Here is a 60,948-nt window from a genome sequence, read left to right on the forward strand (position 1 = left end):
TAAACACATCATACTATTTAGAAATACACAATGGATGATTACTTTTTAAGAAAAATCCAGACTGGTGGGTGCCCAGGGGGAGGAGGTTGGGGGAGGGATGGAGCGGGAGGTTGGGGTTAGCAGATGTAGGCTTTTATATATGGAATAGATAAGCAGCAAAGTCCTACTGTAAGGCACAGAGAACTATGTTCAATATCCTATGAAAAACCATAAGGGAAAGGACTATTTTTAAAAAACAATGTGTGTGTGTGTATATATATATATCTGAATCACCTTGCTGTATAGCAGTAATTAACATAGCATTGTAAATCAACTAGACTTCAATTTTAAAAAGGCAAAAAGAAAAAATCCTAAAATCAATTTGACTCTCCTGATAGTTTTATGGGAAGATTAATTTTCTTTGTTGGATGTTCAAACGTCAAGCATAAAGTTTTTTCCGCCAACACTTCAAGGACCTGAGGGTATGCAGGTAGTGAGAGGTTTCCTACCTGGAGAGCAAGAGAGGCCCATAAGGGTAGTCTCAGTTCTCCAGGAACAACTAACAGCAAACCATCAAAAGTACAGCTCCATGCTCTATAGCCACATGAATACTTTCATTTCTTCTCTAATGGTTCAGAAATGGTACTGTGAGGACAGTGAATGCCTGTCTTTGTGTGTTATGACGTTTCCTCCTCCCTTGATTTGCTCATTATGAACTTGGTTTCATTTTTGGTCTTTGCAGATGTCTTATTTCTCTCCATTTTTCCTGATCATTTGTCCTAAGTTTAAGCCATTCTATTCTTCTCTTGGTACATCTGTCACCTGTGATTCTTCTTTTTCTCATTTTCAAGTCTCATTTCCCTCATCAGTGTCTCTCCGGCCTTGGCCATGAGCTTTGGTACTCACCAGAAACTTCCGGCATTTTCTCTTTTGTTCTGTGTGAAAGTGGGCAAACTCTTATATTTTATCAAAACGCAGTCACGGAATGAGAGAGACTAGGAGTCTATGAAACTCTGTACCTGTTTTGTTCTTTTAAGGATTATTCTTTCTGGTGTTTTTGTGAGGTTTTATTTTTTCCAACTTGAAAATATCCAGACTTCCCTAGCAGGCCAGTGGTTAAGACTGCACACTTCCACTGCAGGGGCAAGGGTTCAATCTCTAGTCGGGAAACTAAGATACTTCCAGTCACGTGCCACGGACAAAAAATAAAGATTGAAAATATCCAAAGAAGTGTCCATACTCCCTAACATTCCTGCAAAGCCTGCAGGAGCTCAATAATTACCTGGTGACTAGCTCACTAAGTCTTTAAAATCACCCGCCGTAAGAGAAATTTCATCTTATCTAACTCAAAATTGTTTCTACTTCAACACTCAATTGTTTTCCCTTTAATTACCTTTAGTAGTTTTCTTCACAATAATCTAGTATTTGGAGCTTTATTCCCCATTGTCTTATTATTCTCCTTAGTTTTTGTTCAGTTAAGTATTTGTGTCTCATAATCTCGTCATATAATTTATGTGCTTTTACTTTTTATTTTTAGGCTGTTCTGTGTGCTAAAGACCTATCTTTATATACTGTGATATTTCTGGTTCCCTGAAAATCAACCTATATGCCAACATTGCACAGGGTGGGGAGTGCAATCTTAAGAGAAGCAGGAGATGGGAGAAAAACAAAGCAGGGAAGAAGGGAGAGCAAACAGGAAGGGAAGTATTACTCAACAGACCAACATTTGGCAGCAAGTTCAGCCAATTGCTCAATCACACAGGATAATTTTAGAGATGCCAACAATACGAGAACTTCTCAGGACAGTATGGAAAAGAAGAGCTTATCTGCTGAATCCTTACTATTTTCTTTCTCCCATTGGTGTGGACTCACCCAAACTTCCAGGTTACATCATCCAGATGCTAAAGGCAGCCACAGGAGCCCACAGCCCCTATACCTATTGAATCAGTCCTGCCAGCACTCAGCAAAGTGATCTTTCTTGCCCAGCTGGCACGACATCTCTGGTGGTTGATGATGGTAGCAGCATCAGCAACCTGGACCACCACCCTGGGGAGTAAACGAGCTATTTTAAGCCCATTTTCTCAGCAAACAGGGCTAGTGCTCATTAATTGGGTCCCACATGATACCCTTTACAGAGAAAAAGAGCTTAGTAGATCCTTGCCCATTGCCCTTATCATTTTCCATGTGGAGCCAACTTGTTCTTCAATATCATTTTTATGCATTTTTCTTTCCTCACCCATGCAGCTCTGTCCAGTGGAGGCTCCTCCTCCCTCTCATGACCCTGATTCTGTCACTAACTCCCAAAGGCATCTCCTTTGAAGTCCATTGGCTTAACTTACACTTTCCTTTCTCGATTTAATTTGTTCTGACTTCCTTTGACAAAACTCTGAAATGTTTTCCTGCACTCCTGTCTTTCACCAACTGATTCAGCTACTCTGTTCCCTGTTATGATCCTGAGGGATCAGACCATTGACCTTGATTACCTGTCCAACACTCCGTAAATCAGTCTGCAATTGCTGGACATTGAGATCAGTTACCAGATTTCACTATTATAAATAATACCTAATATTTGCACATATCTATGGTTGTTTCCTTAGAATATGTTCCTAAAAGTAAAAGTGCTATGCCACTGGAAAAGTTGCCTCATACTGAATTTTCTCCCAAAGGCAGTAAAGTGCATGTTTATTCACATTCTTGACAATATGAAGCATTTAAAATGATCTTGTCCAAAGTATTTAATAAAATAGAAAATGGAAAGAAAATACATAATATATTATATATATTTACAAAAAGATAATATATATTCATTGCTATGTAGTACAAAAGTATGAGAGATCTTATTTATTCATTTGTTCATACATTTATTAGCTAGCCTTTATTTTTTGTTTTTGTTTTTGTTTTTTTTGCGTTACGCGGGCCTCTCACTGTTGTGGCCTCTCCCGTTGTGGAGCACAGGCTCTGGACACGCAGGCTCAGTGGCCATGGCTCACGGGCCCAGCCGCTCCGCGGCATGTGGGATCTTCCCAGACCGGGGCACGAACCGTGTCCCCTGCATCGGCAGGCAGACTCTCAACCACTGCACCACCAGGGAAGCCCTAGCCTTTATTTTTTTAGTTTTCTCAATAATAAACATAATTAAGAGGACACCTATTTTGTAAATGACTTTTAGATAACACTCACAGCAACCAACCTACATGTCTAAAATTGTATGTCATATTTGCACTTCCCAGAAGCACTGGATCTTTGGCTTCATAAACAAGTAAAACAGAAAATTTCACATTATTGAATGGGATTCAGAGCATTATCAACTGTCTATTATTAGAGAAAAGTTTTATAACCTGATTTTCTTTTCTGGTGCTCAAAAAAGTCCATAAAGATTTTCCTTCATAAAAATTTACTCTTTTAGGGTCATGAAACTACCCTCTGTGTAATTTCAGAATTCTCTTGATATACTATGTTTACTGTATCTATCATCCAACAGATGTGCCAGTACTTAAAAGCTGGCAGTGAATATGTATCCTGTGGTTTTAAATTCTTTAATTTTTAATATAGGATTTTTAGTTTATGTTTACCTTTCAGCACAGAGGTATATAGCATTAAATTCCATCTAACTAATATATATATATATATATATATATATATATATATATATTTTTTTTTTTTTTTTTTTTTTTTTTTTTTTTGTGGTACGTGGGCCTCTCACTGTTGTGGCCTCTCCCGTTGCGGAGCACAGGCTCTGGACGCGCCGGCTCAGCAGCCATGGCTCACAGGCCCAGCCACTCCGCAGCATGTGGGGTCTTCCCGGACCGGGGCACAACCCGTGTCCCCTGCATCGGCAGGCAGACTCTCAACTACTGCGCCACCAGGGAAGCCCAAGGCAATATATTTAAACCACTCTTCTCACAAACACTTAGACCCTGTTGCAGTATTTCAGAGACACCACAGTAAACTGGGGAACAGAGCAATCTGGGCAAGTGTCAAGGTCTGTGACACAGTGATATGCCCCTGGTATGTCCTCTCTACTGTATGGGGCATAGTCATCTCCAGCAGTGACCTCTTAGGCTGGGGCAAATCATCTGAGATGATGTCCTCTCCAATTCTGAGTTCACCTCACTCAGGGGTAAGGTCCTCTAGAATGGTGCCCCCCAGGGGGCAAGTGATGCTCCAATAGAGCTATCCGGTTGGGATATTGGTCATGGGCTGGCATAGACTAGCCTGATACAGCTTGGAAGCTTTCCTGAAGACTGACTTTCATATTTGGTGCCTCCAGCTACTGGAACAAATTATTAACACCTCCCTGGCATCATCAGGGACACATTCCCCAAAGGAACAGGTGGCTGCCCTTTCATTCCATGTGCAGTGCATCCAAGGCACATAAAGATTCTGAGCACATTTACAACCCAGGCTAAAGAAGATCTTCTGGATACTATTTAGGAGTTCTTGGGACTGATCCATGAGGGTGATGGACAAATCATGGGAGCACAGTCCCTGTAACCAGATGGGTTTTGTGTATGATCCCTCACAGGGCCAATTAGTTTGTAACAGTATTTGATATAAAGAATTGGTGGGTGAGTATCATTTAGACATCATCTCCAGAGAACCCATTTCCTGTGAAGGGATTCAATCCCTTTGCTGCTCAGATTTGGTGTCATGCTAGCCTAAACCCTTCCAACACAGCTCTCCAACATTCCCCGTTTATCCACCCTGTGGTGCAGTTGTGGACAGGAGCACTATTATTCTAATATTGTCCCTGAGTGATGGTTAGGCCCCAGGGTATCTACCAGTGACTCAATCATCCAGACTGCATAATGCAGTAAGAATTGCTATAGCCATACAGAGCACCAACATATTTGATGGCTTCGATGGGGTTCCTTCTGGATGAGCTACTTGAATATCGATTAACAGCTGACTGCAGTTGCTTTTGACAAGAAAGCCATGGGATACCTCTTGCAGTGCGGGAAAGTTACATTCTCCTGTAATATGGAAAGGCTTTTGATGTCAAGTTTAGCCCTTCCTGTATGCCAAAAACCCAAAAGAAACTCAGTAGACTCAGGTTCGGTGCAGAGACTCCAGGAAGCATAGTCAGGCGTGGCCACAGACTATAGTCAGAATGTGGAGTAGGTGGCACTGAAGGTAAGGCTTGCTGGACCTTCTGTTGGGCAGCTTCCAAAGCACACTGTGGGGCCTCACCCTAATGGAAGGTGGCAAATTTGCATGTGGTTGCACAGATAGGGCAAATAACCAGTGAGAGATGAGGGATGTGTTGCCTCCAGAACCTGAAAAGGCCTGAAGTCTGAATGTGTTGTGCCTGTCTGAGCGTAGTGGGTGATTCAACGGTGAGCAATGGATATCTGGCAGTTGGGGGAATTTCTCAGCCCTTGAAGTCCCAGGTGATGCTCAGAAACGTAAAGATAACACTGGGCATTAGATGTTCTGAGGGGCATTTTCCCAGCCACATTGGTGTAGGTGGTGTGTAAGGGTTTGCAACTCTGCCCATATCATTTCCTCAGAGGGACACCTCAGCATACTGCCATCAAAATAATGCTTCAAAAATGCAATTTTCCGGGCTTCCCTGGTGGCGCAGTGGTTGAGAGTCCGCCTGCCGATGCAGGGGACACGGGTTCGTGCCCCGGTCCGGGAAGATCCCACATGCCGCGGAGCGGCTGGGCCCATGAGCCATGGCCGCTGAGCCTGCGCGTCTGGAGCCTGTGCTCCGCAACGGGAGAGGCCACAGCAGTGAGAGGCCCGCGTACCGCAAAAAAAAAAAAAAAAAAAAATGCATTTTTCCAATTACAATTTATCTAAATCCCAGGAGCAGAGGTCCATGCAATTCCAGTATTGTTTAAATATGCCATTGGGAGCAATATCCATGTGTTTAACCCCTTCAAAAGTGAAAGCAAATTGGATCTGGGATTCCTCTGAGATGGGAACAGATATATTAGCTAGGTCAGTGACGGCAAAGGACACTCCTTGGGTCCCTTGTATCTCCCCAATCTTTCTATAATACTAGAAATTGGGGTCTTAATTGGGAAAACCTGAGAACTGAGGCTTAGCTAGTCCATGGTGAGGCACCACTCCTTAGTGGCTGGCTTAAGTACCAGATAAAACACTGCTATTGAAAGGGGAGGTTGGGGGCTTAATGACTCCCATTTCTGTAATAACAGGGCACAGGATTTCAGTGCCCTGTTTAAGTCGGTATTAGTGGTGCTCACCATCTTGACCTGAGGAAGAAGAGTCATTGGCAGCCAGCTGGCCACCCCCAGCAGGAAGGCCAGGAAACTGGGCTTCCTCCATGTGGCATAGATTCACGTAAGTGCATCCATGCCAATAAAGAAAGAACCAAGGAGGCCACCATAAGAGGAAGCCATTTGATGTGAGTGGTCCCAATAGTTACATCCGAATGGATTTGATGGTTTTACCAGCAATTCCATATAAGTAGGTGGGCTCCCACACTGGGAATTTAGAGGGACTGCCTGGAATAATAGTGACATTGTTTCCAATAGGGTCAAAAAAACCCTGCATACTTTTATTGTCCAAATTGTCCATCAGAATGGTACAGGAGTGACTGTCCCCAGCGGATGGGAAAAGCCCTCAGGAGCCACCAAACTCCCAGGATAGGGGCTTAGGTGGCTGGAAGGCCTGGAGGTTAGGGAAGAACACAGAGGGAGCACTAAGGACTGAGCTGGGGCCAAAAAGGTTAGAGGGGGCTTTGTGGCAAGAGGATGGGTGGTAGAAAGGGGCTGTAGTGTGAGAATGCTAGTTCTATAGACTGAAATTTTGAGACTGGCTGTTCAGAGATCAAGTGGCCATGACTCCCAGCAGAGGTTTGCTGTGTATTCCCTTGAGGAGCAAAATTAGGATGGGAATTCATTGGGGAGGAAATGGGGGGTCTTTTCAATTGAGGGAAATTTGCTTTAGGGCCGTCTCTCTAGGGCAGTGGGGCAGAGGGGCATAAGCCTCAAGTATTTGGGTGTCTGGGTGCAAATCTCTCCTCCATGTCTAACGACCGGGTTCATGTCCTTCAGTGCCTTTTGAAAGGTTTTATCAGTCCTAATAAAATGGAATAGTGCCACTCTGTAATTAGGGGGACTGCCTTGTAAAATTCCTCTGGACTCAGGGTCAAATGGGCCCTCTTCAGGGTTAGAAATAGAGAGGCGTTCATTTGAGTCACTGTAGTCATAGAAATGGTAAACCCATTCGGTCATGCCAATTTTGTGTAGCAGGAGACAGGCTTCATCTAATGTTTTCCATTCACTGAGCTTAGCAGTAATCACCATGATGAAAGGTGGGCATGGTGCCAGGCAATAAATACCCAGGTGAGGAGAGCGACGGCTCTGGTGGGAATATCAGAGGTTCTTGCCTTCTCTCGTCCTCCCCTCCTCGTCACCAGAGGCCTTAATAACCTTATCTGCTTTTTCCCTGGTGGCAGGGTTATCTCATGAGGCGTGTTTTTTGGTTCTGCCCTCATTCAGGGGAAAGCCAAGAGGGCTTAGGTTGTGGTATCTCAGAGGAATGAGCACACAGCCCAGATGGATCTTCAAGGTGTTTAAGACATACTGGCTAGTTGGTACCTTTCAGCAGCTGAGAGTAACAATCCAGAGCCCATTCCAAAACCCCGCAATAGCCAATCAGCTCCCGTCTCTCCCCTCTGCTGCACCAGATTTTTAAGTTTTCAATTTAAGAGATAATTTCAGATCTCAGTTTGACTTTGAGTTTTCTCCTGTTACCTGAACCTTATGTGTTGGTATTGGAAATTTTGAGGAGGACTTCTTGTAAGCCCTCTTAGTTAAGTGGCTGCCTCCTTTTCCTGGGTGTCCCAGTGAAGCACCCAAGAATTAGGGTCTGCCTCCACTAGTGTCTTACACACAGGGTCTTCGGAAAAAGCCCCGAGGCCTCTGGAGAGTAATAACAAAGCCCTGGCCTGCTGGCGTGCTGTGCTACCAAGCCACACCCAGAAGTTCCTACAGAGATTTTACATTTATGGAGGAGTTACTCAATCTCTTCCGGAGTTTCAGAAGGCACGGGCACAAGATGTTCAGAACACTTACAGTTGTCCATTAAGTTTTTTTTGCAACACTTGAGTTAGGGACTGGACCCACTGTTTTGTCACAGGGCCCAGCAGTAAGGCCAGGTAAGAATCATGTGATTGGGGATACGTGAAACAAGTCACTTGGTTTATTGCACACCATTAGCACACATCACAGATTAGTCAAAATAGTTAGCGTAGCACACCAAGGAGAAGTCTAAGAAAGAAATGTGTCAGCACCGGCAGCAATCTCTCTGGTCCAGCAACAGGTCTTGAGACAAGCATGAGTGGGAAGTTGCCTTCTGCTCCCACAGAAGCTCCAGCAGCCTCAGTCGGGAACAGCTCTCAGCTGGGTGGAGTCGGTCCTCCAGCAAAGTGCCTTCAAGCTGCTGAGTTCAGTGGTCTCATTTGAAGGAGTCTGCTGGTAGGGTATCGCGGTTACACCCCAGGTGGACTCCTCTCTCATTAGTTGCTCCTTCTGTTCTGGTGAAGTATTTCCTTGGATGTCATCGAATACCTTATCTACACTTTTTTTTTAAATTCAAGTATAGTTGATTTACAGTGTTGTGTTAGTTTCTGGTGTACATCAGAGTGATTCAGTTGTACATATATACACATATTCTTTTCCATTATGGTTCGTTATAGGATAATGAATATAGTTCCCTGTGCTATACAGTAGGACCTTGTTGTTTATCCATTCTATAGACAATAGTTTGCATCTGCTAATCCCAAACTCCCAATCCATCCCTACCCTTGGCAACCATGTCTGCTCTCTTTATCTGTGAGTCTGCTTCTTTTTCGTATATGTCATATTTGTGTCATATTTTACATTCCATATGTAAGTGATAATCATATGGTATTTGTCTTTCTCTTTTTGACTTACTTCACTTAGTATGATAATCTCCAGGTCCATCCATGTAGCTGCAAATGGCATTATTTCATTCTTTTTTTATGGCTGGGTAGTATTTGTTGTATATATATACATCTTCTTTATCTATTCATCTATAGTTGGACATTTATATAGGTTGTTTCCACGTCTTGGCTATTTTAAATAGTGCTGCTATGAACACAGAGGTGCATGTATCTTGTAGAATTAGTGTTTTGTCTGGGTATATGCCCAGGAGTAGGATTGCTAGATGATACAGCAACTCTATATTTAGCTTTTTGAGGAAACTCCATACTGTCTTCCATAGTGGCTACACTAACTTACGTGTCCACCAACAGTGTAGGAGGGTTGCGTTTTCTCCATACTCCGTTTGTTATTTGTAAACTTTTAATGATGGCCATTCTGACCAGTGTGAGGTGGTACCTCATTTTACTTTTGATTTGCATTTCTCTGATAATTAGGGATGATGAGCATCTTTTCGTGTGCTATTGGCCATCTGTATGTCTTCTTTGGAGAAATTTCTATTTAGGTCTTCTGCCCATTTTTGGATTGGGTTGTTTGTGTTTTTGTTATTGAGTTGTATGAGCTGTTTGTATATTTTGGAAATTAAGCCCCTGTCACTTGCATCATTTGCAAATATTTCCGCCCAGTCCATAGGTTGTCTTTTTGTTCTGTTTATGGTTTCCTTTGCTGTGCAAAAGCTTGTAAGTTTGATTAGGTCCCATTTGTTTATTTTTACTTTTATTTCTATTGCCTTGGTAGAGTGACCTAGGAAAACAGTGTCACAATTTAGGTCAGAGAATGTTTTGTCTATGCTCTGTTCCAGGAGTTTTATGGTGTCATGTCTTATAGTTAAGTCTTTAAGCCATCTTGAGTTTATTTTTGTGTACGGTGTAAGAGTGTGTTCTAACTTCACTGATTTACATGCAGCTGGCCAGCTTCCGCAGCACGATTTGCTAGACTCTTTCCTCCACTGTATATTCTTGCCTCCTTTGCTGAAGATTAATTGACCATATGTGTGTGGGTTTATTTCTAAGCTCTTTTTTCTGTTCCACTGATCCATATGTCTGTCTTTGTGCTTAAAGTAACACTCTTAGTTCATCACGCTAAGACATCCACAGTCATATACCGATTATTTCAAAACAACCAATATGTAGGTTCACATTTGCCACTATGACTCCATTTAAAATTACTTAATATACTTAAGTCCTGTAATTTCACACAAGATGAATCATGACACAAAAGAAATCACAGCCCGACACCCACAGTATCCCATTAGGTTGGGGGACAAAGAGTTACAGCAGGCAGTGAGGCAGCCACTTAGAGAAAGCAAGTCTTGGTTGAATTTCCCCTTTCTTGGTGCCATGAGTTTCTGTTGCAAGGATATTTCACTCATCTAGGTTAGGACACAATAGTCCTGGCACCACCTACTGCCTCACTGGTTGCAGGGGTAAGCTTCCCTCCACCTTACCTATGGGAATATCCTTTCCTTGTGCCTTAGACCAGAGCTCCACCTTGGGCAGTGATAACAGCCTTATGATTTGATCCACCCTCCTTAGCTCTTCTTGGCGTGAGGTGTGGAAGACAGTTGATTATATTAACAGTTAATTAAGACCTTTATAATTAGTGGTCTAATCGTTTTATTAGATCATATGGCCTTGACCATGCAGCTCTGGGAAAACTGTTCAATTATTATGGCAGTTGTGACACTTGGGGATGGGTACTGCTGACAACACATGGCAGAACAACATGCAAAAACACAAATCAGTGTCATGGACCTCCAGCAAGTGGTTGCTGCCTTCTCAAAGGGTGTTACCCAGACGGGTTAGCCAGTCACTAAGCCAGTCACTGATAAAGGGAATTCCCCTTGGTTAACTGCAAGTACAATCATGCAATCCTGCTGGTCTCATTCTATTGATAGTGAGGTTACTGAGTAGGAATCCCTGAGGCACTCACCTAGGATGTATTACTGGTGGTGAGAAACCACAGACACTTCTCCTACCAGAGCCAATGTTGTGGCTGGACCAGCCTGTGGTTATCATAATCATAGGATGCACCTGAGCAAGATATCATTCGCGAGCTCTGAAGAACAACAGGTCCTGGAGGGTACAGGGCATACCTGAGGGCCACACAGTGAGTTAGATATATAGGCATGGAGCATGGACCTCGGGTTCTGTCTTTATTAGGGTCCGGGGGTGGGGGTGTGTCTATGGTTCTGTGAGTTCACTCTTTCTTGGCAATTTTTTTTTTTTTTTTTTGTGGTACGCGGGCCTCTCACTGTTGTGGCCTCTCCTGTTGCGGAGCACAGGCTCCGGATGCACAGGCTCAGTGGCCATGGCTCACAGGCCCAGCCGCTCTGCGGCATGTGGGATCTTCCCGGACCGGGGCACAAACCCGTGTCCCCTGCATCGGCAGGCGGACTCTCAACCACTGCGCCACCAGGGAAGCCCTTTCTTGGCAAATTCAAAGTATAACAGCAGGAATTAGGGTGTAGAAGGGGAGAAGCAGGGTCATTCAAATGGAGAGTCATCTAGGTTACCCAAAGCTTTCTAAAGGGAAACTTCATGGGGTTTTTTTGTATTTCTAATGTGTTTCAGTGAAATACCTATCTAGAACTGACTGTGCAAATCTTAATTCTATAATCCATATATTGTCTGCCTTTGTAATTTGTATGATGGAGTCCCAAATAGTATGCTCGGACTTATCCAGCGTTGGTACATGCCACACATTTGAGGGCATGGACTTGTTTCCAGACTCCATGTGCTCAAGTCTCAGGTCTCCTATGGGATATTGGGTAGGACACTTAACCTCACTTAAATCATTGTATGTTCATCTGAAAAATGTGTATAACATATTGACAGCCTCAAGGGGCTATTATGAAGTGTGAAGACGTTAATCTATATAAAAGGAGTGGCAATGTGACATTGCAAGTGTTTTTCATGTGTTACGTGGTGGTGGTGTTACTATCATCAAATTTACATGGAAGATAGAATAGGAAGTTTTAACAGATTCAGTTCATTGGCTGTCCAGGATCCAATCCCTGCTTATTTTTGGGGGGCAGACAAACATCTGCCCCAGAAGATACAGAGTTAAGGCCTATTAGCTGGATTAACCTGGGAATACACATCAAGCCTGTGGGCATCATAGTTTCTCTCCTGGGTTTACTCCAGCCACCTCCAAATGGTCCACTTGCCTCTAATGTTAGCATCTTTAATCCATTTTCTGCAAAACAGCCACATTGATCTTTTAAAATATGCAATGTCTTTAGACTTCTGGGCTGCTAGTGACAGAGTACTTAGTACGCAACTGGTACTAATTCAGCCAAAGACAAGTATAATAATGAACAAAATATGTCACACCAGTATTTTCAGTCATGCACAACTAGGCAATTGCTTTTTGTTATGGGGGCACATTCTTGATCCATATAAATTATCTAAACTAAAATCAGAGAGAGAAATAGGCTGAGAAACAAGTGAACACTGTATCAATGACCTGTGAGAAAATACTAGTGATCGAATATGTGTGGTTAAGACATGGAGAAAAATGGTAAACTATTTGAAGAAATAATTATTGAAAATTTCCAAAATTTGGTGACAAAATTACTTTTTGTATCCAAGAATCTGAAAATCAAAGCAACATAAATGTGAAGAAAATATGTTGGTACACAACAGAAAAACTTCAAAACCTAAACATAAGAAGAAAAATTTTAAAGCGGCCAAAGGGTTTTCTGAGGCTAGCCACTGAGGTGTGGTGGATCATCTACTCATATAAAAAACAAACAGACAAACAACAACAACAGCAAAAAAGCCGATTTAACTGGAGAAAACTGTCTTTAAAGTATTATTAGGGCTTCCCTGGTGGCACAGTGGTTGGGAGTCCGCCTGCCGATGCAGGGGACACGGGTTCGTGCCCCGGTCTGGGAAGATCCCACATGCCGCGGAGCGGCTGGGCCCGTGAGCCATGGCCGCTGAGCCTGCGCGTCCGGAGCCTGTGCTCCGCAACAGGAGAGGCCACAAAAGTGAGAGGCCCACGTAACGCAAAAAAAAAAAAAAAAAAAAGTATTATTAAAAGTTTCTGGATATTGTCTGTAGTGCATATCGTAAAGGGAAAAACATAGATTTGAGAAAGTCAAATCAGCCAGAGTCTGAAATATGAATGCACTACTTTCCCCTTCTCCCACCCCACAGATCTTTGCTGTGGGCATGCTAATCTGAGCAGATTCAAACCAGCAAATGGGCTCCACTCCATTTCAGAAGTTTGCATTTTTACCTCAGGAGGGGCAGGACATGAAATTTCTCCTTTCTGCCTGCCCAGGGTTGCAGAAGCTCTTTCTTGCCAACACGGCAGTGAATATCCCCAACCAGACGGTACATATGGGACGGAAGCTCTACTCCAGATACAGTAAGTCAGAATTATCTGAGTCCTGATAAACCTCACAGTAGCTCACAGGGTGGAGTATCCACACAGGGAAGGGCAATCCAAGAAGACTAGCCATTACAGCCCCTATCCAGCATGTTTGCAGAGCATGCATGTCATTCCAGGAGAAGCAAGATACTGCCTGAACCCAGTTCCAGAGCCGTGATGCAGAGACTTTACCTGGGAAGGAGAGGCAGTTGGAACAGCTCCTCAGGTTTGCCTTGAGGAAGTGCATCAGAGCAGGGATAATTCAAGCCTAGCAGCATTATCAAAAACATGGAGACTGCATGTTCATGTTCCCACTCCAACATGCGAAGAGCCTTGAAACTGTCAGTCCCATCTTCACAACAATGAAGAAAATCTAACAAATAAAGTGAACAACTACACTTCTTGGATCAGACAACTGAGGTTGTTAGGGGAAACCGTGATGAAAACTGCCCACCCTGGCCAGGCACCACAGTAACCATTTGCATAAGTTATTTTATGACAGGAAATCCTGGTAAGGAACATGAAGCTGACAAGCTACCATCAACGGGAAGAATTAGGGAAAGGTCAAAAGGAGAGAGGAGACTCCAGTCCATTATATCCTACCAACCTCCCAGAATCCGCCTCTCACTGGAATCCATCTGGGCTGAGCGAGGCACACATCACCAGGAAGAGCCCTGAGTCAGAATGTTTGGCCAGAGACAACGTGGAAAATAATCCTATCACCATAAAACCTGAGCCACATGGCAGAGCAGTCCTCCTGGGTTCCCTTACCCTGCTGCTCTCTGCCCAGGCGCCCCTTCCCAATAAAGTCTCTTGCTTTGTCAGCACGTGTGTCTCCTCGGACGATTCATTTCCGAGTGTCAGACAAGAGCCCAGTCTCGGGCCCTGGAAGGGGTCCCCCTTCCTGCAACAAGGTCACTGGGAAAACAATCGCCCCAAAAAAGGCCAATACAGAGAAACACAGCTTGCCAAGGGAAGAAGCTGCTAGAGCCAGAAACTGGTAGATAAAATATAATCAAACTGCTGGAGCTTGAGTATGGACTAGCTTGAGATTTAGAAACTCCCATGAGCCTATTCTTAGGGGAAATGCCACACGTTCATGAGTTTTACCTCAAGGAGCCCCACCAAGTTCTCCTGATGACGGTCAGAGAAAAATCCCCTCGTGTTTCCAGCAGGGAGGGGGAAAAGGAGCCATTTTTAATATATCCAGAGCATTCTGTTCTGTGCCTGTTCTTAAGAGAATTACTTTGAGTTAATCTAACTCATGTAGGGGAAGGAAAACACTCAACTCCAAACCTCTCTGTTTCTCACACCTACAGGAAACAAAAAGCTGAGAAGCACTTGAGAAGGATACATCCCAGGAGCAAAGGTCAAGGAAAAGACTGATATGTAATCATAGAATCATAGAATGCTTCCCCTCCCCCCACACCCATCAACTCATCAACGGGATTCTTGCATAAAAGAGGATTACAGCTGAAAGAACTGCAAGATTTAGACTCTGAGGAGGAAATTCTAGGGGAAACTCAAAGACAATCAACAGAAAAACAAGCATATTAGAGGAAATTGATTTAGACACCTACAGGTATAGCAAACAGTGTGCAGTGAACAGGCTAGCATAAATCCTAGCAAGATAAACATAACCCTCCCACTGAAGTCCCAATAAATTATGTCTGTCTTTCAGCAAAAAATTACAATGTGTTACAAGACAAGAAAAAATACAGTATGTAGAGACAAAGCAAGCAAGAGAACCAGACTTAAATATGACAGATTTTGGAATTATCAGACTGTAATTTTAAAATATGATTAATAGGCTAATGGCTCTATTGTAAAAAAAAAAGAACAACACACAAATACAAATGGACATTAAGAGAACAGAGATTAAAACTGTAGGAAAGGGACTTCCCTGGTGGTCCAGTGGTATAGAATCCTCCTTCCAATCAGGGGATGAGGGTTTGATCCTTGGTCAGGGAACTAAGATCCCACATGCCGCAGGGTAGCTAAGCCTGTGTGCCACAACTACTGAGCTCATGCACCTCAACTAGAGCCCTTATGCCGAAAACTACAGAGCCCACGCGTTCTGGAACCCCCGAGCCACAACTACAGAGCCCATGCGCCCTGGAGCCTATGCTCCACAACTAGAGAAGAGAAAACCCACATGCCACAACTAGAGAGAAGCCTGCACACCACAACAAAGAGCCCATGCGCCGAAATGAAAGATCCCACGTGCCGCAACTGAGACCCGATGCAGCCAAAAATAAATACATAAATTTTATATATATATATATATATATATATATATATATATATATATTTAAAAACCTCTAGGATAGATCTTAAAGGAAAAGTTAGTAATTAGAAACACTACAGCAGGGATTTCATTGGTGGCGCAGTGGTTGGGAATCTGCCTGCCAAAGCAAGGGACAGAGGCTCAATCCCTGGTCCAGGAAGATCCCACAGGCGGTGGAGCAACTAAGCCCGTGTGCCACAACTACTGAGCTTGCACTCTAGAGTCCACGAGCCACAACTACTGAAGCCCACATGCCTAGAGCCCGTGCTCTGCAACAAGAGAAGCCACCACGATGAGAAGCCCACACACTGCAACAAGGAGTAGCCTCTGCTCACTGCAACTAGAGAAAGCCTGTGCGCAGCAACAAAGACCCAATGCAGCCAAAAATAAATAAATAAAAAGTAAATTTATTAAAAAAAAAAAAGAACACTACAGCAGAAATGAAAATACCTTTGATGGGCTCCCAAGCAGCCTGGACACAGTAGAGGAACAATCAATGAACTTCAAGATGGAAACAGCAAATTGAAATGCAAGAGGAAAAAAAGGAAAAAAAAAAACCCGGACAGAACATCCAAGGGATGTGTGGACAATGACAAAGGAAGCAACATACGGATAATGAGGATACCAGAAGAAGAAGGCAAAAACAAATGAAATATTTTAAATAATAATGGCTGAGTTTTTCAAAATTAGTGACAGACTCCCACCACAGATCCAGGAAGCCAGAGGATACCAAGCCATATATAAATAAAACTATCTAGGAATATGCTGTTCAAACCTCCAGCATATAGAGTATTATTTGAAAGCTACCTGAATTACCTTCAAGTGTATAGTGTACTCTGGGGCAACCACTAAAGCTTTAAAAATGATAACTGATATATCAAAAGAAAATGCAATCACATAAAATGCACAGTTAAAATTACACAAGGCAGAAAAAGAGAAGAATGAAAAAGTACAATGAATAAATATTTTAAAACAGGGCAGATATATGTGAATTATCTAAATATACCAATGAAAAAACAATCTCAGAGTGGATTTAAAAAAGACCCAAATATATGCTATCTATACAAAACCCCTTTGAATGTAAAAAGATATATTAAAAGTAAAGGGATGAAGGGACTTTCTGGTGGTCCAGTGGTTAAAATTCCGCCTTCCAATGCAGGGAACATGGGTTCGATCCCTGGTTGGGGAACTAAGATCTCACATGCCACAGGGCAACTAAGCCTGCACACCGCAACTACTGAGCCCGCATGCTCTGGAGCCTCTGTGACACAACTAAAGAGAAGACTGTGAGCCGCAATGAAGAGAACATGCACCACAACAAAGGGTCTGGTGTGCTGCAACTAAGCCAAATAAATAAATAAATAAAATTTAATAAGCCATTAAAAAACAACAAAAACAAAAGTAAACTACAGTAGCTTTATTACTTTCAGACAAAGCTGAATTAACAAAAGGAAAATTATCAGGAATAAAGAGGAGCATTACATAATGATAAAGGGGTAGATTCAGCAGAAGATAGAACAAGCCTCAAGGGTATGTGTCTAAAAACACATCAAAATAGGAGGCAAGAACTGGGACTTCCCTGGTGGCACAGTGGTTAAGAATCTGCCTGCCAATGCAGAGGACACGGGTTTGAGCCCTGGTCCAGGAAGATCCCACATGCCGCAGAGTGACTAAGCCCATGCGCCACAACTACTAAGCCTGCTTCGCAACAAGAGAAGCCACAGAAATGAGAAGCCCGAGCACCGCAATGCTGAGTAGCCCCCGCTTGCTGCAACAAGAGAAAGTTCACGTGCAGAAATAAAGACCCAACACAACCAAAAGTCAATAAATAAATTTAAAAAAAAAAAGAACTGAAAACAATTATAGTTTGAGATTTCAACAAACTTCCATTTGTACTTAATGGATTCATCAGTCAAAACAAGGACACAGTTGAACTGAGCAGCACCATTAATCAATGGGATCTAATCAACATTTATAGAATACTTTATTCTACAACAGCAGAATACACATTTTTAAGCTCAGATGGCACTTTGATTGAGATAGACAACATTGTGGGTCACAATGCACAATTCAAAAGACAATGAAGCTTTTGAAGAATTAATTAAAGAATTAAAAATTAATGAATTATTTAAAAAACAGCCAGAAATATCAAAACATTTGCAGACTGAACAACACACTTCTAAATAACATGTAGATCAAAAGAGTCCCAGATAATTTTAAAATATTTTGAACTAAAGGAGAATGGAAATACAACTTCTTTTTCTGTTTACAGGGTAAATTGTGAGTATCACTGTTCACAGCAACTCAATTGAATCAGATTTGTTCTTCAAATGACTGTGCATATGACTTTTGCATAATGAATATAATATTCACACTAAATGCACTGGTGACCCTGAGACAATAAAAGTCTTGCAGAAAACACTGTTTGGCTTCTTTCCTGAAGAGGCAATTCAGTAACAATTGTATATCTTTTATACACTGGCCAGAAAACAGTAAGAGAAAATAGGAACATGAGGTATTTTAACTATCCAAATGTATCCTCTAACATATTTACATAATGATAGTTTTTACATAAAAAGTGCATAATTCCCACTACCCTCATGCTGGATTCCAGTACAATTAAATTGAAGGTGGTCTTTGGGGAGAAAAGTTTTCCTCATCACTTACCTTCACAGGATTTTTTTCCTGTGTAAATTTCGAACACCCGCTGAGTAGTCTGGTGGAAAGACTGTTTATAAATGATTAATTTCAAGGATTTACCTCTTGTGTGAGTCCTCTAATGTCCAATGAGGGCTGAAATCTGGTTGAAACACTATCCATATGCAATACACATGAGGGATTTCTCTGTGAGTTTTGTTGATTGATGGTTGACTTCTCGAAGAGAAAATTTCCAGGTTTATTATATTCATTGATCTTCCCCTGAGTTCTCTGATGCTGCACTTCCAGTCAAAGTTTCCCCATATCCATTACATTCACAGAGTTTCTCAGCCTGATGTTTCCTAAGACCTGACTTCTGGCTAAAAGCTTTCCCATATTCATCATGTTAATGGGATTTCCCCGTGTGACTTCTCTGATGTGTTCTTAGGCCTGGGTTGCTGCTTTAAGTTTTCTAAAGTTTACTACGTTGATCGGGTTTCTCCCACGTGGGGACTGTCTGATGTACTCTGAGGTTTAGTTTATAGGGGAAAACTTTCTCATGTTCATTACTAATAGGATTTCTCCCCAGTATGAGTTCTCTGAACTCTTTAGGACTGGCATCTAGCTAAAAACTTTCTCACATGCAACCCATTCATTGGGTTTCTCCTCCATGAATTCACTGATGCAGAGGTAGATGAGAATTTTCACAGAAGGATTTTCCACACTTACTACACTGCTAAGGTTTCTGTTCTGTGTGAATTTTGATGCCGAGTGAGGTGAGACTTCCTAGAGAGACATTTTCCACATTTATTACACTCATAGGGTTTCTCCCCTGTGTGATTTCTCTGATGTCTTTTTAGGGTTGACTTATGGCTAAAAGCTTTCCCACAGTCACTACATACATATGGTTTCTCCCCTGTATGAGTTCTCTGATGTTCTCTGAGGTTTGACATGTGGGTAAAAGTTTTCTCACATTCATTACATGCATAAGGTCTCTCCCCACTATGAGTTCTCTGATGTCCAGTGAGGTATGACTTCCTATAGAAAAATACTCCACACTGATTACATTCATAGGGTTTCTCCCCTGTGTGAATTCTCTGATGCACAACGAGGTATGATTTCCTACAGATAGATTTTCCACACTCACTACATTCATAGCGTTTTGCCCCTGTGTGACTATTCTGATGCTCAGTGAGGTGAAACTTTGTATAGAAGACTTTTCCACATTTATTACACTCATAGGGTTTCTCACCTGTGTGACTTCTCTGATGTCTTTTTATGGTTGACTTATGGCTAAAAGCTTTCCCACACTCACTACATACATATGGTTTCTCCCCTGTATGAGTTCTCTGATGATCTCTGAGGTGTGACGTGTGGGTAAAAGTTTTCTCACATTCGTTACATGCATAAGGTCTCTCCCCACTGTGAGTTCTCTGATGTCCAATAAGGTAATACTTCCTAGAGAAGAATTTTCCACATTCTTTACATCCATAGGGTTTCACCCTTATTTGAGTTCTTTGATGTACACTAAAGGTAGTCTGAGCGGGCGAGGTTTGCCAAAATATGGTATCATGACAGAAGCTCCCTTTTGTGTCATATGTCTGGGGAATGGTAAGGGCTGCAACAGGGCTTAAGTCACCTCCAATTTCAAAGGTCTTTATTTCTGAGTGAGTGCTCTGATGTTCTCTGAAGTGTAACTTCGGGCAGAAAGTTTCCTCAACTGTGTCTTTATTCTGAAGTTGAGCAAAAAAGTCTTCCTGCAAGTATTTTCCTTGATTTGCCAGACTTTGCTCTAAGAGGTTATCAAGTTTGCTGTCTTATAAAATAAAGAAAATAAAAATGTCTTATGAACATTAAACACATTTCTTATAGGATGCAGCCTTTATATATATGTGCTATATTGTATTTAACTATTTGCTTTCTAGGCACCAAGCCTCCCTGAAATAAACATTCCAAATGTTTATACTATTCCTATACTCCCTGAGAAAAAAGGACAACAAAATTATGATGATTATTACTATATAGTTGGCATTTTAAAAATAAGGAAATGAATGGTAAATAGATAATAGGACTCTCAAAAGTGGTTCACTCAGGAAAGCTGAAAATGAGAGACTGGGATGACTGATTATGAGCAGTAGGTAGAATTTAAGAAAAATCAGTTAATAAGGGTTTTCAACTGATAGATCAAAGAAGGGATTGGACTGAGGAAGAATAACAATGTCCAGGTCCTTATACTTCCAACTAGAGATTACAGTGGGAAGTCTACCAGCTTCTGGCTGGAGTCCACCCTTTTCTATTCTAAACACATCAACACTAAAGTAAATTTATAATTGCACTAATTTTCTCCTGATTATAGAAACAATTCTATAGCTCAAGCTCAAATCCTCCTGGAGTTACTCACAGAAATACAAATGTACAAGAAGTGGAAAAGTGATGAGAGGTAAAACCATAATTTGACCTAGAATGAATTCACTTCTGTATGCTGGCTCTAATGCCTTAGTTTACTATACCAGGGTTGTTCAACAACAAACCTCTCTTGAACATCAAATCATAAGTTTCCACTTTCACTATAATTACTCACTCTCCTGAAACTAGTCTTAACCATGACTAATCTCTATATAAGCATTCCACCTACTTCTCAACATACTTAGTTTCTATTAACTGATATCCATAAATAGCATGTTTCAACCTGTTTCCAAAAGCCCATTTAGAAATACCCTTTTTATTCATTTCACATAAAAGTTTCTTTCATATGTGTGACTGATCTTACCTAGGCTATTTTAACCTTTGATGTAAAATGCCAGCCCTATGCTAAAACCTAAGGTGGCACTGAACACACTACTCTAAATACAACAGAAAACAGGAGTTAAGTGGCATCATTCTGGAAAATAACTTTTTTTTTTTAACAACTCCAGGCACATTAGATATTCTAGCTACCATTTCACAACTCCATATTTTCCAATCTAGCCTGGCCAGGCTATTTGTCTCCTAGCAGTGGTTCCTTAACTACAATAATATTTTTCAGTTTCAACGTTTATCTTCTACTCACAATCCTTTCTCTAAGTAACTCTATATCCCAACTTAAGGATTAAAGATTAATCTAGATATCTTTTGAGGCAATACTATTCTCTAAACTTGACTAAGAAAATACCTTTTTAGAGCTCCCCAACACTAATTAACACTCTCACAATAAGTACCGCCTATACCATTCATCTTAACAATGAATAGATGGAGAGCACACATGCATATTGAGGCACACACATTTTTAAGCAAATTATTATCACTTAAATCAGGATTCATCTTAAAATTAATGGCATGTTGACAGTTTTTTAGCTACCCCTAAAATAATTGTTCCTCTTTCAACTGATACCTTCTTAGAGCCTATAAAATATATTTCATGCAGCTTTGTGCTCCTAAATCTGAAACAGAACTCTCATTCTCTGATTATTTTTGCACTCCTCTGTGATATGAAATAAATTAGTAGTCCTTAAAAATGCAGTATGAAACTTCGCTGGTGCTGCAGTGGTTAAGAATCTGCCTGCCAATGCAGGGGACAGGGGTTTGAGCCCTGGTCTGGGAAGATCCCACATGCTGCAGAGCAACTAAGCCTGTGCGCCACAACTACTGAGCCTGCACTCTAGAGACCATGAGCCACAACTACTGAAGCCCATGTGCCTAGAGCCTGTGCTCCGAAACAAGAGAAGCCTGTGCACCACAATGAAGTGTAGCCCCCACACACTGCAACTAGAGAAAGCCTGCGCACAGCAACAAAGACCCAATGCAGCCAAAGTAAATAAATAAATTAAAATATATATATATATATATTTTTTTTTTTTTTTTAAATGCAGTATGTTTCAGAGCTACCCAGACCACTCTCAGTTACACTGGCTTAGTCAAAGAAATTTGACTGCTGCATCAATAAGTATGAAATACCTCTCTCCAACCTTATGGTCAATCCAATGTAACTAACTATACAATATTAATTATATATAATGTCCCAGAAGAGGCAGGAATAAAGTAGGGAATATTCTCTTCTGGTGCATTATACACCAAATAATTTACCCACACACATTCATTTTAAGTACATCTTAATTTTTGTATGTGTGTATGTTTTAACATTCTGTTCCAAATAACAAGATACTATTCAGTTTTTTGTTTCTGGCCATTATTTATATGGCATTTTTCTACCAATAGACTTTTGCTGCTTGATTTCATATGCATAATTTTCATTTTAGCTTCATAGACCATGGTTGTCCTGCAGTGTGTAATATTCCATTGTATTATTATATCATGATTTAACCTTAAGTTCACATGTAAATTAGTATTGAGGTTCCTTCCAAAATTGGGCTTTTTACAAATGTTGTATGAAGAGTGTCTTATTTTGTCTCCCAGTGAAAATGTATAAGAAACTCTAGAAGATAAACCTGGGAGTGAAACTACTGAGTCATGGGGAACAGGTATGTTAAAATTTAAAGAAAATGCTAATCTGTTTTCCCAAATACCAATTAATACTGCTCCTGCCTTGTTGATGATTCCCTGCATATCATCCTACTCTTGGAATCATAAAACTTCTCCATGTTTGAAAATTGAGTGGGAAGAACATCATACTACAGTGTGATCTGATTTGAATTTGTGCTTCCCAGAGTAAGCATTTTTTTTCATCTATGCCATTCATCCCCTTCTTTGAGAAATGCCTCTTTATGGACTTTGACTCTTCTAAATAGGATGCTTGCCTTTTTACTAACAATTTTAGTAGTTTAATATTTAACATACATTTGAGTCCCAAGTTTTTGTCTCAGGTACTGAATCAGAAAATAAAATATTTTAAATATCTGCTCTCAGAGAGCTTATATTCCAGGGGAAAGAGACAGAGGGAAAAATTCATACTTCACAATAGTATATTAGGTGTTGAGTGGTTGGGAGAAAAATGAAACAGAAAAAAGGAGGAAATAAGACTATTTGACACAGGAGTGACATTTAAAATACGACAGTCATAGAAGGCCATACTAAGGAGATATCTGTCTTAAGATCTGAATTCCTTATGTATTACAGAAATAAATTCTTTCTGAGGTATATTTATAACAAATATCATTTCCCACTGTTTGTCTCCTCATGGTTATGAAAGTATGAAACTCAGCATAAATATACATACAACTATTCTGTCCATGATAAGAAACAGTACAGAGTGACCACCCATGGAATTATAATTCTCATAAAGAAACAGAATATGACTGGATCAGAAAAACATCAGGTCTTTCTCAAGCTTCTGCATCATTACATGTCATATCACTCATAAAATTTATAGGAATTAATTACTCTCATTTCTGTGCTGTTTTACAACTCTCTTTTAGAGGCCTTAAGAATTTGGACATTTAGAAAAAATATATTCAATATCAGAAAAGTAAGATGTAACAAAAGTAATGAGATGTAATCCTGATGTTTTTCACATCTTGAAAAGCTAGGAAGCCAAATACATAACTTACAGCTGAAAAATCAAGTAACAGTCACAATGATATTGAAGAGGTAAAAACTGAGAGAGATTATAAAAGAAACTAAAATTGGGTGTTAAAATATGGGAAGGAAGAGAAAGTAAGCATTTTAATTTCATAACTGGTTACACATCAGGTGATTACTAGACATTGTCTAAATAAATGGATCATTAGGCAATTGCATGAGATTATAAATTTTTATGGTCACACCTTAAGCCAAAGTACAACCTAACTATGTTATTAGGAGAAAAACACACTTATTCTAAAAAGAAAAGAAAGCAGGGCTATTACTGAAGAGCTTCTGTAACATTATACACAGAAACAGCATTTAGAAGTAACTGCCAATCAATATGAATGGGCTAATGTAAACTATTAAAAGAAAATGCTATTAGACTGTATTTGAGACATACCTAAAATTAATTTGGAAAATCAGAAATACAAAGTGGTAAATTAAGAAAACATAAAAAAAAATTCAGGATTCATTAATCTTAGTCAAGGCTGAATTCAATTTTTCAAAGTTAAATTCAAGGTTTAGCATAAAGTCAAAAAAAAATCTCATGAGTATTTTTTGAAATTTGATCAGCTCATTATTAAAACATGTCATAAAGGTGCTGTAATCAATATGAAATGGTCTAGTGTAGAGATATTAAAGAGGCCACAGAAACAACAGAGAAACCAGGACCAAATACATGATTTACTGACTCTTGACTTCTAAGGTAACAATGCATAAAACTAGAGAAAATTCCCCATGTGAATGACTGCTAAATTGCATGTTTGAATGGAAATGTTTATATCATTTATATTTAGAATAATCATCTATGTATTTGGGTTTGTACTGTATCTTGAAGCTTACTATTTGTAAGATGAGAAAATCAATGTGCTAATATTCCATCCCTTTTCTTACACTCATTTATATCATATTTGGTATACTCTTTACACACTTCAAGATATAAGTCCTCACAAAGAAAAGTGTTTAAACTATTTCACAATGTCCACCTCTAACTGACCGTTTTGGATCTAACTTCCCCTGGAGTTGTGTCTAAAGTACTCAACTCACCTGTATGGCTCTTGTTTAGAAATTCTTCCTCTAATAACAATGGATCATCTTGCTCCAACTTGATGATTACATCCGGTTTTGTAAAATAATACCCTGTAAATGGGAAATAATATGGCATTTAGGTCAGCTGAACTGGCTTTAATGCACATGAATGTGAAGAAAGGAATAGTTATAGGAGTAGCAAAGTGATGGTGCTCATTTGACCTTTCCTTTGGAGAGGAAAGTACAATATAATTTTTTTCTGAATCTAAAAAGGAATTGATCCCATTAAAGCCCTGAATCATAAGGATACATAACACTGAGTCTACATGTACAGAGGTTTAAATAAGGCTCTGCACAGGAACTTCCAATCATGACCATGATGGTGTAAGAGGAATAACGGTACATGCCAAACAACTGGGAACCATACAAAATCAATGAAATAATGACCTTTAGGTATTACACATGACCTCTGAGAGAAGGGAAAGAAACAGAATTTCTAGGTTATGGTACAGGAAGAAGACACCAAATCACAGCCTGCTGAACTACAGAACGCAAAGTTCAGAGTTCAGGAAAGCCAAAACAATTAGAATTTCTGGAGTAAAATATTTCAGAGGACAGAGGTACGCTGAGAGAGAGGCAGGAAGCTCTAACAGAAAGGTCACCTTGAGTAAAATTTGTACATTCATATAAGAAAGTTTCCAACAATGGAGGAAAAAGAACCCAAACACAATAGGTGGAACGCTTTCTAAGCATACACACAGACAGGCTGTTTGGAAAGAGTGGAAAGATCTTCTACTATGTGAGGTATTAGATGCTCTGCATCCACGAGTATTATTGTGCCACTAGTGTGACCAAGTTAGTCTTAAAGAATGCTCTAGACCTGAAATAACAAGCAAATACTGAGTTAATTTAAATGATTTACTTGAATTAAATTATATTAGAAGCAAACACTGAAAGGATTAAAATTGTTCTCAAGTAATTTACTACTCCCCCAAAAAATGCACCAAAGAATTTAAACAAGTATCACAAGATCTAGCAGCCAACAATGCAAAAGTCACAATATGTAGCACACTATCAAAAATGACCAAGTATGGGGCGGGGAGCAGGAGACAAGATGGCAGAGTAGAAGAACTTGAGCTCACCTCCTCTCATGAAAACATCAAAATCGCAACTGTAATCAACCATTGACAGAAAAGACTTGAACCTACCAAACAAGGTATTCTACACCCAAAGACAAAGGAGAAGCCAAAACGAGATGGTGGGAGGGGAGCTTCTGTGATATAATCAAATCCCATGCTCACTGGGTAGGTGGCCTACAAACTGGAAAATAATTATATCGCAGAGATTCTCCCACAGGAGTGAGAATTCTGAGCCCCACGTCAGGCTCCCAAGTCTGTGGGTCTGGCATCAGGAGAAGGCACTGCCAGAGCATTTGGCTGTGAACACTAGCGGGGCTTGAGCGCAGGAGCTCCAAAGGACTGGGGGAAACAGAGATTCCATTCTTGGAGGGCAAACACAAGGTTTCTTGTGCAGTAGGAACCAGGGCAAAGCAGTGACTCTGTAGGAGCCTGCGCCAGACATAGCTGTGGGTCTTGGAGGGTTTCTTGGAGAAGTGGGGGTTGGCTGTGACTGTTTGTGGGGGCAAGTACATTGCTGGTGGAGGCCTCAAGAAATAATCATCACCATGAGCTCTTCGGGAGATTGTCATCTTGGCACCGACAGCTGGACCCAACCAACAGCCTACAGGCTCCAGTGCAAGGATGCCTCAGGCCAAACAACCTACAAGGTGGGAACACAGCCTCACCCACCAGCAGACAGGCTGCCTAAAGTCTTCCTAACCCCACAGCTGCCTCTAAACAAACCCCCTGACAAGGTCCTCCCCACCAGAGGGACAAGACCCAGCTCCACCCACCAGAGGGCAGGCACCAGTCTCTCCAACCAGGAAGCCTACACAAGTCTCTGGACCAACCTCACCAACTAGGGAGCAGACACCAGAAGCAAAAGGAACTACAGTTCTGCAAACTGAGGAACAGAGACCACAAACACAGAAAGTTAGATAAAATCAGACGGCAGAGAATTATGGCCCAGACAAAGGAACAAGATAAAACCACAGAATAACAGCTAAGTGAAATAGAGATAGCCAATGTAACTGAAAAAGAATACAGAGTAATGATAGTAAAGATGATCCAAGATCTTGGAAAAAGAATGAGGCACAGATGAAGAAGATAGAAGAAATGTTTAATAACGCACTAGAAGCTTTGAGAAGAGAGTTGAACAATACAATAGCTGAAATATAAATACATGAGAAGGAATCAATAGCAGGAAAAATGAGGCAGACTAACAAATAAGTGAGCTGGAAGACAGATTGTTGGAATCACTGCTGCAGAACAGATAAAGAAAAAAGAATGCAAAGAAATGAGAACAGTCTAAGAGACCTCTGGGACAACATTATATGCACCAATATTCACATTATAGGGGTTGCAGAAGAAGAGAGAAAGGGCCTGAGAAAATATTTGAAGAGATAATAACTGAAGATTTCCCTAACATGGGAAAGGAAACAGTCACCCAAGTCCAGGAACTGCAGAGGCCCAGTCAGGATAAACCCAAGGAGGAACACACTGAGACACACATTAATCAAACTGACAAAAATTAAATACAATGAGAAAATATTAACAGCAACAAGGATAAGCAACAAATAACATAGAACAAAATTCCCATAAACTTATGAGCTGATTTTTCAGCAGAAACTCTGCAGGCCAGAAGGGAGTGGTATGATATACTGAAAGTGGTGAAAGGGAAGAATCTACAACCAAGAATCCTCTACCCAGCAAGGCTCTCGTTCAGATTCAATGGAGAAATCAAAAGTTTTACAGACAAGTAAAACCTGAGAGAATTCAGCACCAACAAACCACCTTTACAACAAATGCTAAAGGAACTTCTCCAGATGAAAAGAAAGTCACAACTAGAAACAAGAAAATTATTAATGGAAAAGTTCACTGGTAAAGGCAAACAGAGTAAAGGTAGGAAATCATCCACACAGAAATGATATCAAAGCCAGCAACTGTGAGGAGAGGATGGTACAAATGTAGGATATTGAAAATGCATTTGAAATTAAAAGACCAGCAGCTTAAAACAATCTTGTTTATATACAGACTTCTATATCAAAACCTTATAGTAACCATAAACCGAAAATCTACAAAAGATACACACACACAAAAAAAGAAAAAGCAAGGCAAACACAACTCTAAAGATAGTCATCAAATCACCAGAGAAGAGAAAAGAGGAAGGGAAGAAAAAAGCCCCGCAAATACAAATTCAAGACAATTAACAAAATGGCAATAAGAACATACATACAGATATGCTCCACCCAAAAGACTTATAGGCTGGCTGAATGGATACAAAAACAAGACCCATATATATGTTGTCTACAAAAAACCCACTTCAGACCTAGGGACACATACAGACTGAAAGTGAAGGAATGGAAAAAGATATTCCAAGCAAATGGAAATCAAAAGAAAGCTGGAGTACCAATCTTTTATCAGACAAAATAGACTTTAAAATAAAGACTGTTACAAAAAAAAAAATAAGGACACTGAATAATGATCAAGGGATTAATCCAAGAAGAAGATATAAAAATTGTAAATATATATGCCCCCAACATAGGAGCAACTTGATATATAAGGCAAGTACTAACAGCCATAAAAGGAGAAATCAACAATAACACATAATAGTGGGAGATTTTAATGCCACTATCATTAAAGCCCACCTTCAACAAAGGACAGATCATCCACAGAGAAAATCACTAAGGAAACACAAGTCTTAAACGACTTAGTTGATATTTATAGGACATTCCATCAGACAGCAGCAGAATACACATTCTTCTCAAGTGCACACAGAACAACCTCCAGGATAGATCACATCTTGGGTCACAAATCAAGCCTCTGTAAATTTAAGAAGATTTACATCATAGCAAGCATCTCCTCCAACCACACTGCTCTGAGATTAGAAATCCACTACAAGGAAAAAAACTGTAAAAAACACAAACACATGGAGGATAAACAATATATTACTAAACAACCAATGGATCACTGAAGAAATCAAAGCGGAAATAAAAAAATACTTAGACACATATGAAAACACGATGATCTGAAACACGGGAGGCAGCAAAAGCAGTTCTAAGGGGGAAGTTCATAGAAATACAACCTTACCACAAGAAAGAAGAAAAATCTCAAATATTAACAACCTAACCTTACACCAAAAGCAACTAGAGAAAGAAGAACAAACAAATTCCAAAGGTAGCATAAGAAAAGAAATAATAAAGATTAGAGCAGAAATAAATGAAATAGAGATGGAGAAAACATAGAAAAGGTCAATGAAACTAAAAGCTGGTTCTTTGAAAAGATAAAAAATTGGTAAACCTTTAGCCAGACTCATCAAGAAAAAAAGGGAGAGGGCTCAAATCAATAAAATTAGAAAAGAAAAAGGAGAAGTCATAACTCACACCATAGAAACACAAAGGATCTATAAGAAACTACTACAAGCAACTATATGCCAATAAAATGGACAACCTAGAAGTAATGGACAAATTCTTAGCAAGGTACAATCTCCCAAGACTGAACCAGGAAGAAATAGAAAATATAAACAGACCAATCACAAGTACTGAAATTGAAACTGTGATTAAAAAATTTCCAAGAAACAAAAGTCCAGGACCAGATGGCTTCACAGGCGAATTCCATCAACATTTAGAGAAGCGGTAACACCTATCCTTCTGGAACTCTTCCAAAAAATTGCAGTGGAAGGAATACTCCCAAACTTGTTCTATGAGGCCACCATCACCCTGATACCAAAACGAGACAAAGACACCACAAAAAAGAAAATGACAGGCCAATATCACTGATGAACATAGATGCAAAAATACTCAACAGAATACTAAAAAACCAAATTCAACAATACATTAAAAGGATCATACACAATGACCAAGTGGGATTTATCCCAGAGATGCAAGAATTCTTCAATATGCACAAATCAATCAGTATGATACACCACATTTACAAACAGAAGAATAAAAACTGTATCATCATCTCAACAGAAGCAGAAAAAGCTTTCAACAAAATTCAGCACCCATTTATTATAAAAATTCTCCAAATGTGGGCATAGAGGAAACCTACCTCAACATAATAAAGGCCATATATGACAAGCCCACAGTTAACATCATTCTCAACCATGAAAAGTTGAAAGCATTTCCTCTAAGATCATGAACAAGACAAGGATCCCCAGTCTTGCCACTTTTATTCACTTTTATAGTTTTGGAAGTCCTAGCCATCGCAATCAGAGAAGAAAAAGAAACAAAAGGAATCCAAATTGGAAAAGAAGAAGTAAAACTGTCACTGTTCACAAATGACACAATATTATACATAGAAAATCCTAAAGATGCTACAAGAAAACTACTAGAGCTAATTAGTGAATGTGGTAAGTTTGCAGGATACAAAACTGATGCACAGAAATCTCTTGCATTCCTATACACTAACAATGAAAGATCAGAAAGAGGAGTTAAGGAAACAATCCCATTTACCATCACATCAAAAAGAATAAAATACCTAGGAATAAACCTACCAAAGGAAGCAAAAGACCTGTACTCTGAAAACTATAAGACGCTGATGAAAGAAACTGAAGATGACACAAACAGATGGGAATATATACCATGCTCTTGGATTGGAAGAAACAGTATTATCAAAATGACTATTCTACCCAAGGCAATCTACAGATCCAATGTAATCCGTATCAAATTATCAATGGCATTTTTCACAGAACTAGAACAAAAAAATTGAAAATTTGTATGGAGACAAAAAAGACCCTGAATAGCCAAAGCAATCTTGAGAAAGCAAAATGGAGCTGGAGGAATCAGACTCCCTGACTTCAGACTATCCTACAAAGCTACAGTCATCAAAACAGTATGGTACTGGCACAAAAGCAGAAATACAGATCAATGGACCAGGATAGAAAGCCCAGAAATAAACCCACACAACTATGGTCAATTAATCTACAACAATGGAGGCCAGAACATACAATGAACAAAAGACAACCTCTTCAATAAATGGTGCTGGGAAAACTGGACAGCAACATGTAAAAAGAATGACACCAGAACATTCTCTAACACCATAGACAAAAATAAACTCAAAATGGATTAAAGACCTAAATGTAAGGCCAGATACTATAAAACTCTTAGAGGAAAACACAGGCAGACACTCTGGCATAAATCGCAGCAACATCTATTTAGATCCACCTCCTAGAGTAATAAAAATAAAAACAAATAAACAGACCTAATTAAACTTAAAACCTTTTGCACAGCACAGGAAACTATAAACAAAACAAAAAGACAATCTACAGAATGAGATAAAATATTTGCAAAGAAAGCAACCGACAAAGGATTAATCTGCAAAATATACAAACAGTTCATGAAGCTCAATATCAAAAAAACCCCACAAAACAAAACAATCAATAAATGGGCAAAAGATGTAAATAGACATTTCTCCAAAGAAGACATACAGGTGGCCAAAAAGCACAAGAAAAGATGCTCAACATCTCTAATAATTAGAGAAATGCAAATCAAAACTACAATGATGTATCACCTCACACCAGTCAGACTGGCCATCATCAAAAAGTCTATGAACAATAAATGCTGGAGAGGGTATGGAGAAAAGGGAACCCTCCTCCATTGTCGGTGGTAATGTAATTTGGTACAAGCACTATGGAGAACAGTATGGAGGTTTCTTGAAAACCTAAAAATACAACTACCATATGACCCAGCAATCCCACTCCTGGGCATATAACCAGAGAAAACCATAATTTAAAAAGACACATGCATCCCAATGTTCACTGCAGCACTATTTACAGTTAGCCAAGACAAGGAAGCAACCGAAGTGTCCATTGACAGAGGAATGGATAAAGATGTGGTGCATATCTACAATGGAATATTACTCAGCCATAAAAAAGAACAAAATAACGCCATTTGCAACATTTGCAGCAAAAAGAATAAAATAATGCCATTTGCAGATGGACCTAGAGATTATCACACTAAGTGAAGTCAGACAGAGAAAGATAAATATAACATGATATCCTTACATGTGGAATCTAAAAAAATGATGTAAGTGAACTTATTTACAAAACAGAAACAGACTCATAAATTTGAAAACAAATTTATGGTTACCAAAGGGGAAAGGCGGGGGAGGGACTAGTTAGGAGTTTGGGATTAACATATACACACTACTATATATAAAATAAACAAGGATATACTTTATAGTACAGGGAACTCTACTCAATATTCTATACTAATCGATATGGAAAAAGAATCTGAAAAAGAATGCTTATATGAATATGTAAAACTAAATCATTCTGCTGTACCCTGAAACTACTACAACATTATAAATCAACTATACCCCAGTATAAAATTAAAATTAAATTTTAAAAAAATGGCCAAATATGAAAAGAAGGAAAACATGATTCATGACCAGGAAACTAGTCAATCAATGGGACAGAAGAAAAAATGTCATCTGAGATTAAATTTGCTTCCAAGGACCTCAAAGCTGCTATTCTAATACACTCCATAGGTTAAAGAAGATAGAGAAAAACATGAACATGTTGAGAAAACAGAGTTAAAACAAAAGTCCAAAACTGAACTTCAAGGCAGGACAATATACTCCCTGGAGAGGAGAAAAACACTAAAAGACTCCAAAGGGTTTTGTTATAAGGATTACCAATATTACATCAGATATAAAAACTGACATAGATCTCTTTAATAAAACATGTAGGTTCTCATGTACTTTTGCATTCATTTTGTTATGTTCCAATTATATAGTTATTTGGAAACTGCATTGTTTGCTTGTGAACGGTGCAAAAGGCTAATACCTTAATGTCGCTATGGCAACTTTTGACCTCAAAGGCACTCTGAAAAGGTCACTGGGACTCCCAAGTCAAAGGGCCATATGGTCCTAAGAGACTGCCATATTCAGTGCCTCTAGGAATTCCTCATTAATTTCAAAGGGCACCTGGCCAACTGAGCACTCTATTACTCTAGTGGTTCTTAAGTTGTGGCTCTGGGGTGACATATGAGAATCTGCATTTCTAACAAATTTTCCCAGATGATTCAAAAGTCTTTAATATTAGAATAGCAAACATTTCTGTTCCCCTGTGATTTATTCTAAATGGCAGCTTTAAAAAAAAAAGTCAGTATGCCCAAACATGAGATTTTCAAACTGTTCGTGCTTACCTTACAAATTCAGTACATTATTCTTACTAACTTTCTCTGCTAAATAAAGGACCCAAAATTAAGTATTAAATTTCACCTGTCCCAATCAAGTTAGGTTCCTCTTGTCTCCCCAGACCAGTGTGTGGAATCCTGAGCAAACTCAAAGTGCTAGTAATTATCCAAAAATATAATGACTCTTTTAGACAAATGAATAATTAAAACCCATTGCCAGCTGACCAGATCTAAAAGAAAAGTTAAGTCATCTGAATTTTAAAAAATTATACCAAGTGTAAATATGAATCTACACAAAAGACATAAAGAGAAATGTAAATGGACAATATATAAATACATTGTTCTCATTTAAAAAATATATTAAAGTGCAAATAACATTTTGTACAAGTTATTGTTCTCATTTTAAAAACACATTGTTCTCATTTTTAAAATGTATTAAAGTGCAAATAACATTTTATAAGAAGAAAACAATGTATTATGTGGATTACAAGATACGCAGAAGTAAAATAAATGACAACAAGAACACAAAGGATGAAAGACAGAAAAGGAAAATATTCTGTAATAACACAGTTGAAGTAACAAGATATTTTTTGAAGGCAGACTTACACTTTAGAGATGTATATTTAGAAACCACTAAAAATACAAACAAGTATATCTCAGAAGCCAAAAGTGGTTAAAGGAAATTCATTAAAAATAAGTAGTTAAGGGAATTCCCTGGTGGTCCAGTGCTTAGGACTTGTGCTTTCACTGCTGAGGGCCCGGGTTCAATCCCTGGTCAGGGAACTGAGGTCCTGCATGCCACACAGTGCAGCCAAAGAAAAAAAAAAGGTTGGGGGTGGGGGGGAACGAATTAATCACAGAGAAGGCAGGAAAAAGGGGGGAAAAAAGACAAAAAACTAGAAGGTAAACAGCAAGGTTTCAAATTCAACCACAAAGATAACATTAAATATAAGTGATATGAACATTTTGCTAAAACACAAAAATTATCAGTGCTAATAAAAAGTAAAACAAACATACTGTCTCTTAGAAACTGACTGTGAATGTAAAGACACAGGTTAGAAATAAAAGGACAGAAAAACTATATATCACACAAAGCACACAATAAGCAAATGATAGTCTGACTGACTATACAGTACCAAACAAAATTCAGGAAAAGAAATACTACCAGGAATAAAAATAAACAATGCAAAATGTTAAAAGGGAAAATGCATCAGGAGGATGTAACAATCCTAAGTGCTTTGCCACTTAAAAACAGAGCTTCAAAATGCCTGAAGCAAATCTTGTTAAAAAAGAAGATAACACACAAATTATACTCAGATACTCAAATTCCTTTCTCAATATTTAATAAAACAAGTAGGTAAGATATTAAAAGGATACAGAAGACTTCAGCAATACGATCAGCCCACTGGAACTAATACCCATCAAGAAAAAGTACTCTTTTCAGTCACATATGGAACATTTCCCAGGATCATATGCTAGGCCGTAAGACCAATTTCAATACATTCAATAAGATTGAACCATACATGAAATATTATCCAGAGTGACACACAAACAAAGGATATAAAAATTATAACAATATGAAATTATGAAACAAATAGTTGGAAAGTAAACAAATTCTACAAAGCCAATAGATCAAACAAGAAATCACAGAACATTTTAAAAAATATCTTGGATTAAATGAAAATAAAAACACAACAACAAAACTTGTGTGATGCAGCTAAAGCAGTTTTCAAAGGAAAATAGAGAGCCTTATGCTTACATTAAAAAAACAAAACCGGGATTTCCCTGGTGGCGTGTAGTGGTTAAGAATTCACCTGTCAATGCAGGGGACATGGGTTCAAGCCCTGGTCCAGGCAGATCCCACACTGCAGAGCAACTAAGCCCGTGTGCCACAACTACTGAGCCTGCGCTCTAGAGCCTGTGAGCCACAACTACTGGGCCCACACGCCACAACTACTGAAGCCTGCGCACCTAGAGCCCGTGCTCCGCAACGAGAAGCCACCGCAATGAGAAGCCCGCGCACCGCAACAAGAAGCCCACACAACACAACAAAGAGTAGGCCCCACTTACTGCAACTAGAGAAAGGCTGCGTGCAGCAACGAAGACCCAACGCAGCCAAAAATAAATTCATTAAAAATAAATAAATAAAAATAATAAAGCAAAACCAAGTCTCAATTCATGAGCTTAAATTTTATCATAAAACAGCAAAGAAAGGAAGGGCAAGGTAAACCAAATCAGTATAGAAAATCCTAAGGTATCTAGAAATAAATAAATAAACTTATGAAAGCTAATAACCAGGTTCATCAAGGTTGCAGAATACAAGATAAATATGCAAAACTCAGCTGTATTTCTATGCACTAGCAATAAGCAATCCAAATATGAAATAAAGAAAATAATTCCATTTACAATAGCATCAAACAGAATACTTAGAATAGCTCTAATGAAAGTATAAATCTTGCCCATTTAAAGCCACAAAATATCATTGCAATAAATTTTAAAAGGCCTAAATAAATGGAAAGACAGATAATCTCCATGTTCATGGGTCAGAAGAATGACAGTTGTCAAGATGGCAATACTCCAGGAGTTGAGCTACAGATTCAGTCAAACCCTCTCAAAATCTCAGCTCTACTCTTTTACAGATATTGACAAACCAATCCTAAAATTATGGAAATGCAAGTTACCCAGAATAGCTAAAACAACCTTGATAAAGAAAAAAACTTGGAGGGCCCACACTATTCAATTTCAATTACTCTGTTATGGAAAACACTCCTGTTTCTCATCTATATTACTGTCTCCACTCACAAAATACTTCTGTATTCTCAATACTACTTCACTGCTGGTCACTGAATGTGTAGAGGTTTTTCCCACTACCAGGCAACTCTGCAATACAAGCAAGGTGTCCTACATTCAATTCAGTTCTGACATATCTACTTGGAGTTTGCATCAGATCCCACAGGCTAGGGGTTCAATCCCAAAAGACTGCCTCTCCTCACACTTCAGATGTCAATTACAAGCCCAAGTTAGGACCTGTGCTACTGACCAACTAGCTATAAAGGAGAGGTTCCCACATCCTCCTCCTCAGGTTTAATTTGCTAGAATGGCTCACAGAACTCAGGAAAACAGTTTACTTACTATTAATAGATCGCCATGTTTATTACAAAGCATACAACTCAGAAACAGCCAGATGAAAAAGCTGCATAGGGCAAAGCTTCCATGCCCTGTCCAGGAGCATCAACCTCCCACCACCTACAAGTGTTCAGCAACAATAAAGCTCTCTGAACCCTAGAGTTCAGAAATTTTTATGGAGATTTCATTATGTAGGAATAACTGTTATTAGTAATTAAGTCAACCCCTGGAGGTCAGGGGGTGGGCCTGAATGTCCCAACCCTCAAATCACTTGATTGGTATTCCTGGCAACAAGCCTACATCCTCAGGGGGGTTCCAAATGCTACCTCATTAACATGAACTATGGCATGGTTGAAAGGGGCTTGTTATGAATAACAAAAGACACCTCAATCTCTCTTACACTTAGGAAATCGCAAGGGATTTAGAACTCTGTGCCAGGAACAGGGATGAAGACCAAATCTTCTTTCTTATTATAAATCACAATAACATACTATACTATTAAGATAGTACTGGTGTGAGAATAAACATAAAAATAAAAATAGAAACCAATAGAATATAAGTGAGAGGACAGAAATAAACCGTTACATCTATGGACAACTGAATTTCAACAAGGGTGCTACAGTTCAATCAGAAAAATATAGTCTTTTCAACAAATGATGTTGGAAAACACCACTACTCACACGCAAAAGAATGAAGTTGTAACACATACCATCTATAAAAATTAACTCAAAATGAATAACAGACCTAAATGTAGAGAAAAAAATTATAAAATATACAGAAAAAAATAGGAGTAAATGTTTTTGACTTTGAGTTAGGCAAAGTTTTCTGAGATTTGACAAAAAAGAGGAAAAGAGAAAATAGGCCAGCTGGATATTGTCAAAATAAAAAACTTTTGCAATTCAAAGAGCTCTATGTAGAAAGTGAAAAGACAACTCACAGAATGGAAGAAAATATTTACAAAACATATAACTGATAAAGAGACTTATATCCAGATTATATTTAAAAATCTTAAAAGTCAAACAATGAAGACAAATAACCCAACTTATAAAGGGAGAATGGGATGTGAACAGACATTTCTCCAAGGAATATATAAAAACAGCCAGTAAGCAATTAACACATTAAAAATGCTCAAAATTAGAGAGATACAACTCATAACGATAATGAAATCCCACTTCACACTCCACTTTTTTAGGAGGGCTAAAAAAAAAAAAAAAAACAGACAGTAACAATTATTCAGGTACATGTGGAAAAACAGGAACCCTCATTCATTGCTCGTGGGGTGGTAAAAGAAGTGCCACTGCTTTGAAAAATTATTTTGGCAGTTCCTAAAATTGTTAAACAGAGCTACCATATCACCCAGTAATTCTACGCTAAGTATATACAAGGTAGAATGGAAAACTGTGTGCACACAAAAACACAACTGGTCTAGCAGCATTATTCATTAATAGTCAAAATGCAAACAACCCAAAGCCCACCAATGGAAAAACAAAATGTGATATATCCATAAAATCAAATATTACTTAACCAGAAATTGAATTTGATTACGGATACATATTATAACACTGATGAACCTTAAAAAGATCATGCTAAGTAGAAGAAGCCGCTCAGAAAAAGCTATATATTTTGTGATTCTATTTATATGAAACCTCCAAAATAGGCAAATCTCTATGGACACAGAGTAGATTAGTAGCTTAGGGTTTCTTCTTGGGGTGAAAATATACTAAAATTAAATAGTGGTGATAGTTCCATATCTCTGTGAACATATTAAAAAATACTGAATTGAGTCAATTAAATTAGGTGAACTTTTGGTACACGAATTCTACCTCAATCAAGTTGTTATTAAAAAAAAAATTCCAACAAAGAAAATTCCAGGTCCAGATTGCTTCTGTAATGAATTCTAGTATGAACTTTTAAGGAAGAAATGATATTAATTTTACAGCACTAGGAATAGAAAGAAAAGAAATAGGTGACAATGAGCAACTATTTAAGGCCTATGACTAACATCATACTTAGTTGTAAATAATAAATAAATTCTTCACATTAAATCCTGGCCTGTTCAAAAAAGAAATTAAAACGCATACAGATTAGAAAAACATAAAAATATCTTTATTTACAAATCATATTATTTAATATATAAAATAGTCTAAGGAATCTTCAAGACATCTAGTAGAAGTAACAAGTGAAGTTAGCAAAACAGAGATAAACAACATCAATGAACATGAATTATATTCCTACTTAAATCCAAAAAACAACTGGAAATTGAAGTTTTTAAAAGTATCATTACAGATAGCATCAAAAGATTTAAGGATACATCTCACAAAAAAGGCTGAAGACACATAAGTGAAAACTGTAACACACTGCAAAGGAACATTAAAAGCTAAGGAAAAGGAAGGACATTGTTCACACATCAGAAAATTCAGTATTATTAGATGTAAATTTCCCCCCAATCTTCTAAACGTTCAACACAATCCTTATAAAACACCACTAGAAAAAATAAATTTTTTAAAAATTTATAGGGAAAGAAAAAGAAACTGTAATAGCCAAAAGAAAAAGTTAAGAGGACTTACTCCTTCTGATGTGAAAACTTACTGCACAGATTAATCAAAATAGTGCATGACTAGTGCACTAGTCAAATAGTGCATACCTATTAAGATAGGTATTTAGATCAATAAACCAGAAAGATATTCAGAGAGAAGCCTATGCATATATGTACAATTTATTTCAAAAGGTGCCAAAGCAACTGAATAGGAAAAGGATAACCAGTGAGCCAAGCAGACCTTTAGCTGCAAAAATGAATCACAATCTATATTTCACACCATTTACACAGATTAACTGGAAAAAGTCAAAGACTTAAATGTAAAACCTAAACCAAGGATATTTCTAGAAAAAAACAGAGGAGAAAATCTGAATGACATTTCTTAGGCAAATTATTAAATAGGGGGTGGGGGGAATAGAATAGGAAAGTAAAGGAAATGATAGATTGGACTTCATCAACATGAAAACCTTTTGCCCAACTGTTTCACAACTAAAAAGATCAACCACAGATTAGGAGAAAAATCTTTCAACATGTGTATCTTATAAAAGCCTTCTATTAAGATTGTATAAAGAACTCTTTCAACTGAATTATAAGCTGAAAAACTCAACAAAACAAATGGGCTAAGGATCTGAACTTACTTTTTTAAAAGCTACGTGAATGAACAATTAGCATACAAAAGTTGTTCATCATCATTAGCCAAAGAGAAATGATCAATGAAACCCAAGTAGATATAACAGACCCCCACTAGAAGGATAAAAACTCATCGGGTTTACAACACAAAATGAGGGTGAATATTTGGAGCAACTAGAATTACTATAAGTTACTAATGCCCACGTAAATAACACATGCACTTTAAAAACATTTGGCAGTTATTGTTTTCTTCTTCATATACAGGCATACGTCAGAGACACTGCAGGTGTGGTTGCAGATCACAACAATACAGTGAATACCACAATAAAGTGAGTCGTACAAATTGTTTGGTTTCCTAGTACATAGAAAAGCTGTGTTTACACACAGAGTAGACTAATAAGTTTGCAACAGCATTATGTCTTAAAAAACAATGTACATATCTTAATTTAAAATAACACTTTATTGCTAAAAAATGCTAACCATCACTGAGCCTTCAGTGCATGGTCATCTTGCTGGTGGAGGGTCTTGCCTCAGTGTTGATGCTGCTGACTATTAATGGTGGTGGTTACTGAAGGCTGGGGTGGCTGTGGCAGTTTCTTAAGACAAGACAACAATGAAGTTTGTCACATCAACAGACTCTTCCTTTCATGAATTATTTCTCCGTAATATGTAAAGAGAATTGACAGCATTTTACAGACAGTAAAACTTCTTTCAAAACTAGTCAATCCTCTCAAACCCCGCCACTACTTTATTAACTAAATGTGTAATGTTCTAAATCCTTTGTTGTCATTTGAAGGATCTTCAGAGTGTCTTCACCAGTAGATTCCATCTCAAGAAACCACTTTCTTTGCTCCTTCAAGAAGCAACTCCTCATCCATTAAATTTTTATCATGGGATTGCAGTAGTTCAGTCACATCTTCAGGATCTGCTTCTAATTCTAATTCTTCTGCTTCTTCCACCACATCTGCAGTTACTTCCTACACTCAAGTTTGGAACCCCTCAAAGTCATCCATAAGGACTGGAATCAACTTCTTCCAAACTCCTGTTCAGGCTGATATTATAAACTCCTCCCATGAATCACAAACGTTCTTAATGGCATCTAGAATGGTCAGTCCTTTCCAGAAGGTTCTCAATTGACTTTGCCCAGACCCACAGAGGAATCAATATCTATGGCAGCCATAGCTTTACAAAATATATTTTTTAAATAATAAGACTTGAAAGTCAAAACAACTCAACACATGGGCTGCAGAATGGATGTTGTGTTAGCAAGCATAAATATACTAATCACATCGTACATCTCCAACAGAGAGCTCTTGAGTGACCAGGTGCATAATCAATGAGCATGTTTTGAAAGAAATCTTTTTTCTGAGCAGTAGGTCTAACAATAGGCTTAAAATACTCAGTAAATCATATTGTCAACATATGTGCTGTCATCCAGGCTTTGTTGTTCCATTTCCAGAGCACAGGCAAAGTAAATTCAGCATAATTCCTAAGGCCCCTAGAATTTCTGGAATGGTAAATGAGCCCTGGATTCAAATTAAAGTCACCAGCTGCATTAGCTCGCAACAAGAGAGTCCTTGAAGCTTTGAAGCCTGGCATTGACTTCTCCTCTCTACGTATGAAAGTCCTAGATGGCATCTTTTCCAACAGAAGAGTATTTCATCTACATTAAAACTCTGTTGCATCATGTAGCCACCTTCATTAATCATCTTAACTAGATCTTCTGGATAACTTGCTGCAGCTTTTCCATCAGCACTTGCTGCTCCCCCTTGCATGTTCATCTTATAGAGATGGCTTCTTTCCTTAACCCTCATGAACCAACCTATAATAGATTCCAACTCTTCTGCAGGTTGCTTGCCTCTCTCAGCCTTTACAGAATTGAAGAGAGTTAGGACCTTGCCCTGGATTACACTTTGGCTTAAGGGAATGTTGTTTGACCTTTTATCCAGGACACTAAAATATTCTCCATATCAGTAATCAGGCTGTTTCACTTTCTTATCATTCATGTGTTCACTCGAGTTATCACTTTAATTTTCCTTCAAGAACTTTTCTTTTGCATTCACAACTTGGCTAACTGGTGCGATCAGCCTAGCTTTCAGTATATCTCGGCTTTCAACATGCCTTCCTTACTAATAATGTCTATTTTTTAATTTAAAGTAAGTGGCATGTAACTCTTCCTTTCATTTGAACACTTACAAGCCATTGTAGGGTTATTAATTGGCCTAATTTCAATATTATTATGTCTCAGGAAATAGGAGGCCTGAAGAGAAAGAGAGAGATGGGGGAATGGCCAGTCAGCGGAGCAGTCAAAACACACACATATTTATCAATCAAGTTTGCCATCTCATACGGGTGCAATTCATGGTGCCCCAAAACAATTACAACAGATCACCATAACAAGTATAATAATGAAAGAGTTTGAAACGTTGTGAGAATTACGAAAACATGACACAGAGACACAAAGTGAGCAAATGCTGTTTGAAAACTGGCAGCAATAGACATGGTTGGACCCAAGGGGCTGCCACAAACTTTCCATTTGTAAAAAAAAGTAACAGCTGAGAAGCCTAATAAAGTGAAGCACAATAAAACCAAGTATTCCTGTAGGTATAAATACTTGCCATAAGACCCAGGAAACAACAACTAGGGTCTTTACACAAAGGTATGAAAACATGGCCACACAGAGACTTGGACTTAAATATTCATAGCACCTTTACTTATGATAGCACCAAAGCAAAGAGGACCTCATGTCTTATCAACAACTGAAAATACACGCCATCGAACAAAACATTACTCATCACTATAAAGAATAAATACAGACACACACAACAATATCCATGAATCTCCAAAGAATTATGCTAAGGGAAAGAAGCCATACAGACAGTATATAAAGTGTGATTCCATTTATATGAATTTTCAAAAAAGGCAAAAGTATTGAAATAGAAAGAGGATCAGTGATTATTATAAAATGGGTGGGAAGAGAGGACTGACTGAGAAAGGCCATAAGGAAAATTTTCACATGATGGAAATATCTGTATGATTTTGGTGGTATAGCCGTACACATTTTTCAAAAGTCACTGAATTATACATAGAAACTTGTTGAATTTTATTTTCTGTTAATTATACCTCAATATAGATGATTTTTTTAAAAACAGGAGAAGAAACAGAAAATCAAATACACTGTAGGCAGTCACATGATAAAGTAGGCTCACCCAATGAGACAAGGTGGCTGTAGTTCTCCAGCATCACATCTCTGTACAGGGTCCTCTGAGCAGAGCTCATACACTGCCACTCCTCCAGGGAAAACTCCACAGTCACGTCCTTGAATGACACTGATGTCTGTGAAAGCACATTTCTCATCAATCTGAAGAATTCAAAATTAGGTGACATGGATAATACCTTTGGAATGTAAGATGAAAACTGAAATTTTTTCACATTATGAAAAATCAAAAATATCTGACAGTACACACATTATCTGTGATGTCGTCGGGAAGCAGGCATTTTCATAGTTTTGGCTCTGCCTTTAAATTCCAGCCAAAATTTGATCACTTCAAAGTACAACTGCTAACATCACCATTTCTTGAAAGGATTACTGAAAGTCCTGCTACATCATTTATTTCCACCACTGTCTCACTAGAGCCCACTCTCAGAGTTATTATTAAATTATAAGTCAGGTCATGTCTTTTCTCAGCTCAAAATTCTCTAAACAACCTAGTAAACAGAGATAAATATTGAATTCATAGATTAGGAGATTCAGTATGATGGAGATTATCAGTTCTCCACAAAGAAATCTACAGATTCAATGAAATCATAATCAAAAGCTTACCAGGATTTTTAGAATCACAAGTTAATTCTAGTATTTACATAGAAAGCAAACAACCTAGAATATGAAAACAGTTTTGAAAAAGAACAAAGTCGGAGGACTGATATTACTTTATTTCAAGACATACCATAGAGCTTAAGACAAAGAAAGTGTGTGATATTAATGAAAATGAAACACAGAGATCAAAAGAAAAAGTCTAAAAATGATATATACAAACATAATGCACACACACATTTCTTTAATTTAGGTGTCTCGGCAATTCAATGGAGAAAGTATATTCTGACACAAATCATGTTAGACTAAAAAACTCCATTAGACAAAAAATAATAACAATAACCTTGATTCATACTTTGCACCACAAAAAACAATTAATTCAAACTGATCAAGACCTCAATGAATATGCTTTCTGTTTAGATTTTAGAGTCACATGAATATATCACCTATCTAAAAAAGAAATTGACAGCTGGTGTACTGAAGTTGGAACCAGCAAAATGGTTGAGTGCATGCTCCCTCAACTCAGTATTTAAAATATACTACCAGTACAAATTTCCAAGCCCAACAGCAGACTCTGAAATTCTAGATTTATGACAGGGCCAACCCATTAACACATTTGGCTGTTTTCTGATCAGCATTCCCTGTGTTAAGTAGAAAGTTTAAATATATGAAAACAGAAATTATTGATGTAACAACAAATATAAGAGAAAACTATCAACAAGGTCATGAAAATACATTTTAAAAACAGACAAAAATGTACAATTTTCTCTGAAAATAATAAAAAAATAGAAAATCAGACTAGATCCATGACTGTTTAAATAAAGTGACTCAGTAATCTACATCAACACACAAAAAGCAGATGTACTCACAAAGTCCAGTTTTAGAGGTGAGTTTCAGGAAGTCTATAACAGATGATTTTCTCATATGAAATAGACAGAGAGAGAGAGAAAGGATAAAAGAAGGAAGGGGGAACGGAAAGGAGAGGAAAGGAGAAAAGAGCACAAAGAGCCCCAAAGACTAATACAACCAAGATACCACAGTTAGTCAAGGACATAAGAAAACAAAATTATAGGCTAATGTAGTGTGTGAATACAGAATAAAAGTTCAAATAGGATAATAGCAAAAAGATGTCGGTTACAAATTTAAAACCAAAAAAATAAAGGCTCACACCCATTATCAAGTAGGGTCTATACAAGAATTCAAGAGTAAGTTAACATTCTAAAATCCATTTAAGCTACCTGCTACCTCTAATATTTGGAGATTAAAAAAAATAAGTTATAGCTTTACTCCAATAGATACAAAAAGGTATTCGATGTAATTCAGGGTACATTCATGACCCAAGTAAAACTGATTATAAAAGGGAAATAACTTACACTGATAAAAGATGTGTAACACAATCTGAGAGCAATCTGAAATCAAGAGCTGAATCCATCATACCAGTAACAGGGGGATGAATAAAGAGCTCACCTCAGATATGTTCATTTTCAGTAGGTCTTGGGAGAGTGTAGAGGATGGTGAAGATTCAGCTGGGGCGGGGACAGAAATAGGAAAAGGTCAGGACACCTGGCCTGCCCTATAGTTTCTACATTCACCTCCCAATCACATCAGCAGCCCAGCTGAGGGGCAGCCTCCCTAAGGACTCACTTTGGCCCTTGAAAAGGCAAGGGAAGTACCCTGTGGAAGCACCACTTGTCCATTTTCCAGTTTGAAATGATCATGGGGCTTAAACCTACCACTTCTCAGTTGGTAAAAATAATTTTTTTTACTAATTTAAACAATACAAACAAAAAACTAACAGACTAAAATACACCAAAGGACGACATGTTTCATTAAAATTAACAGTAGAAGAAAAGACACAGCCTGCATCCTTACTTTGTTTGTCTAGCAATATTGTTTACCCCTGGAGTTAGAAAATCCACAGGAAGCCCAGTAAAAAGGATGGCAAGCTTTAAGACAATTTTTAAAAACGTTATTGAAGTGGGCTGCAGTTTCTCAAAAGGGACTCTTGATAAGTTTCTTCTGATGACTGAACTGTATGAACGACTGTTCCACTCCTGGCTCTGTCACAATCCGGGTGAGCCTGGAGAAGTCACCGGCGCTCTCAAACTCAGGACCACCTCACCACCCTGAGACTCAGATCTGCTTTCTGCTTAACGTGTGTTTAATGCAGATGCTCATACCGCTATTACGAGATAATTGGGAGGCTTATGTAAACCACCCAAGGAAACGAACAAAGTGTCTTCTAAATAACATCTATTATCACTTTTTCGGCGGTTAGTACCTGGCACTTTGCTCTTTTTCCAAAAGACAGCACATCGAATTCTCAGAACAACGCCATGAAGCAGGCATTATGCATAGCCTCCTTTGCAGATCTGACTCGTCCCCAGGTTACTTCTCCCGCCCACAGTACCTGTGACACGGCTGTAACTGACCGGGTCTCTCCCGCTCCAGAGCAGGGCTGCCTAGCACACCCTCCGCCCGCGCTTTCTGGCCCGCTCACGGCCAGCGTGACCACTGCGCTTTTCCTCCCACTGTCCGCCCCGGCGTCCCCCCGTCAGATGCAGGCCGGGCCGGGCATTCCATCCCCACACGCACCGTCCCCGCTCCTAACGGGTCTCAGCTCCACCTGCTCCCGAGACCACAAGGCCCGAACCGGGATCGCCCCACCCACCTTCCCAGGGCCGAGATCCAGGCCAGACCCGGGCACTGCGGTCCCGCCTGGACCAGAAGGCGGCCCGAGACGTACCACTTCCGCCCCCGCCACAAGAACTCCGCTCTCAGCAAAGCTCCAGGCCACACGAAGTCCCCGTCCCCCCAGTGCAGATCCCGCACCTGCGAGGGCCGAAGCTCCAGGTTCTTCACACCACGAGGCCTGTGAGGGCGGAAGGGATGAGGCGGGACCTATGTTGCACAGGCGCAGAGGAAGCCCCAGAAACCAGGAGGGCTGTGGAGGGAGAAAGACTACATTTCCCGTCGCTCCCCGCGCCCTGGGGTGTCTTGAACAGAGCAATCAATTTATTGCAGCAGAGTAGAAATACGGGGGAAATGCTTGTTCCGTGGTCCTGGGTTCTCCGAGACCCCGGATTGGGTGTTTCTCCTCACTGTGGTTCCTGGCCTATGTGGGTGTACCAAGGCAAGCATGTAAAGGTCATGACTGATATCAGATTCTCCAGATTGCTAGATCCTGATAGTCCCGAGAAAATATCTTCCTAATGGAATAGAATTTTCCGTCTCTGTATTAATTAACCTACTTGGCATCAAGGGGGGCGTCCTTTGTGAAAAACAAATAGCGTATTTTCTCAAAAGTGAGTTCACTGGTTTAGTCATAATGGGACAGACTTTTTTTTCATTTACTGCAATTTTGAAACCAAGCAGGACGCTACAGGGCTCTTCTGGATACAAAAGCCTTTCCCTGTCGCTTGCATCTTTGTAGGAAAAAGGTTTCAGCTCCTAGACCATCGCTGAGTTCCAAAGGACAGATTCAAACAGTTACTAACCAGGGAAGGGAGGGAATGCAGAAGCAAAGAGGAGCAGTCGAGAAACAATAGTGCAGCTATAAAACAGGGACCTGGTTCCTCCTCAAGGGATTATACATAAAATATCTTTGAGTTTTGTTGCAGGATCTAAAGCCCCCTCTCTACAGGAGGATGGTAACTTCAGGTTGAGCACAATATTCCTGAAGAGCACCCAGTCACCTCATCACCAACCAAAGTAGATACCTTGCAGGCTCCGCCCCCAAATATGCCTATAAAACTCTTCCCTCAAAATCATCTAGGAGTTCAGGTCTTTTGAGCATGAGCCACCCATTCATTCTCCTTGCTTGACCACTGCAGTAAATCTTTACCTGCTCCAAACATCAGTGTTTTGGTCTGTTTGGCCTTACTGTGCATCAGGTACATGAACTTGCATTCAGCAATGATTTTCTATGTAACAATGCCTGACCTTCTAACGCTAAATCTAAATATGACAGTATTATGCACTGATAGCCCAACCATGTTTGTTTTATGCAAACTAGATGGCCCTCCTCATGACATAGGCCTAGGAAAATACTCAATATACTTTGCAAGTATTTTTTTATACACCACCAATTCTGACCGGTGCAAGGCTGTTGAAAAATCATTATTCTTTCAACATTTTATGGAGTATTTCCTGTGTTTTTTAATGTATATAAATATATTTCAACATTTTGTTTTAAATTATGCAAAAACACAAGATCAGTTTCATCAAAAGAGTAGTGCTTGATGGGATAATTGGAGGAAGTTCTCACTCTCCATCTCCTTCACAAACATAACCAATGTTAATTAGCCTCAACTTTATTCAGTGCAGCACACCACACAAATACATTTTTCAAATACAAGCTTTCCTTTTTTCTACTTATTTACAGCTTATTTTGACCCTTAACTAAAATGTAATCATATCATCAGGTCAAACTATTTAGAACTACATTGCTGGGCTGCACCCTGCACGCCTGCAAGAAAAGATATCTTTACAAAAGTGAAATAGTGACATTATCCTGTCTGCCTCTAATATAATCCTGGCCACTATATATCCTCTCTCTTCTTTAAATCTCTTATGCAGGTTAATACTTTTCTTCATAGAGACTTACATATAGGTAAACATTTATTAAGTTCTTTCAATTTGAATCCTATTACAGTAAATAAAACACTCTCACATATGGTATAACAAGTATTTATTTGCATATAGGAGAGATGCTTGTTTTGATATATTAACAATATTTTCTCCTTCATTCTCTAATTTATTTTTTAACTAATTTTAATATTAATGGTCTTGGATTTTCATGCACATAATGACAAGTTACTCATTTTCAATTTTATCATAATTTGTCCTCCATTATGGGCTGAATTGTGCCCATCTTCCAAATTAATATGTTGAAGCCCTAAGCCTGAGTACTCTACTATGTAACTATATTCAGAGTTAGGGCCTTCAGAGAAGTAATTAAGTTAAAATGAGGCTGTTAAAGTAAGCTCTAATCCAATCCAACTGGTGTTCTTATAAGAAGCTTTGGATACACAAGGAGACACAAGGAATGCATACCTACAGAAGAAAGACCATATGAAGACACAATAAGAAGCCAACACTAAAAAAGTCCCAGAGATCTAAAGCACAATATAGTGAATACAAACAACAATATTGTTGCATTATAATCGTCAAACTTGCTAAGAGACTAGATCTTAATTATTCCAATCACCAAAAAAAAAAAAAAAGATAATCATGTGACATGATCAAGGTGCTAATTGTCCCTACAACAGCAATCATACTACAATACATAAACCTATCAAATCAACATGTTTTACAACTTAAATTTACATAATGTTATATGTCAAATATATTTCAATTTAAAAAAGGAGACAACCACCTGCAAGCCAAGGAGAGATTCCACAGAAGACACCAAAATTAAGGACACCTTGATTATGAACTTCTAGACTCTCGAACTGTAAGAAAATATATTTCTGTTGCTTGAGCCCTCAGTCTGTACAATTTTGTTATGGCAGACCTAGCAAACTAATACACCTCTTTAATGAATTAAAAGTAATAAGCACAAAAAGGCTGGTGGAGCTTTATTAAATAAGTCATAATTGAATTTAAGTAAAGATTATTAATGGAGATAAAGTATATATACATCTCATCTCATATATTATACATATTATATATGAAATATCTTTTCTGTGTATTCATAAAACCTGCTGTGTGACACCTATTATTCTAGATGCTGTGTTGACGGTAGGGAAAAAGAAATAAAAACCCCTTTACTCTGCTCTTGGTTTTCTGTTCAGAATTAGTCTATATGTTGGAGTCACAGCAAGAGAGCAAGAGAGTATGGCACTAACCTGGGAGAAAGTTCTGACCAAATTGGTGCTGCTCCCTTAGGCTGAGGTGCTTGGTCATGGCTGGCCCTTTGTTCAGGACAAGATAGTCCAAAGAAGAGCCTTGCTCTCATCTCACTTAACAAATCTTAATGGCAAAACAGAAAAAGATCAAACCATTTACAAATAACATAAATACATCTCAGAACCAAGCTCAAGAATATATATCTATATTTCTATATAGCATCCAATGCCTTCTGGCCTCTAAGATTTCTGCTGAGAAATTGGTTGATAATCTTAATGAGGATGGATACCTTGTTCGTGACAAGTCACTTTTTTCCTACTACTTTCAAGATTCTCTCTTTGTCTTTGTCTTTCAACAGTTTAATTTTAATGTATCTCAGTGTGGGCCTCTTTGGGTTTATTCTCTTGGTAGATGATTGAGTTTCTTGAATTTGTACATATCTCCTTTTCTCTAATTTGGGAGATTTTTGGCCCTCATCCTTCAAGTAATCTCTCTGCTCTTTTCTCTCTTCTTCATCTGGGACTCACATAATGCATACATAAGTACACTTGATGTTTTAAATAACTTGATGTTTTAAATAACTAATTTTTTAACGAGTCTCACTCTAGCTTCCCCTTGAAGCTATGTAATTTATTATATGGGTCCACCAATAATCTAGTTCTCCAGAGAATGCAAATCTAAGATCTGCAGGTCTTAAAAAATTAACCTTGGTAAAGCAGTTTGGTCACTGAATTCAGCTGTCTTCAGGAAGGATTAATTTCCTCCACGCACCTCCTGCATAATGATCAGGATAAAAAGAATATGGGGTTATATGGACCTATTTTGAAATTTAGGTTCTGCCCTGATAATTCTAGTTTAGGTTACGCCCTTCTTTTCCTTGAAAGCTCCCTGAGGGTGCAACACTGTTATAGTCTTGAGTCGTTGTACAGATATATGGAGGTGACTAAATCCTATGTCAGGTTCTTTCCCTGAAGTTAGTCAGAATACTCAGATAAAATGATTATTTTAATTGTTATTTTTTACAGAGGGATGTCTAATATGTGATTTGGTTTCACCCTACTTTCTAACTAATAATTCTCAGGAAAAAGGGCCCCTGAGAGTAGCTGTGATTAAATTCAAAAAGCAAATACAAATGAACCATAAATTCTTTGTGTGTGTGTGTGTGTGTGTGTGTGTGTGTGTGTGTGTGGTACACGGGCCTCTCACTGTTGTGGCCTCTCCCGCTGTGGAGCACAGGCTCCAGAGGCGTAGGCTCGGCGGCCATGGCTCACGGGCCTAGCCGTTCCACGGCATGTGGAATCTTCCCAGGCCGGGGCACGAACCCGTGTCCCCTGTATTGGCAGGCGGACTCTCAACCACTGCGCCACCAGGGAAGCCCCATAAATTCTTTAAAAAATAAAATCAAGAGGTTTTGTTTTTTTTTTTAAATTCTATCTATTTATTTATTTATTTATGGCTGTGTTGGGTCTTCGTTTCTGTGTGAGGGCTTTCTATAGTTGTGGCAGGCGGGGGCCACTCTTCATTGTGGTGCACGGGCCTCTCACTATTGCGGCCTCTCTTGTTGCAGAGCACAGGCTCCAGACGCGCAGGCTCAGTAGTTGTGGCTCACGGGCCTAGTTGCTCTGCGGCATGTGGGATCCTCCCAGACCAGGGCTCGAGCCCGTGTCCCCTGCATTGGCAGGCAGATTCTCAACCACTGTGCCACCAGGGAAGCCCCAAGAGGTATTTTTTTAAACTTTATTTTTTCATCATTTTGAAAGATTTTGCTGTTCTCCCCAACTGCCAAGTTGACAGTTTTTTTTTTTTAGTCTCTTTCTTTCCTTTTTTTTTCTTGCTTTGTTTCTGACAACAAATTTGTCATCTTTATCTTAGCTTCCTTGTACAAATTATTTTTTTCTCCAGCTGCTTTTATTTTTTAAAGCTTTTTTAAAAAAATAATTTATTTTATTTTATTTATTTTTGGCTGCATTGGGTCTTTGGTGCTGTGCATGGGCTTTCTCTAGCTGTGGCGAGGAGGGGCTACTCTTCATTGCGGTGCACAGGCTTCTTGTTATGGTGGCTTCTTTTGCTGCAGATCACAGGCTCTAGGTGCGTGGGCTTCAGTAGCTGCAGCACTGTGGGCTCAGTAGTTGTGGCTCACGGGCTCTAGAGCACAGGCTCAGTAGTTGTGGCACACAGGCTTAGTTGCTCTGTGGCATGTGGGATCTTCCCGGACTGGGGATCAAGCCCATGTCCTCTGCATTGGCAGGCGGATTCTTAACCACTGAGCCACCAGGGAAGCCTCCAGCTGCTTTTAATATTTTATATTTATCACTGGTTTTGAACAATTTGATTATGATATACTTTGGTGTAGCTTTATGTTTCTTATGCTTGACATAAACTTCATGGATGTATGGATTTACAGTTTGAAAAGTTTTCAAGCATTATTTCTCTAAATTTTCTCTCCCATATCCCTCACACTCCTACAGGAACTCCAATTGCATACTTACCTGGTCACTTGAAGTTTTTCTACCATTTGCTGTTCACTGTTAATTTTTTCTCTGTTTTTTTTTCTTATGTCTTTTCCCTAGAAATTCATAATGTGCTGTTGATCCCATCAATTGTATTTTTTATATCAAGCATTGTAGTTTTCATCTACATCTAGAAGTTCAGTTTGAATCTTTTATCTCCCATGCCTCTGCTTAACTTTTTGAATGTACAGAATACAGTGACAATAACTGTTTTAAAACCCTTCTCCTAATTCTAACACCAGTATATGATTAGGAACAATTTTAATGGGTTTATTTTGCTCTGCATGGATCCCATTTTCTTGAATCTTTACAAATCTGATCATTTTTAATTGGATTAGAGACTCCAATGGGTGGTGGATATTTTGTAGTCAAAAAAAATATAGAAAGTATTGAAAGGGGAAAAAATCTTATCAACTGAGAATTTTATATCTAATTGAGAGTTTTATATCTAGAAAAAAATGTCTTTATAAATGTGTAAGATATTAACATATTCCCTGTTAAACAAAAGCTGAGGGAATTCATGATCACTAGACTACCCTAAAAAATGCTGACAGCACTCCTCCAGATTATAATGAAAGGACACTAGGGAGTAATTTGAAACCATATGAACATATAACAATCTCCAGTAAAGGTATACCCATGAGAAAATTTTTAAAAATTATAATTTTGTTTATAACTTTACTTTTTATTTTCTACAGGATTTAAAAGAAAAATGCATGAATGTCATTATAAAACTGTGTTAATGGGGCTTCCCTGGTGGCGCAGTGGTTGAGAGTCCACCTGCCGATGCAGGGGACACGGGTTCGTGCCCCAGTCCGGGAAGATCCCACATGCCGCGGAGCGGCTGGGCCCGTGAGCCATGGCTGCTGAGCCTGCACGTCCGGAGCCTGTGCTCCACAACGGGAGAGGCCACAACAGTGAGGCCCACGTACCGCAAAAAAACAAAACAAAAAAAACAGTAGGACAGATAATTGCACTTGGTTTTGGTGAGACCCCTGAAGGTCTCTGCTGTTGAGGCTCCATATGTAGCAGTAATATACCTGAATGATTAGCAAAATATTAAAATAATGTATCTCAGCCAACATTCCACTTGGGGCTCCCTGATTTCAAGGGGTCTTTGCAAATGTTGGTGGTTTCTGATCTAAGACAAAGTATATTCTGCCACAGCATTTACGGAGGTAGGATAATTACAGCCAAAATTTGACCTCTACAAACCCCTTGCTATGACACAGGCTTCAATGTGATTCATATCATTACTTAGATGTGTCACTACATTGTATACTTTTCCTTCAATAAACTGTAGATTTGTAAGTATAGTCATTGTGTGTCCTGTGTAACTTCTTTAGCAATTGAACCCATGTTACATGACACATTTAGTGCAGTTACCTATCAAAAACAAAACATAAAACACACACACACGGAGAAGAAAAAGAAAGATCAGTCTTGTACATATGATGATAAATTTAACCTCTCTGCTGCTCTTCAATTTCTTCTTGTGGATACAGGTATGCATCTGTTATGGCATTACTACAGCCTGAACAAGTATCTTTCTCATTTTTTTTTTTTTTTTTTTTTTTGCGGTACGCGGGCCTCTCACTGTTGTGGCCTCTCCCGCTGCGGAGCACAGGTTCCGGATGCGCAGGCTCAGCGGCCGTGGCTCACGGGCCCAGCCGCTCCGCGGCATGTGGGGTCCTCTCGGACCGGGGCACGAACCCGTGTCCCCTGCATCGGCAGGCGGACTCTCAACCACTGCGCCACCAGGGAAGCCCCTATCTTTCTCATTTTTTATCTGGCATACCTGCTGTAACAAAATATCTCAGTTGTCATTTTTCTAAAAATGTTATTTTATTTCAAACTCATTTTTGCAATATAATTCCCTTGATATAGAATTCTGGGTTATCTTTTTGTGATGAGAAGGATGTCATCCACATGGCTATTTCCAATGTGTAATATGTCTTTATTACATTAAAAAACTTCCTTACATTAAAAAATAATCTCTGTTGTAATATGTTGTGTTGACTCAGCCTACTGATACCTTTGTTCTCTGCCAGGAATGCCTGGGCAAGTGCATTTACTGTATTGACTCAAAGTGAACCCCACAGACATTTCCCACCATCACCACTAGGGAAAATGTTATGACTGGGCCAGCCCTTGTGGTCCTTATTATGATTATAGGCCACAACTCAACAAGAAACCATCAGGGAATTTTGAAGAACAAGAGTTATTACTCACAGGTCCTTGAGAGTACATGGCACACATGGGGCCACTCAGTGAAGTTGTGGGGAGACAGGGAGGGAGGGACAGAGGGAGAGAGTGCACACCTGGGCTGGGGCTCTCTGTTTATCAGGATTAGATGGGTGGGGTGTCTATGGTTTCATGGGTTCACAATTTTTGGGTGAATTTAAAGCATAGGTGTGAGAATTAGGGTATGGAAAAGAAGAAGTGACCGAAGGGGTCAGTTCTAAGGTTACCCAGAACTTTCTAGAAGGGAAATTTTATGAGTGGGGCAGTCTGGTTCCTTCTTTAGTACTTTTGCTAATAGCTGTGTCACACAGTTGCAATACCTTTATTTGAGACGTATGCCTTTGAAATTGATGCCAGGGCAATCAAAAGCTTAATGTCAGGCACTTACACTACAATCCACCCTAATATACCTAGGCATCAGATTTAATGGTGAGGACACTAACAGCCTGGGTAGCAGATGTATTAAAACTCAGGGGTAGGTACCAAGAAAGTATGTATTTGATTTTGGTTATGATAACAAATCCTATAATTACACAAAAAATGGTCTGAAATCAGTCAGTAGCCATTGTCCCAAACTTGAAATGTCCAGTCATGAAAATACATCAGTGATCTTGGAGGTCTAGGGAATCTGTTCAAAGATTTTGGTAATATTACAAAACATTTTAACATCTTGGGCCATCTGACGTAAGGAAGTTTGAACTTGTCCTGAGCTAGTGATGAACATGCAGCATGTGGTCCCTGGGAGGGCACAAACTGCTCTTTCCTTGGCCAGAAGATAATCTAGGGCCAGGAGGTTATCTGAAACCACTGGAGCAAGAGACTCATGGGACCGTTGCACAAGGTATATGGTTTAATGGAGGCTCTGTATTTGTAAAGACGGCCAATAGTTGTATTTTGGCCCCAATTACCCAATTTTGGGTGGCCAGGGCCACTGCACTGGTGCCTAGTTCAGTCAGTTCCAGCAGAACGGACATGCCCAGGACTAAAGAAATGAAAATGGCTTTTTGTCAGTGGTAGGCAAACAGATTAGGAAACTGAGGGATTTTGCATCCCAAGGTTTATACTCCAGAGGCAGGACAAGGGAGACAATGGCGCACTTAGTATGTAGCCCAGGGGAAGTTGATCAGAGGGCTGGGAAAGAGAGTAATATACTAGGTGAGATTCTTACACTGTGGGCCTACAGTGGAATCAAAAGGTGGCCGTTCTTACTGTAAAATATTCATTGGAGCCTTCAGTGAGAAAACCAGGAACTTGTGCCCATTCATGTCTATCTGTGCTATATGAGTCCCAGTGGTGTGGTTAAAGGGGTATGTTGACCAAGATTTGTTTGTGTCTGGGCACAGAATCACCAAAGAGGCTTAAAGCCTACCTCAAAATTATCCTTTGAGGAGCTACTGGAGTAGAAAATGGGTGAGGCATGTAACTGAAGCGTGGCCAGGGAAAGGACATCATTTTTTAAGTGGAGTTGACTGAAATTGAATATGTCAGCAGAGTAAGCATTTCAGGTAGAGTACAAGTGATTGGAGGACAAACGACAGGCCTAGCAATTTCTGACTTCAAAGTATGGGCAGCCCTCTCAGCCTATTGGATATAAATGTTGGTGGTGTTTGCTAAGCATCTTGCCAGTGTTGTGGAAAGTATAGGAGGAAGTGTAGTGGACAAGGTTATGAGAGTGCTAGCGGTAGGGGATGGTGGTGGCCCACAGACATCATGGTTGGGAATTCCCATGTAAGCACAGAAAACTGGTAGGTCAAGGGGAGCAGGTGAAGGCACGGAGTCTAAATGGGTTGTTTTTCTTGGCAGGAAAACTGTCTGCTTCTGAATGCACAGTTTCAGCCACCACAATAGGGAAGATAGGAGGCAAGGCTGCCCTGCAGTTGACAGAGGATGTACTCACAGTCTGACAAGCATCTTGGTATTAGGAAGGGTCAGCAGGCAAACACCAGGCAAATTCAGGAAAATAATATTCCGGTGGGTCCCCTGAATCTATTAAGGCAATACACACACTTAGGTTCAATTGCAGTGTTTCAGAGACTTTAGAGTGAGCTCGGGAGTGCAGCAATCTGGGCAAGTGTCAAGGTCTCTGACATGGTGATATGCCCCTGGTGTGTCCTCTCTACTGTATGGGGCATAGTCATCTCCAGCAATGAACTCTTGGGCTGGGGCAAAGTCATCTGAGGTGATGTCCTCTCCAAATCTTTGACCCTCCCATGTGGCTATCCGGTTGGGCTTGGTCATGGGCTGGGGATAGACTAGCCTGTTACAGGAGGCTTTCCTGATGTCTGACCTTCATATTTGGTGCCTCCTGCTAGTGGAACAAATTATTAACACCTCCCTGGCGTCATCAGGGACACATTTAGGAAACAACAGGTGGCTGCCCTTTCAACCCCAGCAGAGCTCATCCAAGGCACATAAAGATTCTGGGCACATTCACATCCCAAGCTAAGGAAGATCCAGATGTTATTTAGGCATTCTTGGGAATGATCCATGAGGGTGATGGACAAGTCATGGGAGCACAGTCCCTGTAACCAGATGAGTTTTGTGTATGGTCACTCACATTAGTTTGTGACAATACTTGATATATAGAATTCATGGGTGAGTATCACTTAGACATCACCTCCAGAGGGCCCATTTTCTGTGAAGGGATTCAATCCCTTTGCTCCTAGATTTGGTGTCATGCTAGCCTAGGCCCTTCCAACACAGCTCTCCAACATTTCCCATTTTTCCACCTTGTGGTGCAGTTGTGGGCTGGAGCAGTATTATTCCAACATTGCCCTTGTGTGATGGGTAGGCCCAAGGGGATCTACCAGTAACTCAATTATCAGGACTGCACAAAGCAGTAAGAATAGCTATAGCCATACAGAGTACCAACATTTGATGAGCTTCGATAGGGTTCCTTCTGGCTGAGCTACTTGAATATTGATTAACAGTTGACAAGAAAGCCTTGGGTTACCTCTTGTAGCGTGGGAAAGTCACATTCTTCTGTAATTTGGAAAGGCTTTTGATGTCAAGCTTAGACCTTCTTGAAGATACCATTTCCATTTTGCCAAGGATGCCTCAGTGGCTGTGCTGAGCTTCTGCTGGCAGGAATCTCTAACCCACGGCATTATAGAAACTTGGGTATGGAGTAATCCTGGGTGTGGGCCGTTTAGGGCCTCGGTTTCTAAAAGAGTCCAGTAGAATGCCAAGAGTTGGCACTCAAGGGCAATGTATCAGGATGCCACTGATATACTAGGTTTTAACTTTTATGCCCAAAACCCAGAAGAAACCAGGTAGACTTAGGTTTGGTGCAGAGGCTCCAGGAGGAATAGTCAGGCATAGCCACGGACTATACTCAGAACGTGGAGTAGGTGGCACTAAAGGTAAGGCTTGTTGGAATTTCTGTTGGGCAGTTTCCAAAACACAGTATTGGGCCTCATCCTAATGGAAGGTGGCAAATTTACACGTGGTTGCATAGGTAGGGCAAATAACTAGTGGAGAGATGAGGGATGTGTTGCCACCAGAACCTGAAAAGGTCTATTATTTGTTGTGCCTGTCTGAGCGTAGTGGGTGATTCAACTACACTCCAAGTATTTGGATACTTGGATATCCAAGTATTTGAATACTTGGATATTCAAATATCCAAGTAAGCAATGGATATTTGGCATTTGGGGGAATTTCTCAGCCCTTAAAGTCCCAGGTGATGCTCAGAAACGTAAAGATAACACTGGGCATTAGATCTCCTGAGGGGCATTTGCCCAGTCACACTGGTGTAGGTGGTGTGTAAGTGTGTGCAACTCTGCCCGTATCATTCCCTCAGAGGGACACCTCAGCATAATACCATCAAAATAATGCCTCAAAAATACAATTGTCCAATTGTAATTTATCTAAATCCCAGGAGCAGAGGTCTGTGGGACTGCAGGGCTGTTTAAATATGCCATTGGGAGGCACATCAATGAATGTTTAACTAATCCCTCAAAAGTGAAAGCAAATTGGATCTGGGATTCCTTTGAGATGGGAACAGATATATTAGCTAGGTCACTGATGGCAAAGGACACTCCTTGGGTCCCTTGTATCTGCCCTTTCTATACTAGAAATTGGGAAAACTGAGAACTGAGGTTTAGCTAGCCCATGGTGAGGCACCACTCCTTAGTGGCTGGCTTAAGTACCAGATAAACACTGCTATTGAAAGGGGAGGTTGGGGGCTTAATGACTCCCATTTCTGTAATAACAGGGCACAGGACTTCGGTGCCCTGTTTAAGTCAGTACTGGGGGTGCTCACCATCTTGACCTGAGGAAGAAGAGTCATTGGCAGCCAGCTGGCCACTCCCAGCAGGAAAGCCAGGAAACTGGGCTTCCTCCATGTGGCATAGATTCATGTAAGTGCATCCATGCCAATAAATAAAGAAGGGGGCCACCATAAGAGGAAGCCATTTGAGGTGAGTGGTCCCAACAGTTACATCTGAATGGATTTGACGGTTTTACCAGCAATTCCCTGTAAGTAGTAGGGCTCCCACACTGGGAATTTAGAGGGACTGCTGGAATGACAGTGATATGCGTTCTAACAGGGCCAAAAGAAACCCCTGTATATTTTTATTGGCCCAATTGTCCACCAGAATGGTGTAAGAGTGACTGTCCCCAGGAGGTGGAAAAAGCCCTCAGGAGCCACCAATTTTCCAGGATAGGGGCTTAGGTGGCTGGAAGTCCTGGAGGTTAGGGAAGAACACAGAGGGAGCATTAAGGACTGAGGGGGCTTTGTGGCAAGAGGATGGGTGGTAGAAAGGGGCTGCAGTGGGAGAATGCTAGTTTTATAAACTGAAATTTAGAGACAGGTTGTTCAGAGATCAAGTGGTCATGATTTCTGAGGTTTCATAACACACAGTAAAGGTTTGCTGTGTATTCCCTTGAGGGTTAAATTAGGATGGGAATTTATTGGGGAGGAAATGGGGAGCCTTTCTCATTGAGGGAAGTTTGCTTGAGGGAGGCCCCTCAGGACAGTAGAAGCAGAGGGGCATAAGCCTGAAGTATTTGGGTGTCTGGGTGCAAATCTCTCCTCCATGTCTAACGACCGGGTTCATGTCCTCCAGTGCCTTTTGAAAGGTTTTATCAGTCCTAATAAAATGGAATAGTGCCACTCTGTAATTAGGGGGACTGCCTTGTAAAATTCCTCTGGACTCAGGGTCAAATGGGCCCTCTTCAGAGTCAGAAATAGAGAGGCGTTCATTTGAGTCACTAGTCATAGGAATGGTAAACCCATTGGGTCATGCCAATTTTGTGTAGCAGGAGACAGGCTTCATCTAATGTTTTCCATTCACTGAGCTTAGCAGTAATCACCATGATGAAAGGTGGGCATGGTGCCAGGCAATAAATACCCAGGTGAGGAGAGCGACGGCTCTGGTGGGAATATCAGAGGTTCTTGCCTTCTCTCGTCCTCCCCTCCTCGTCACCAGAGGCCTTAATAACCTTACCTGCTTTTTCCCTGGTGGCAGGGGTATCTCATGAGGCGTGTTTTTTGGTTCTGCCCTCATTCAGGGGAAAGCCAAGAGGGCTTAGGCTGTGGTATCTCAGAGGAAATGAGCACACAGCCCAGATGGATCTTTAAGGTGTTTAAGACATACTGGCTAGTTGGTACCTTTCAGCAGCTGAGAACAACAATCCAGAGCCCATTCCAAAACCCCGCAATAGCCAATCAGCTCCCTTCTCTCCCCTCTGCTGCACCAGATTTTTAAGTTTTCAATTTAAGATATAATTTCAGATCTCAGTTTGACTTTGAGTTTTCTCCTGTTACCTGAACCTTATGTGTTGGTATTGGAAATTTTGAGGAGGACTTCTTGTAAGCCCTCTTAGTAAGTGGCTGCCTCCTTTTCCTGGGTGTCCCAGTGAAGCACCCAAGAATTAGGGTCTGCCTCCACTAGTCTCTTACACACAGGGTCTTCGGAAAAAGGCCCCAGGCCTCTGGAGAGTAATAATAAAGCCCTGGCCTGCTGTGCTACCAAGCCACGCCCAGGAAGTTCCTATAGAGAGTTTACATTTATGGAGAAGTTACTGAATCTCCTCCGGAGTTTCAGAAGGCACGGGCACAAGATGTTCAGAACACTTACAGTTGTCCATTAATTTTTTTTTTTTTTTGCAACACTGTGTTACGGATTGGACCCACTGTTTTGTTACAGGGCCCAGCAGTAAGGCCAGGTAAGAATCACAGGATTGAAGATACATGAAACTAGCCAATATTCAAAAAGTCACTTGGTTTATTGCACAAAATTAGCACACATCACAGATTAGTCAAAATAGTTAACGTTCAAAGGGGATAACGAAGCACACCAAGAAGTCTAAGAAAGAAATGTGTCAGCACCGGCAGCAATCTCTCTGGTCCAGCAACGGGTCTTGAGACAAGCATGAGTGCGAAGCTGCCTTCTGCTCCCACAGAGGCTCCAGCAGCCTCAGTCGGGAACAGCTCTCAGCTGGGTGGAGTCGGTCCTCCAGCAAAGTGCCTTCAAGTTGCTGAGTTCAGTGGTCTCATTTGAAGGAGCCTGTCAGTAGGGTATAGTAGTTACACCCAGGGGGTCGCGAATCTTATGAGTTGCTCCTTCTGTTTCAGTGAAGTCTTTCCTTGGATGTCGTCAAATTCCCTATCTAAACTTTTTTTTTTTAATTCAAGTATAGTTGATTTACAATGTTGTATTAGTTTCTGGTGTATAGCGAAGTGATTCAGTTATACATATATATACTCATATTCTTTTCCATTATGGTTTATTACAGGGTAATGAATATAGTTCCCTGTGCTATACAGTAGGACCTTGTTGTTTATCCATTCGATAGATAATAGTTTGCATCTGCTAATCCCAAACTCCCAATCCATCCCTCCCCCACAGCAACCACATGTCTGTTCTCTGTATCTGTGAGTCAGTGTCTTTTTCGTAGATATGTTCTTTTGTGTGTATTTTACATTCCATATAGAAGTGATATCATATGGTATTTGTCTTCCTCTTTCTGACTTCACTTAGTATGATAATCTCCAGGTCCATCTATGTTGTTGCAAATGGCATTATTTCATTCTTCTTTATGGCTGAGTAGTATTCATTGTGTAGTATATATATACTACATCTTCTTTATCTATTCATCTGTCGATGGATATTTAGGTTGTTTCCATGTCCTAGCTATTATAAATAGTGCTGCTCTGAATACAGGGGTACATGTATCTTTTCAAATTAGTTTCATCCTGATATATGCCCAGTAGTGGGATTGCTGGCTCATA

General features: G+C 39.7%; 1 protein-coding gene across 1 annotated transcript; it reads right to left on the reverse strand.

Moving 5' to 3' along the window:
• Positions 1 to 17,549: 17,549 nt before the first annotated feature.
• Positions 17,550 to 58,057, reverse strand: LOC309807271 (uncharacterized protein; the record flags this gene model as incomplete). The annotated part of the gene is made up of 8 exons (XM_082626636.1): positions 17,550 to 20,035; positions 24,766 to 24,858; positions 42,506 to 42,632; positions 44,578 to 44,636; positions 45,782 to 45,886; positions 45,943 to 46,106; positions 48,960 to 49,083; positions 57,976 to 58,057. The coding sequence occupies 8 exons, from the start codon at positions 58,055 to 58,057 to the stop codon at positions 18,948 to 18,950; spliced, it is 1,842 nt and encodes a 613-aa protein (XP_082482762.1). The 3' UTR covers positions 17,550 to 18,947.
• Positions 58,058 to 60,948: the final 2,891 nt, after the last annotated feature.

This window comes from Mesoplodon mirus (genome assembly GCF_964341445.2).
Source record: "Mesoplodon mirus genome assembly, chromosome: 1".
In the NCBI taxonomy this organism is placed as follows: domain Eukaryota; kingdom Metazoa; phylum Chordata; class Mammalia; order Artiodactyla; family Ziphiidae; genus Mesoplodon; species Mesoplodon mirus.